The sequence below is a fragment of the Canis aureus genome, chromosome 6 (genome assembly GCF_053574225.1).
Source record: "Canis aureus isolate CA01 chromosome 6, VMU_Caureus_v.1.0, whole genome shotgun sequence".
Taxonomy (NCBI): Eukaryota; Metazoa; Chordata; class Mammalia; order Carnivora; family Canidae; genus Canis; species Canis aureus.
This window is the reverse complement of record NC_135616.1, coordinates 61,038,309-61,090,781: the sequence shown is the minus strand read 5'-3', so window position 1 is coordinate 61,090,781 and position 52,473 is coordinate 61,038,309. Positions and strand designations below refer to the sequence as shown.

At 37.0% G+C, this 52,473-nt stretch overlaps 4 pseudogenes; 3 read left to right on the top strand and 1 right to left on the bottom strand.

The window, feature by feature from the left end:
• Positions 1–6,685: 6,685 nt before the first annotated feature.
• Positions 6,686–21,868, bottom strand: LOC144316565 (complement factor H-related protein 2-like; annotated as a pseudogene).
• Positions 21,869–34,038: 12,170 nt separating this feature from the next.
• Positions 34,039–35,731, top strand: LOC144316218 (14-3-3 protein epsilon pseudogene; annotated as a pseudogene).
• A 517-nt stretch (positions 35,732–36,248) lies between these two features.
• On the top strand, positions 36,249–38,061 carry LOC144316564 (UPF0688 protein C1orf174 pseudogene; annotated as a pseudogene).
• Positions 38,062–38,806: 745 nt separating this feature from the next.
• LOC144316563 (cytochrome c oxidase subunit 1 pseudogene) lies at positions 38,807–41,623 on the top strand (annotated as a pseudogene).
• The last annotated feature ends 10,850 nt before the right edge of the window (positions 41,624–52,473 follow it).

Here is a 52,473-nt window from a genome sequence, read left to right as displayed (position 1 = left end):
ATACATGGTTTATAAATAGATCACCTCCATGACACTATCTGAATTATGATAGTAGTCCATGGCCTTGAGGACTAATGATGGTCTAACCCTGACAGAATCAGGCTCAGGAAAGTCAGCACAATATGCTCAACAAATGGTCAAAATACATGATTGAACAATCTGTTAATGAAACTCGGAATGAGGTATATCTTTTCTCAGATTGATGGGCAGTAGCTAATGGAACAGATCTTTGTCAGGAACGTGTTGGGGAAATGACTAGAAAATGGGAAATAAGAACATAGGGTAAGGACATATGGCAGTATAGCACTGGCTGACATCTCCCTATTCACACATGTCTCTGCACATCAAAAGCACAATGCTGAAGTAACCGAATTTAATAACCAGATAGACAAATTCACCAGGAAAATTCAAAAGAATTTTTGAATCACTAAATTGTACACCTGAAACTAATATAACATTGTATACTAACTATATTGGAATTAAAATAAGAAAATAAATTAATACATACATAGATTGGTTGATATGTGGAATACACTTAAAGCAGCTATAATCTTATAGAATACTGGTTGGAGATAACAGATAACCCAACCAGAAATAAATAGATGCCACATCCTAATGCCTCTAATTCCTGGGCAACTGTGAAATTAGACCACTGGCACTTAAAAAAGGGAAGGTGACATTGAGTTACCACACTTTTATGATTCCCCAGTATCAACAGGGAGAGTGGAGCCTATGAAACATGGAAAGCGCCCTTATGATAGAAGGAAAATAGGTTCTATGGATATTTGTTGGAATGAAACCAAAATACCTTTATTACTACTAGACTTTGACTATACTGATGGTATATGGCTATGTCTATGGCTTTGATACTTTCTCAACCAGTTGTATGTAACATAGGAAATTGGACCAGGATAGGATGCTCTAAGCCAAACCTCATCCTAACTTCCTGGAGTCAAGGGGAAATTAAGGAACATAAAATATGACAAGATGTGTAAAACAAGAACAGGTCATAAATATAAAAATAGGAAAAAAGGGCAGCCTGGGTGGCTCAGGGGTTTAAGCACCTGCCTTTGGCCCGGGTCGTGATCCTGGAGACCCAGGATCGAGTCCCACGTCGGGCTCCCTGCATGGAGCCTGCTTCTTCCTCTGCCTGTGTCCCTGCCTTTCTCTCTCTGTGTGTATATTCTCATGAATAAATAAATAAAATCTTTTAAAAAAATAGGAAAAAGATGTTATCACGGTCAATAGAAGATAAAGGAACTATTAAAATAACCAGGGAAATATTCCACACTGAACCTCCTAAAAGTAATATAGTAAATGCAAATCATACATTAGAAAAGACAAGTAATGGCACCTTTGGAAGATGAGACTGTAAGTGTCAAAATAAGTTTGCAGGAATTGAAAAGAATAAAAACGTGCAACCCTAAAACAATAACAGGCTTGAACTCTGATGTTATGGCAATTGATAGTGCTATGCAAGCTTGTGCCTCCTGGAGCTTTATAAAAATGATCTCTACTTGGAAATATATTTGTCAAGGAAGTTAGGCTGAGTGGTTTAAGAAAGTTTTTTAGTCGTTTGGCAATTGGATATGGTACCATGGCAGAAAGTTATGTTTATATTGATAATATTAGGAATATGGTTACTTAAACTGGTCATTAAACTAGAATGTATGTCAAACAAAAATACTTCAAAAGATGAATGAGTGTGATTAAGATATAAGTGATGTAGAATCACAAGGTGGAATGGTAGCTTTGTGCACTTAGATTTGTACTGGGGCATTAAGCCCTTAGTTTTAATTAATGTGGGAAAGTTCTGAAATCACTGAGTGGATATCATGTATTGGCTTAATATGAGTTAAAGTTGTCTTAATATAAGAATCGTTATAGTTAATTAAAGTTGTTTTGTTACAAGAACGAAGGAAGTTGTCTCAGAAATATCATTTCTCTGTTCTCACCATAAGAACTCAGCTCATGAGAGGCCCTGCTGGGGCTCTGTTAATAAAAACCTGTGAAAGGACTCCTGGGTGGCTCAGTCAGTTAAGTATCTGCCTTTGGCTCAGGTCATGGTCCAGGGATCCTGGGGTCAAGTCCAGCATTGGGCTTCCTGTTCAGCCGGGAGCCTGCTTCTCCCTCTCCCTCCCACTCTGCCTGCAGGTAAGAGTTTCTGGGGATGAGGAGAGAGTGCTGGGTCTGCACAAGGCCACACTTCTCTGATCTAAAATAGCTCTCTGAAGGCCATGGGCCAATTAGCTCCTGCCTGGTAAAGGCAACTCCCTGGGTTGCAGTGGCAAGAGCTGTGCAGTCACCTGGTGAAGAGGATCATCCTGTCTGTCAACACCAGCACTGTCACACCTTAGCAACGTGCCCTAGCAGGAGACTGGCGCTCTTGCACTGACAGCAGGACATCAGCTCTGGGCTTAGCCCTGATCACAGGGCCAACTTATATAAACCTACATACAAGCCAAACTTAGACTCATTCCTTTCATCTCCCCTTGCCTGGAACAATAGTGTGATTAATCGAACATTGTTTTGGAGTATGTCATTCTTTAATGACTAATTGGAAGAAACTGTTCTGTATGTTGTCGGCTTACAAAATTCACACGGTGAACCAACACAAGGACATTGTTGGCAAAGACAAGTCACGGGGTGCCTGGCTGGCTCAGTCAGTGGAGCATGCAAGTGTTGACCTTGGGGCTATAGGTATGAGCCCCATGTTAGGTGTAGAGATTCCTTAAGAATCAAAAAATCTTAAAAATTTAAAAAGACAAATTCAGTCCCTGAAAATGATATACCTCCCTAAACAAAACAAAGCTCCTGGAAGCCTGTGGAGCTAAGGCCCATCTCCAACCAAATGTATTGCCTCAAAGGTGGAGGAAGCCACTCCCCACTCAAAGTCACTCTGAGGGAACCACTGAAATGGGTGATAATCAGTCCCCATATTTACTTACTATTTGCTGGGATCCCGGGCTGTTGACAGCCATCAAGTTACCCATGTGTTTCTTATTGGAGTATACCTCAGCCATCCTGCAGGACCCAGCTACGGAAGGCAATCCGGAGTCTTCCAGGTCTGCCTTCAGGGGGAATATGGGCATTTGCATAGGTTAGGGTTTGGAAATAGGCAGAGGCTTGGTGCCCGCAGTGGGCCCCCTGCCACCTGGCCTCAGTAGATATTAACCTGTTCTAAGCCATTGATAACCTGACCTGGGCCTCCCATGAATGCACCACCCACACCTTGTTGGCCAGTCTTTGGCCGAGGGGGTCCTTCGGGTCTGTGGAACTTGGGTTCTTCCCAACCACCTGCTTACCCTCTAGGGTAGAGAGAGTCAACCCCTGAAAATCTCTCTGAAGCTAAAGTTTTAAACTGGTGACTGTCAGGACCCATTTGGACTTGCTGCCTGATTGGGTCCAGACTTCTCCAGCAATGGAGGCACCCAGGTGTCGATTATTGGAGGATACCTTGGCCAGTCCTCCTGGTCCTGCACTGAAAGACAGCCCAGACTCCTTCAGCTTTACCCTCAGGTGAATATGTGCCTTAGTGCAGTTAGGATTTGGAATGAGTCTGATGCCACGGATTCCAACAATCTGCTCTTAAAACCTGATACCTAGCCCCCATGTTGACTTGCTGCTTGATTGGGTCCCAGGCTGCTGTTGGAACCAGAGCCTCTAGGTTTCTACTAAGGGAGGATATCCTGTCCTGCCAGGGCAGCCTCTATCTGGCAAAGCAATTGAAATACTCCAGCTCTGCCTTCAGGCAAATTAAAATTAAATTATTACTGAAATATAATTTGAAATCTGTTAAGTAAATAACAGCCTAAAAGTAGATGAAGTGAATCTGACCGAACTAAAGACAGACAAATCTACAATCAGAAGTAGAAACATCAATTTCCTCGTTAATAACTAGATAAAAATCTAGAAGAATATGGGGGATCTAAAAATAATTATTGAGGGACGCTTAGGTGGTTCAGTAGTTGAGCATCTGCCTTTGGCTCAGGTTGTGATCCCAGGGTCCTGGGATGGAGTCTGTCATCAGGCTCCCCACAGGGACCCTGCTTCTCCCTCTGCCTAATACTAATGCAAATAAATGTGAAACTCTTAATTTGATAAGAGAGCCAGTCAGAGATAAGAATCATTTCAAGTTACTTTTTCTTTTTAAGATTTTATTTATTCATTCATGAGAGACACACACACAGAGAGAGAGAGGCAGAGACACAGACAGAGGAGAAGCAGGCTCCATGCAGGAAGCCTGATGTGGGACTCAATCCCAGGACTCCAGGATCACACCCTGGTCCAAAGTCAGGCGCTAAACTGCTAAGCCACCCAGGGATCCCCTTCGCGTTACTTTTTAAGAAAGTACTTACACTTGAGTCAAGTATCCTGGGACAAAATAAACAGAAGACATTTTAACCTTCATCTGATAGCTTAACTGGTGATAGTAATGTTTGCATGACACTTTCAATATTGTTTTCATGGATATTGAAATATGAGAATATATAAGTAAAAAAGGAGAAAATGTGTTAAAAGTTTTTTTAATCCTATATTATTAAACTTGAATTGGGAAATCCAATAGGTACTAGTTAATTTTAAATTTTATTTCTTTTTCAAATTTCTGACAACCAAAAGACTCTGGAAATAAAGACACTTCAACAGTATTGAACACTCCCATCCATCATGAATAGTACAACTTGGATTCTAAGCACTGTTGTCCAATAAAAAGAATCAGAACTTCTTGGGAAGATGTATGATTATTGGTGTTGGGCAAGGGAAGTATACAGTGAGCCTGGACTGTCATGCTGTGCTAAAAGGAGGAGAAATACCCAAAGACTGATGGGGATATAACAAAGCAATCAGGTGCCAATAACAAGACACTCACTAGCCAAATTTTGGATAATTGGAACTTCAAATAATAATGATTATAATTGATTGTGACAAATTGAGTAAATAAAAATTCACAAATCCAGATTGATACCATGTTTAAAAGATCTTTAAAGCAATCACAGAGGGTCACTGTTAACATCAAGTCCTTACTCCAAAAATTGGAAATAAAGGGAAAAAAAACTAAAGATTTACCAAATCTTTTCAGGTGAAATTTTAATTTAAACAGAGTTGATAAATTCTCTTCTTTACACAAGAATGACAATAAGTGCAAATAAAAGATATGATTGGTCTTAAAAATTACTATTTTGCAGCCAACAATGAAATAATTGATTATATACAAGTATCATAAATAGATTCCACAAACATTAGGTGAAAGGCTTTGGAGAATAGTATGTACAGATGTGTTAACATTAACAGCAAAGACAACTTGCCAATTTAATAGGGTTCCTTTATATGTGAGACTCCTGGATGTCACCAGTGATTCACACTTAGATAAATCGATTCCATTGGTGATAGCCACGTTTCTCATTCTAAGAATGCCACTTGATTTGATACAATGCAAAGTTACAAGATATCACCTTAAAATATTTTTATCTTAATTATGTATACCTTTATTTTCATCTTAAAGTTGTTGTGTCCTTATAGAAATTTAAAGGGTTTATAGTCGGGATGCCCAGGTGGCTCAGTGGTTGAACATCTGCCTTCAGCTCAGGGCATGATCCTGAGGTCCCCGGATCAAGTTCCACATCAGGCTCCTCGCATGGAGCCTGCTTCTCCCTCTGCCTGTCTCTACCTCTCTCTGTGTCTCATGAATAAATAAATAAAATCTTTAAAAAATAAAGTGTTTATAGTCAACTGATTCTAATTATGTTGTTTGAAATGTATGAACATAAAAATCATATTTCAGACTCTTGTGGTTGAATGTTTCCAAAGCCCTCTATACCAGCAAAATCATGAAAATGTTTTTAGATCTGAATATAAGCACCAAAGAAGTCTTCATAGTTCTCAATATCTTATTTTTAAATGACATATCTGATGGTTCAAAGGTAATATATACTAAATATAGAAAAATTAGAGGACACAGGTAAGAATAAAGGAATTAAACAGCCACTCTCCTCTCTATTATCTCTGAATTCAGTTATAGTCACTATAAAATTATTGTACTTTTACAATACAATAAGCCTTTTTACTATAAGCATTCAGTGTTCAAAGCATAATGTGTGTGTGTGTCTATACTTGATATTGGACTTCTGAAATCATTTTTAATGTCATAATGGCTATACACTTAATTGTATTTGAATTCCTCTTTATGATTTGTTTGAATTATTAAGTTTGCTAGAGAGACATAGGAGATCATGCACGTTATCATTTTTTTGTATAGATAGATAGATAAGCAAAACTAAATGATAACTTCTTACATCTTATTACCAACATAGGTATGACACATGTCTGTATGAGTTTGTGAAGTGATATGATTTTGAAGATGGAGGCAAGCATTTTTTCCCCATTTCCTTTGAAATGAAGAGACTCAGGAAGCCTCAGGTGTTATGGAGAAACCTTTGAGAAAGTTAGGAGAAGGATAAATAGAAGCAGGCACTGAAGTGATCACATATAATTTCCTGCCACAGATATTTTATAAATAGTACACATAGCATTTTGGTTCACCAAGTTTTAATGTGGTGCTTTTCTGGAGTGATTCATTTGTCTCTCAGATTATATCATCCAAATAATATTTAACATAAATTCTGACTTATGAATAAAATGAATTAAAAAGTTGAAAAAATAACTGAGAAGAATTGGATTCATAAAGAAAACTTTGGAATAAATGTGCATATTTTAATTTTAGGACTGCATTTTAACCATTGCATCATATACTAATGGGATATGTCAGTTTCCCTTCCTGAGAGTTTACTCGAAATGTTTGCAATGATGTCTTTCTACAATATCCATGTTTACATATAAATTCAATAGTATCCCCGGTTTTAGAATAAAATTTTTTCTCATGGATCCGTAATGTATGTTATGTTTTTCCATGATTTCTTCTGATATCACACATCCCTCTGAAAGTACAAAAATGAACATAAAACATTAAATAGCATACAAATATTTTCCACAGAATTTCAGACTTTCAAGTAGAATATTCTATACTGGGCTCGCACCTCATTCTCAAAACCTTTTCCAAACCAACTCACTGAAAAATCCATCATGTAGATTTAGATCATTTTAACAATTAAGGATGTAAAAATAAGGTACTGTGTTTAATGTGTAATAGTTAAATATTATAATCAGCTATCATATGAAGAGCTTCTATTAAAGGATCTTTTGTTGCTGTTATAGCTTGAACAAGGATTTTTCCAACTTTATTTCCTCATATATTAATATTTGGAAGTCAAGCATTCAACAGAACGGTTGTTTGTTAATCCATGAAAATTCTATAAATAGCAAAACATCATATTCATTATACTGATCTTCCCAATATCTATGAGAATATTAAAATATTTACCTAAGCATTTCAGTGATTCTGACCACTGTCCATTACTGCATATTATATTTCTGTTTCCCCAATGTACATACAAGGCCTGGCATTGGTACTCGACTTATGATCCTGGAGCATATACTGATAATGGGAATGAGGTAATGTCTCCTTTGGCAATCAACAGAGGGGGCCCACATTTTCTGTTAGGGTTTATTTATTTATTTATTTTTTATTTTATTTATTTTTGTGTGTGTGTGTCTGTTAGGGTTTAAAAAAACATTATTTGATTCATGAAAAGACCAAAGAAAAACACAGGTTAAAATAAAGCAATAAAAACATAGCAGAGTATTTAGTATCAAGACTTGTGATTTCTGCTGACATAAAGGATTCCCTGAAGAAACTTTAATCACTAAAATGAGAGTTACATTTTAAGCCCTTCCTTTCACCCCACGTGAAAGCATACATAAAGCATTAACAAATGCATCTGCTTTACATTATTTTGATATTAAAAAGTGCTTTTCTTAGAGAATAAATGCTGAACAGATTGAAAGCTTAGACAGCACCAAAAAGGAGAATTATAGACCAATATCCCTGATGAATTCAGATGCAAAAATTCTCAACAAGATACTAGCCAATAGGATCCAACAGTACATTAAGAAGATTATTCACCATGACCAAGTGGGATTTATCCCCAGGATGCCAGAGTGGTTCAACACATGTAAAACAATCAACGTGATAGATCACATCAACAAGAGAAAAAACAAGAACCATATGAACCTCTCAACAGAAGCAGAGAAAGCATTTGACAAAATACAGCATCCATTCCTGATCAAACCTCTTCAAATTGTAGGGATAGAGGGAACATTCCTCAGTATCTTAAAAGATATATATGAAAAGCCCACAGTGAATATCATTCTCAATGGGGAAAAACTGAGAGACTTTCCCCCAAAGATCAGGAACATGACAAGGATGTCCATTCTTACCACTGTTATTCAACATACTACTAGAAGTTCTAGCCTTAGCAATCAGACAACAAAAAGAAATAAAAGGCATTCAAATTGGCAAACTCTCCCTCTTTGCAGATGACATGATACTGTACATAGAAAACCCAAAAGACTCTACTCCAAGACTGCTAGAGCTCATACAGCATTCAACAATGTGGCAGGATATAAAATCAATGCCCAGAAATCAGTGACATTTCTATACACTAACAATGAGACTGAAGAAAGAGAAATTAAGGAGTCAATCCCATTCACAATTGTACCCAACAGCATAAGATACCTAGGAATAAACCTAACCAAAGAGGTAAAGGATCTATACCCTAAAAACTACAGAACACTTCTGTAAGAAATTGAGGAAGACAGAAAGATACGGAAAAACATTCCATGCTCATGGATTGGAAGAATTAATATTGTGACAATGTGTATGCTACCCAGGGCAATTTACATGTTCAGTGTAATCACCATCAAAATACCATGCACTTTCTTCACAGAGTTTGAACAAATAATCTTAAAATTTGTATGGAATCATAAAAGACCCCAAATAGCCAGGGGAGTGTTGAAAAAGAAAGCCAATGCCGGGGGCATCACAATGCTGTATTACAGCTGTGATTTCAAGCTGTATTACAAAGCTGTGATCATCAAGACAGTATGGTACTGGCACAAAAACAGGCACATAGATCAATGGAACAGAATAGAGAACCCAGAAATGGGCACTCAACTCTATGGCCAACTAATATTTGACAAAGCAGGAAAGACTATCCACTGGAAAAAGGACAGTGTCTTCAATAAATGGTGCTGGGAAAATTGGACATCCACATGCAGAAGAATGAAAACTAGACCACTCTCTTATGCCATACACAAAGATAAACTCAAAATGGATGAAAGATCTAAATGTGAGACAAGAATCCATCAAAATCCTAGAGGAGAACACAGGCAACACCCTTTTTGAACTTGGCCACAGCAACTTCTTGCAAGATACATCCATGAAGGCAAGGGAAACAAAAACAAAAATGAACTACTGGGGCTTAATCAGGATAAAAGGCTCTGCACAGCAAAAGAAACCGTCAACAAAACTAAAGGACAACCTACAGAATGGGAGAAGGTATTTGCAAATGACATATCAGATAAAGGGCTAGTATCCAAGATCTATAAAGAACTTATTAAACCCAACAGCAAAGAAACAAACAATCCAATCATGAAATGGGCAAAAGACATGAACAGAAATTTCAACAAAAAAGACATAGTCATGGCCAACAAGCACATGAGAAAATGCTCCGTATCACTTGCCATCAGGGAAATACAAATCAAAACCACAATGAGATACCACCTCACACCAGTGAGAATGGGGAAAATTAACAAGACAGGAAACAACAAATGTTGGAGAGGATATGGAGGGAACCCTCTTGCACTGTTGGTGGGAATATGAACTTGTACAGCCACTCTGAAAACCTCCAAGTGTGGAAGTTCCTTAAAGAGTTAAAAATAGAGCTACCCTACAACCCAGCACAATTGCACTGCTGGGTATTTACCCAAACGATACAGATGCAGTGAAATGCCGGGACACCTGCACCCCAATGTTTATATCAGCAATGTCCACGATAGCCAAACTGTGATAGGAGCCACAATGTCCTTCAACAGATGAAGAGATAAAGAAGAAGTGGTATACAATGGAATATTACTCAGCCATGGGATCCCTGAGTGGCGCAGCGGTTTAGCGCCTGCCTTTGGCCCAGGGCACGATCCTGGAGACCCGGGATCGAATCCCACGTCGGGCTCCCGGTGCATGGAGCCTGCTTCTCCCTCTGCCTTTGTCTCTGCCTCTCTCTCTCTCTGTGTGACTATCATAAATAAATAAAAATTAAAAAAAAAAAAGGAATATTACTCAGCCATAGAAAGGATGAATATCCACCATTTGCTTCGATGTGGATGGAACTGGAGTATATTATGCTGAGTAAAGTAAGTCAATTGGAGAAGGACAATCATCATATAGTTTCATTCATACAGAGAATATAAGAAATAGTGAAAGGGATTATAAGGGAAAGGAGGGGAACTGAGTGAGAAAAATTAGAGAGGGAGACAAACCATGAGAGACTCCTAACTCCGGGAAATGAACAAAGGGTTCTGAAGGGAGACATGGGAGGGGGGTTGGGGAAACTGGATGACAGGCACTGAAGAGGGCACTTGATGGGATGAGCACTAGGTGTTATACTATATGTTGGCATATTGAACTTCAATAAAAACAAAACAAAATTAAATTAAATTAAAATGCAGACCTCAAAAAAAAAAGCTTAGACAGAAATTTCCTTGTTTTTTTTTACATAACATATTGTAGTATCTATTGGATCTCTAGTCATTTTTTATTGATTTGCATTTTTATTACAAAATAAATATCTTCCCCCTTAATAAAATTCAAAGAATTACAAATTTGTATAAGGTGAAAGGGAATAGATAGCTTTCTGTCCTGGACAAGATGAGGTAGAAACATTTCTGCTTATTCCTTCTGCTAAGTATAACTAAAAATCCTGAATGTATTGTAAACACCAACATGAAAAGAGATTTCCCAGGCCTAGCAAAACAGAGACATTTCTTACAATACCCGAATTACTCCAGAGAAACCCCACAAAAGAAACCTAAGACCACACCTTTTTCCAACTTGATCAACAGAGGCCAGGTGAGGAGCCTAGACTCTACCCACACTCATAGGGAAAAAGACCCTGTTCCCCCTTCCTGTGAATCAGTAGAGGCCAACTGGGAAGCCTGGACTTGTACCCTGCATGGTAGTAATAAAAGCCTAGCAAATAAAATATTTCAACAAAATGCAGAATTTTAAAACATATTACTCAAAACATCAGCATATAATCGAAAATCATTCATCCTAGCAGGAACCAGGAAAATCTCAAAGGAGAGAGAAAATCAACAGAAGGCCACACTAAGATGGCATAGATATTGGAATTATTTGACAATGTTTTTTTTTAATTCAATGGGAATTATAGAACCAAAAATATAACAGATTTTTTTTAACCCACTGGATAGGCTTAGTAATAGATTGCAGATGCCAGAAGGATACATAAACCTGAATATAGAGCAATACAAATCACTCACTTTCAGACTCAACTGAAAACAAGCAAACAAAAAAATGGACAGAGCTACAGGGGACCTGTGGGAAGATAACAAAAAGGAGACACTCAAGAAAAGAAAGAAGAAAGGATTAGAGATGAAAAAAATATTTCAAAAAAGAATGGCCAAAAATTTCCCAAACTGGTCATAAAACATAAATGCATATACTAAAAAAGCTGGGAAATCTCCAAACAGGTTAAACCCAAAGAAAGTCATGCCAAGATACATCATAATCAAACTGCTGAAAACTATTAAGAAAAGGAAAAAAATATCAGACTAGATAGAAATTATGCAAACCAATGGAAGAGAAAGAACTCAAATATCTGTTGCATGCTCATTTGTAACCATGGAGTCAGAAAGAACTGTCAACCCTGAATTCTATATGCAGTGACACTACTCTGTAGGATTTAAGGGAGAATTGAAGACTTTCTGAGACAAACAAAAACAGAGAATTTGCTCCAGCAGACCTGTCCTTAAAGAATTTCTCAAGGAATTCTCTAAATAGAAAGGAAAAGGTAACAGAAGAATTAATACTTCGGGAAGGACAAAAAAAAAAAAAAAAAGAAAGAAAGAAAGAAAGAAAGAAAAATAGGGGTAATATAACAGACTCTCTTTTTCCTGTTTAGTAGGTTAAATTATGTTTGATGTTTGTACAAAATTACATCATTTGAAATGATTTGATATTGGAGCAAAACTACATCATATGCTAATGTATGTAGAGGAAATACTTGAGAACTTTATATTAAAAATGTAGGGAGACTCAGTGGACCTAAACAGAATCAAAGTTCCCACAGTTCACTTGATGTGGTAAAATGTCAATAGCAGGGGGAGTGATAAGCTATATATGTGCATCTTCATACTTACAGCAACATTAACAAAACTATACAAAGAGATACACTCAAAAACAATATAGATATATCAAATAAAATGATTTTAAAATGTTCCAAAAATCCACGGGGAAGGCAAGAAAACAGGAATGAGAAACAGAAGAAACACACACAAAACAAATAATAAAATGACTGACACAGCCCCTGATCTATCAATAATTACTTTAAGTGTAAATGGTTTATATACTTCAGTTAAAAAATTGAAAATGGAGACACCTGGGTGGCTCAGCGGTTGAGCATCTGCCTTCAGCTCCCGCAGTGATCCCCTGGCTGGTGATCAAGTCCCACATCGGGCTCCCTGCAGGGAGCCTGCTTCTCCCTCTGCCTATGCCTCTGCCTCTGTGTGTGTGTGTGTGTCTTTTTTTTTTTTTGTATATTTTTTATTGGAGTTCCATTTGCCAACATATAGCATAACATCCAGTACTCATCACATCAAGTGCCCCCATCAGTGCCTGTCACCCAGTCACCCCATCCGCCCACCCTTGGGTGGCCCTTTCCACTACCCCTTGCTCATTTCCCAGAGTTAGGAGTCTCTCATGTTCAGTCACCCTCACTGATATTTCCCACTCATTTTCTCTCCTTTCCCCTTTATTCCCTTTCACTATTTTTTATATTCCCTGAATGAATGAGACCATATAATGTTTGTCCTCTGATTGACTTACTTCACTCAGCATAATACCCTCCAGTTCCATCCACGTTGAAGCAAATGGTGGGTATTTCTCTGTGTGTCTCTCATGAATAAATAAATAAAATTTTTTAAAAAATATAAAATAAATTAAAAATAAATAAAAGTTGAAAATGGCAGGATGACATATAAACAAGATCCAACTGTATGGCGTCTAAAAGAAACTCACTTCAAACGTGAAAACATAGGTGAGCTCAAAGTAAACGATTGGAAAATATATATATGCCAGGCAAAAGTTGATATGAAATACTACAAGTGGCTAATATAATATCACCTTTGTTGGCTCCCTTTATTTCCTGAACTGTAAACACTAGAAGGTTCTATGACCAAATTCTCAGACTTTTTTTTTTTCTGTATACACTAATCCCTGGAATAAACTCAGCTAGTAAATTACCTTAAAATATAATCCACATGCTAAAGAAGCCCAAATTTATATCGCATTCTATGATCACACCCCAGCTGCCTATTTCATGTCTCAATATGGAATTTCATAGGGCTGTCAGGTGCACTTAAGGTAGCTTTAATACATTTATTCCTCAGGAAATAACTTAATGTCTTAATGCTTTTTAAAAAAAAAAAGATTTTATTTATTTAACAGAGCATGCACAAGCAGAAGGAGCTGCAGGCAGAGGGATAGGAAGAAGCAGGCTCCCTGGTGAGCAAAGAGACCTACACGGGGCTAAATCCAAGGCCCTGCTATCATGACCTGATGATTAGGCAGATGCTTAACCAACTGCGCCACCTAGGCTCCCCTGAGTGTCTTAAGATAGGGAATTGTCCATGATTCCAACTGTTCTTTTAATCTGGCCAAATATCTCATGAAACAAATATACTACATTACTTAGTTCAGTCTGAAAAAATTAATTTTAAGCATCATGATTTTATTTGTATTTTTTAAATATTCCATAAGAGAGAAATGGCAGCTGATGGTGACAGTGGTTCAGAGAAGACTGAGGACCAGAAGGGGAATGTGACCTCCCCAAAGTCACAGCATAAATGGTAGAGCTGGAAGAGAACTGAAGTCTGTAACTGAAGAGACCAGAGGTCTTTCTGTTAAAGTCTTGGGAAACAGACAATTTTTGCAAATTATCTTGTGGGAAAAATGCCTAAAGTCAAAAGAAGCTGGAAAGCTTCCCCAGATGGTTGATGGTTGACAGAGCCAACACTGGATGAATTATATCAAAAGATGAAGGAAGCTGAAACAGAATGGCATGAGGGAAAAAGGAAAGTAGAATCTCTGTGGCCTATCTTCAAGATCCACCACCAGAAAACCCACTATATTTTTGAGGCACAGGTGACACACTGAACTTGCAATTGGCTTCTGAAAGGGGTGGGGCGGTCTTGTTTAGGACTGAGTATTTTATCTGTGAGATCTTCTAGATAGTGTTAGGACTGAGTTCAACTGTAGGACACCCTACTGGTGTCAGATAATTCCTTGGTGGTGTGGAAAAAACAACATCATAATAGGAAGGATCCTCATACCAATTGAATAACACATTTCAGTCAGGATTACAAATAGACATCCTCAGTGGACGTAAGATAAAATCCATATATGATAACTGAAAATTTTCAGTTTTACAATTTGGTTTTGCACAATTAAAATAAAGCTAGCTTTCTCCTCTCTGTTTCCTTTCTATATACTACCCATTCCTGACAACTGATCTTGTCTAAGTAATCAAAGTGTACCACCTTTTTAAAAAAAGATATTATTTATTTATTTGAGATAGAGACAGCATGAGCAGGATGTGGAGAGAGGGAGAGGGGGAAGCAGACTCCCCACTGAGCAGGAACACTGCTAAAGGGCTTGATCCCAGGACCCCAGGATGATGATCTGAGCCAAAGGCAGATGCTTAACCAAGTGAGCCACCCAGGTGCCCCAAGCTCTTCCACCTTTTTAAAGTATTATGATAGAACCATATTTGATAGAACCATTAGATAGGTGATAGATGATGATGATGATGATGATGATGATGATGAAGATAGATAGATAGATAGATAGATAGATAATAGATAGATAGATAGATATAATATGATTGATATATGATACAACCATTCATAGAAATTTTAACTTGCTTCTTTTAATATATTGTTATATGAAATTATTAGGATTTCATACAAAATATCATGTATATCTGAGAAGCAGCACAGGATGTAATATCAAGACTTGTATGATTCTGAAGAAAGAAATAATTCATTGGTGAAATTCTAATCACATAAAGTAAGAATTGCAATATTTTGTAGCTCTTCCATTCATGCACTAGAAATATATATTTCTGCTTTCCCACATTCCAGTATAAAAATGATTTTCACAGTGACCGATGATGAGCATTGCATAGTTAGCCATCATATAAAGTTCCTGTACTCTTATACAACCTACTACAATGTCTCTTGGGACACTAATAATTTATTTTTTTCATTGTTTTTAAAAATCAACTCCTTGCAAAAATTAAAGAAACAGATTGATGGAAGGTAAAAAGAGTATATTAACTTCCTATTTCAGAAAGATGGAATAGAAGCATTTATTCATATTCCCTCTGCTAAGTATAACACAGAAGTCTGACATATTATATAAAACAAACATAAAGAAACTCAGACAATGCAGAGAAGTCAAATTTGCTGGGGATATAGAAACAAAAGGAGCAACGGAGCTGTGAATTGCTTGAGCTTCTCTTTGCTTCTTGCACATCCCAGACCTATGATGAAAGAAACTTTCAACCTAGAATCATGAAATTTACACCAAAAAAAGCCCCCAAAGAATCTGCTCTCTTTCTAAGCAAAATACAAGAAAAACAGCCTACAAAGACAAACACTTTTTTTTTCAATAACCTAACATATCCTTAAAAAAAAAACATGATAGAAACACTTCAGAATGCCTATCCATCAGCAAAGGCCAGGGACACCTGAGTGGCTCAGCAGTTGAATGTCTACCTTCAGCTCAGGGCTTGATCCCGGGATCTGGGATTTAGTTCCACATTGGCCTCCTTGCAGGGAACCTTCTTCTCCTGCCTATGTCTCTATGAATCTCTCTCTCTGTCTCTCATGAATAAAGAAATAAAAATCCTTTTTTAAAAAAATCAGCAAAAGCTAAATGGATAACTTAGATTTCCAACCTGCCTTACCAAATGCAGGTGCTCCTTGCCCTTCCCATGATGTCAGCAAAGGCTGACTGCTTATGCTATACTTATGTCCACAGTTGCAGCAATAAGTACCTCTCCTCCCATGGTATCAGTGGAAGCCAAGTACATAGTTGGAAATACACCTTGCTTGGTAATAAGGTGGTGTCAATCCCATCTAGGGAGGTGTCAGCAAAGACAAGGGATAGGCCTTCTACTCCTGCCCAGCACTAATAATTCATTGGCTCCTTTATCTGCAAGAGTTGTGTCAGTGGAGGCTTGATAAAATAGAAGGTTTAAATAAAACTCCTATTCTCATTACATTATACCCCAGCGGTCCAGGATACAATTGGGAATTATTCATCGGATCACAGTTTTTTTCTCAAAGGAGAAAAGAAAATGAACAGATGCTAACTCTAAGATCACTCAGACTGTGAAATTCTCCTTGACATGGAATTTAAAGAACCTAAAAAGAATTATAAATTGAAAAATATAGATAAAAAAGATAACATTTTAAAAAAACCCTCATTGGGAAGAGTTCAGTAATAAATTGGAGATGATGAAAGAATGAATCACTGATATTGAAGATAGATGAATGGAAATGACCTAATCTAAAAATAGAATGAAAACACACAAAATTAACATACTGCAGGGACTTGTGGGAAAATAATATGATTGGCATTCCATAAAGGGGGAAAGGTATAGAGCTAAAAAAAAAATACTTAAAGAAATGTGGTCAGGAATTTCCCCCAAATGCATGTAACATATAAATCTACATATTCAGAAAACTGTGCAAGCTCCATACAAGAAAAATCCATATCAAGACACATGATTATCATCAAATTGCTGAAGATTAAAGAGAAAGAAAAAAGATCCTAAACATAGTTAGAGAAATATAATGCAGAACCAATAGGCAAACAATGATTCAAATGGGAGATTACTCATCCAAAAATAAAGAAGCCAGGACAAGTGGCACAATATTTTTAAAAGTGGTAGAACAAAAGAACTACTAACCTCAAATTCAAGAAGAAAAGAAAATATAACAAAGAGAGAATTAGTGGATTTGAAGGTAGGTCAAAAGAGCAGTAAGAAAAAAGAATGAAGAAAAATGAGAACTAAATGAAGAAAAATTAATAGGTGAGACCTTCCCAAATTTGATAAACGATATTATCCACACATCCAAGAGTCTCAACAAACTTCAAGGAGAATAAACTCAGACTCACATTAGAATCAAAGTATCAAATCCAAAGATAAAGAGGTAATCTTGAAAGCAGCAAAAGAGAAGGAGTGCAGTGCATATGAGTGGTCCTAAATAACATCACTAGTCAATTTCTCCTTAGAAACCATGGAAGCTAGGAGGCAGTCATAAGAGGAGGGGAAAAAGCTATCAAACAACAATTTTATATCCAGTAGTAATGTCCTTCAAGATTGAAGGAGAAATTAAGACATTCCCCAATAAACAAAAGCTGAGAGAAATTGTTACAACTAGACATGACCTATAATAAATGCTGAAGGCTGAATTTTAAAGACATTAGACAGTAACTTGAAGCTAAATGAAAACATAGAGGACAATAGTAAAGGTCCTTACATGTACCATTAGGTAATTATTGGTAATAAAGGGAAATATAAAAGCCATTATTATTGTGTTTATGTTTTTAAATTATTTTTCTTATATGATTTACAAGGCAAATGCATGAAATAATAATTATAAATCTATGTTAAGGGGAACACAATAGACAAAGACATATTGTGTGACAATAACATATAAAGGGGAAGGAATGAAGATGTATGGGAGCAGATTTTTAGATACTGCTGAAGCTTAGCTGGTAACTAATTCAAACTAGGTAATTGTAAATTCAAGATGTGATTTATAAGATGCAATTTGTAATCCCCAGAGAAACTACTAAAATAAATCACTAAAAAATGAGAAAAGAATCAGATTGGTTCACTACAAAAAAAATCCAAAAAAAAAAAAAAATCCAGCAAACATTTTTTAAAAGGGCATTAATGGAAAACTGAGGACAAAAAAGATATGAAACGTTCAGAAAATAATTTAAATGGCAGCAGTAAGACATTTATTATCAGTACTCACTTTAAGTGAAGCAGAATTTGGAGAAAGAATTTTAAAAATGGGACTCATTTATGTACTGTCTACAAGAGACTTGCTTTATTTTTTCCCTAGCTTTATTGAGATGTAACTGACAAATAATATTGCATAAGTTTAAGGCATCCAACATGATGAGTGGATACTTGTGTATATTGTGAAATAATAACCACAAAATCTTAGTTAACATATACATTACCTTACATAATTACCCATGTGTGTGTATGTATGTGCACATGTGGTGAGAATATTTATGATCTGCTCTTCAGCAACTTCCAATATTGTATACAGGAGAGTGTTGTTAACTAGAGTCACCAAGCTATACGTTAGATTCCCAGAACTGACTCATCCCATAACTGGAAATTGATTCTTCCTACTGGCCCTCCTCTCTTCTTTTCTTGGTCACTCCAGATTCATTTTCAAAATAGTGATCATAATGATCTTGTTTTAAACTCATTTTGTGCCATTTTCCTGCTTACAATCTCCCAGAGGTTTCTAATTGCATATAGACTAAAAATCCAAAATATGCATTATGGCCTATAACTTCTAAATTAATTAATTTAGCACTCTGCCCCATCATGGGTTTGCTACATTGGCCTCCTCATTTTGCTTCAGTACATCCAAACCTTTTGATGACTTCAGGTGATTTATCTAACCCCTCTCCAGATGCCATCCTTATGGTTGGCAAAGATTCGAAAACTATGTCATGTGAAATATGCCCTTCCTCTGGCCACTTTTATCAATATTGCCTTTTATAATGTGCATGATTAATAATCTTTAGTTTTCTATTTTCTTCTTTTTAAAATTATTGTTATTTTTACTGTCAGTTTTCCAACTTGACACTATAGTCTATGAATAAAGAGATACTGACTCTTGTAGACCATTGATCTCCAACATCTGTGGTACTGCCTCACATATAGAAGTTCACAATAAATATTGATTAGATGAATTAATAATGAGTGGGAAAATACAGAGAGCTAGAATAGACACTTAGAGGCTGTGACTGTGCTTTAGGAATCTTATTATTCCCAAGACCCTTATTCATATCCAGCAACTGCTTTGTTTCCATTAAAAGTATGAGAAACTCCAACTCAACTTCAGTTCCAATATATTCCTATTTTCAACATGGTTTTTTATGAAGGAGTTTTCCAAGTTCTAAATTATACCCTGGAAACCTAAATTTTAGAAGTACAAAGTTCTAACAATGTGGAAATTAGCAATGTGTTTGTTCTAGTCTTTAAATGATAGAAATTTAGCATTTGCCAAAAAAGATAAATGTCATGTAGCTATGTTTCCTAGCAATAATATCTTGCAAATGTGGTATTTTAACTATTACACTATGTAAAATTTAATTTATCCTCATGTTGTGTCAACTAATTTCATATGATTTCATTATAAACATTAAATTTGTGTTACTAAAACATGCAAGTATCTTTCAAAGATGTTCATTGTGTTCTTGACTAGTGTTTTTCTAATACTTCCTACATTTAATTCCTGTAAGCAAACAAAATTATTTTCTAGTGATTATCCAGAGACTTCCATATCTACTCAGACACAATCAGAGCCCTAAACCTAAAAGGGGGATAATCACAACAGCAATACTGCATATCTTTCATGCTGCTATGTCTTTATAAAATAAAAAAGAATACAGGATCCCAACAACAGTATTTTACTTACCCATCTGATTGCATTTAGGAGGGGTGAACCAGCCACTCTGCACATGTGATAGCGCTCTGATTATGTAGCAGGCTGTAGCCCGTATGACAGACAATTTGTATAGTATCACCTTCCTGGTGTATCTGTCCTGAAGATGCCAAATGACCATTCTCCACCCAAGGGAAAAAGCACTGCCCTAAAAACCCAAAACTAATTAAATCTTGCAATGAAAGAGTCTTATATTTTGCAAGCTTCAAAAGAGAAATCAAGCACAAAAATTCATTTCTTAAAAATTAGTTCACACAAGTTAAAAAGAAAAAATATGTAAACACCATTAATCACCATGTGTGTATATAAAACTTTTAATTGATGAAATTCCTCTAGATATCAGTAAAGTTAGTTTTTATTTCTCATTTGATTGTTAAATTGCTTTTTGAAGGATGAGATGACTTTTATCTCCTTTGTCTTTTTTACTTTTACCTTTCATGACACTGTCTTCTTCACTTCTCTACTTTTTCTCTGTACTCACTGAGAGGGTAAGACAGATATAATTTTTTAAAACAAAGATAGGATCAATAAAAAACACAAAATTGAGGAAATTAGCTTAAAAACCCTTCTTGAATATTCAAAGAAACAGCACATTTTGAATCAGATATTATACATACAAATAAACTCTCTCTTTTAAAAGACTTTTTTTATGTTTTTATTTGACAGAGAGAGAGAGAGCACAAGCAGGGGGAGCAGTAGGCAGAGGGAGAGGGAGAAACAGGCTCCCCTTGAGCTAGAGTACAATGTGGGGGCTTGATCCCAGGACCCCAAGATCATGACCTAAGCTGAAGGCTGAGGGTTAACCAACTGAGCCACCCAGGTGCCCCACAAATAAACTCTCTTAAGAAAATCTACATTCATACAATTACCAAATGAATGTGTTTAAATTAAATAGTAGCAGTTAATATTATTGACCATTAGTATTTAAAATGAAAAGATCTAGATATTCCACAAAAGTTTATACTTGTTTTTTTTTTTTTTTTTCTGATTTAATTTCCACAGTTTCTTACAAAAGAGGAATGATGGGCAGCCCAGGTGTCTCAGCGGTTTAGCGCCACCTTCAGTCCAGGGCGTGATCCTGGAGTCCTGGGATCGAGTCCCACGTCGGACTCCCTGCATGGAGCCTGCTTCTCCCTCTGCCTGTGTCTCTGCCTCTCTCTCTCTCTCTCTGTATCTCATGTATAAATAAATAAAATATTAAAAAAAAAAAAGAGGAATGACTGTCTTGCCTTTGCTGGCTCCTCCAGCCCCCAGTTCTATGATGATTTAGATGTGATCCACCCCACACACACATTTGCCCCATATCCCCTTCATCCCCATCTTCCCCAATGAACGCACTGAATAATTCATCCAAAAAAGGACCAGGTGCTGATAATTTGAGTCCAAAGTGATTGTGAAGGAGATGCAAAGCTGTGATCACAGAAGTAGTAAAAATGTTTTCCCTTAGCAACTGGGAAGTTTTGTTTATATTTGTCTTCATCATATATGCGTCCATGTTTTATTTCTGGAAAATCACAAGTTCTCCCTTAAGGAAAAAAAATAGTGTCACATATGAATAATTTTATTTTAGTAATCACATTGATTAATTTATTATTCTACTTAAATTAATTGTTCCACTTGTATTTGTGATTCAAGAACTGGGACAATCTATAACTAAGAGTACAAAGGTATTCAAGGCGTTTGTGATGTTTAAGTTCTTCAGAAGTATTTCCAAGGTTAAAATCACACAGAAAAATGTAAACACTGAGAAAAGAATAAAAGTGGTTCCATCCAGTAGGCTTCTCATATCTAAAAACTTTGCTTTGGATGGGATGGTCAGACTATTAATAGTTTTCCATTCACTTCCTGGGTTTCTTCCTCCTCTGTCTTCTGCAGACCTACCCTCAGAAATCTTAGCCCTTTCCATCCTTCTACTCTAGGCAACACATTACATAGGACATATGAACACATATGAAACTATAACTGTAAAGTTGGTGGCTTAAATATCAGAAATATATTTTCTTGTAATTCTTGAGGCTAGAAGTCAGAGGTCAGGAGTCAGTAGGAATGAATGGTTTCTTCAGTGGCATCTCTCCCTGGCTTGTGGATGGCCTCTTCTACGTGGGTCTTCACATCATCTTCCATTTATGTGTCTGTGGCCTAATTTCCTCCTCTTATAGGGATACCAGTTTTATTGGGCTAGGATCCATCCAAATGACCTTGTTTTAATTTTATTTCTTCTCTAAAGACCCTATCTTTGTTTACAGTTGCACTGTTAGGTCCTGGGAGTTAGGATTTCAGCATTTGAATTTTGCAGGAACACAATTCAACCTACACTGCTAAACATACAAAGTTGTATTCTATATACAACACAGTGTGCTTCTGACAAAGGAGTTCATTTCTCCTTTGAGAAACATTGGTGCAACCCAAAGTCACAGGGCATTCATCTCAAAGGCTGCTTCCAGAGATTACTGAGGGAGGACAGTTTCAAACTTGATGGGATGCTTTGTTGTATTGCTGTTATTGTTCCTAGTAAAGGGAATTCCCCAGGTATAGTCTTTTTTTTTTTTTAGATTTTATTTATTTATTTATGAGAGACATACACACACAAGGGGAGAGAGAGAGAGAAAGAAAGAGAGAGAGAGAGTGGCAGAGACACAGGCAGAGGGAGGAGAAACAGGCTCCATGCAGGGAACTCGACATGGGACTTGATCCCAGGACTCCAAGATCACACCCTAAGCCAAAGGCAGATGCTCAACTGCTGAGCCACCCAGGCATCCCCCGCCCGCCCCCCCCCCCAGATATAGTCTTAAAGAGCATATAAAATTCTGTGTGTGGCAACTTACTAAAATAAGTTTTAGTAAATTCAGGAGTAAAGCATAGTGATTTATATTCTGTTCAAAAATAGTGCAGTGAAGTATCTTAAAGCACATTAGAGATTAAGTTTATAATACTTTGGAAATGAGAGTTTTTGATTTTAAAAGTACTAACCTTTGAAATGATATCATAATGAAAAATTTATAAAGACATCAAGGAAGGAGAAAAATGTAATTGTATAAATAAAAACCTTAAAGATTTTACACATGCAGCAAAAGACTATTAGAACTAGTACACAACATAAATTGCTCTCTAAAGTTTAAAAATCTATCAATTGTATTTGTTATGTCATAAGATATAATTACTAATATACAAGGACTGAATTCAGAGATATAATCTAGAAAATATATTACTTGAAAAGTGAAAACAAATCAGTGAGCAATGTGCTACAATTAATGCTCTGAAAATTATTTATTCAATATTTACCAGTGGACTCAGAAATGTAAATTAAAGTTTATTGTCTCGATGCTAATTTTGTTGAAATATTAAATTGGTCATAATTTCTTTTAACGGCTTTATTTTTGTTAAAGATTTATTTATTTATTTGAGAGAGAGCAAGTAGAGGGAGGGGCGGATGGAGAGGAGCAGACTTCTCCTTGAACCCAGAGCCACACACAGGGTTCAATCCCAGGACCCTGAGATCATAACCTGAGCTGAAACCAAGAGCCAGAGGCTCAACCAACTGAGCCATCCAGGTGCCCCTTGTAATAGCTTATAATTAAAATACAGTAAACTGAATGTATTTGAAATGTCTGATTTAATAAGTTTCTTTGTGTGAGTAAATTGGGATAGCAGTTTTCACCAAATAAAATATCAATTACTTTATATAACTAAACTACTAGCTAGGACAAATACATATTCTGAACTCTAAAGATAGATATTTTTATGTAAGGGATATGTATATACACATATACTTTTAAAAATTAAATATCTGGGAATCCCTGGGTGGCTCAGTGGTTTAGCGCATGCCTTTGGTCCAGGGCATGATCCTGGGGTCCCGGGATTGAGTCTCACATCAGGCTCCCTGCATGGAGCCTGCTTCTCCCTCTGCCTGTGTCTCTGCCTCTCTCTCTCTGTGTCTCTCATGAATAAATAAATAAAATCTTTAAAAAAAAAGAAGAAAGAACTTAAAAAAAAAAAGGAAAACACTTAAAAACAAAGAGTTGGTAAAATATTGTAGTTAAGGCAAGAAAAGAGAAAAAATACTGGAAATTTTAACTTGAAATATAAACAAATCATAATGAAAAAAAAAACCTCTAGTTCTATATACTATTTTCCCTCAGTCCTGGAGTTTCCCAGTGCCACTTATTCAGTAAACTTGCTCTTCCCTTGTTCTTCCTACAGTTCTTCTGAGGGAGGGGCCTGCTGCACTGATTCTCAGGTGTCTGTGCCTGGGCAGAGATATCCCGCCCTTGGCCAGGTGGCCTGGCTCAGTGTGAGCTGTTTATCCTCTGAGACCTTTGTTCCCTAGAGGCCCCACCTCTCCTAGGTGAAAAGTGAAAAGAAGAAAAAAAATTTTAAATGGCAGGAGCCAGATCTCCAGCTCCGGAGCCAAGAGCTCCCCACAAGTACCAAACCACAGTCTCCCAGTCCACACTGGCCTAGATGCTCCTGGGGCAGGCATGGGTGCACTGATCTGCACAAATTGAAGGGCACTCAGTGGCAAGAGTCCCTTGCCTCCCAGAGTCTGCCTCATCTGAATGGAATGGAGGATGGCCTCCTCCATCCATTGCCAGGCTCTAGCATAAAGGGAGCTCCAGTGCTGCCCTGCGAAACTGGCCAGCTTCTCCCAATTGCCCTGAAGGGTTGTGGTGTTCCAGGCCTTTACCAATATCCCACCAGGGTTTGTGGTGAGCTTTCTCCTGGGCGCCCCTGTTATTATTGTGTCTCCAGGAATATTGAGGCTTAGTTGCCCCTCCTGTGACTCTGCCCTATTCCCCTGCTGAGCACCTCTCAGCCAGGGAAGGCTCAGGCATGGGTTTTTTAAAGTTCCCACTTGTCCAGGGCTCAGATTTCATGCCCTGACTTTCCATGGCTTCCACTGCTCAGCTTTTGGGCCGGCTTGTCACAGCTCCACTTTTGCCTGGCTTGTCATAGCTCCCCTCTCCCACCTTTTTTTTCTTTGCCTTCCTACCTTGTCAGAAGTGATCAATTTTCTCTCTGTAGTGTTCCAACTGTTCTCTCTTTACATCTCAGGTTGAATTTGTAGATATTCAGGATGTTTTGAAAGTTATCTAGATAAGTTTGTGGGACCAGATGAATTGAGGACCTCTACTCTTCTGCCATCTTGCCTCCTCCCCAAAAATTGATCAGCTCAGATGATGTTGAATTCATTAAGGCAAAAGAAAAAAGGCATGAAAATTGTAAGAAAAAAACCATAATTATGTAATTTAAAAATTTTTAAAGTATTCCACAAAAAAAGCTATTAGAAAAAAAAAGCTATTAGAACTAATGCACAAAAAAATTTCTTTATATTAGAAACAAAAAATGGAAAATGGTTTTTTTTTAAGACACCATCTTTTTTTTAAGATTTTATTTATTTATTTGAGAGAGAGAGCACAAGCAGGGGAAGACAGAGAGGGAGAAGCAGACTCCCCACTGAGCGGGGAACCTGATGCAACTGGATCCTAGAACCCCAGGATCCTGACCCGAGCTAAAGGCAGATGCTTGACCAACTGAGCCACCAGGTGTCCCAAGGCACCATCATTTATAAATATTAAAAAACTTAAACTATTAAGGCATAAATTCAAGAAAATATCTGTAAGCTCTCTATACTGAAAATTTCAAAACATTACTGAGAAAAAAACTTAAGAGACCAAAAAAGGAAAAATGATGTTTATGGATTAAAAGACTTTACACCATTAAGATGTCTATTCCACCCATTTAATTTGTGCTTTGGACAGGACCCAAGTAAACTCTCTTACTCGACCAAAAAATAATTGACAATGTTATTCAAAAATAATGTGGAAATGGACAATTAAATATTGAAAAAGAAGAACAAATTTGAATCTTATGATACCAGATTACTAGATATACAATACAAATATTGTTTATCACAGTGTATTAGTGTCTACACTGATGAGAGAAAAATTGATCAGTGGAAAAAAGGGAGCCCATAAATACACCCATACACAGATCATTTGTTCTATGCACCAACACAATTCAATGGAGAAAGAAAGTTTTTCCCTAGAAATGGTGGGCTAACAACTGGATTTTAGTATAGTAAACAAAATTTTAAATTGGCCTTTTCTTATACCAACTAAATCAATTAAATTTGGATCATAGAACTAAATATAAACCTCTAAAAGAAAGAATTGTGTTATACCTTCAGTCATTCATGATAGACCCATATTTATTTACTAGAATTCAAGTTAGTTTTCAGGAATAATTTAAATTTCCAATCCAAACAAAAAATCATCATGAAAAGGAAAATAAAAAGTCATAGATTGAGAGAAGACATTTGCAATACATATATTGGACAAGAGACTCATATGTATTCTATATATAGCAGTTTCATAAACCAAGAGTAAAAATAAGCAACTCAATTTAAAAATTGCAAAAATCACCTCACAAACCTAGACACAATGTGTTCAATATCACTATCGCCAGTGAAACTCAAAAGAGAAATCTCACATTAAATATCACTCCACTCAGAGAATAGCCAGTAATTAAAACAGTATGGTACCGGCCTAAAAATAGACAGTTCAATCAAATAGACTAGAAAACCCAGAAATAAATCCAAAATTATATGGCCAATTAATCTTCAACAAAGGAGGAAGACACAATGGGAAAAAAAACAGTCTTTTCAACAAGTGGTGTTGGGAAAACTGGAGAGCTACATGCAAAAGAATAAAACTGGACCATTCTCTTTCACCATTCATAAAAATAAACTCAAAATGGATTAAAGACCTAAATGTGAGGCCTAAAACCATAGAGTACAGGGAGTAAATCCTCTGACAGCTACAGGAATATTTTTCTAGATGGATCCTGAGGCAAAGATGTAAAAGCAAAAATAAACTATTTGCACTATATCAAAATAAAAAGCTTCTGCACAGCAAAGGAAATCATCAACAAAATTAAAAGGCAACCTACTGAATGGAAGAAGATATTAGCAAATGAGATATTTGATACATGGTTAGTATCCGAAATATATGAAGAATTTATAAAACTCAACACTCAAAAAACAAACAATCCAATTAAAAATGGACAGAAACATGAACAAACATTTCTCCAAAGAAGATGTTTAGATGGCCACCAGACACATGAAAAGATATTTATCATAACTCATCCTCAGGGAAATGCAAATCAAAGCTGCAATGAGATATCACCACACACCTGTCAGAGTGGATAAATCAAAAACACAAGCAACAACGGCTGGTGAGGATATGGGAAAAAAAAGAAACACTCTTGGACTATTGGTGGGAATACAAACTGATATAATCACTCTGAAAAAGAGGATGGAGCTTTCTTTAAAAACTGGAAATAGAACTATCCTACACTCCAGTAATCACACTACTGGGTATTTGCTCTATTATGTTAATAGAGTGAATTCCACTTTTACGCATGAAAGTAAAACATTCTTCAAAGCAAATTGTTTTAGAAGCTTGTATACATTATTTGATATCATTAAATTAAATTAAACAGTTAATTATCCAAAGTGGAAAATTTTTCTTATTTTTATGTTTTTTCAAATAAAGCTTTTTATGGAATAATTTTAGGTTTCAAGAAAAACTGCAAAGATCATTTAGATGAAGTCTTTGAAAAGTTAATGGAAAAATAAATGAAGAAACAATGATTAGATTTATTACATAAACATTGAATAAACATAATTTTTGTAAAGTTAGCATGCTTTCAACACATTTTTAGTTTCTTTGTATTAACAGATGTGGCTTAAGTAGAAAATAGATGGCTGTCTTTTACAGAGATAGGATTTTTAAGTAGATTGTAATTACCCAGTGTTTCATTCAAACATAAAATATTACACTGAACAAAAAAAAATATATTACACTGAACAATTTATACATTTCAAATTGGATTAAATTGCTCAATCTTGGCAGGATGAGCAATCTTGTTTGATTGAACAAAAGATCAAATAAAATTTAATTAGTATAATCAAACAATTAATTAAGGACTCATAACCTCTGTTTCTGAGAGAAGCCAAACTCCTCATTAAAGCATTTCTAACTACATTTTTTTCTTGAAAATAGTGTTCAGGAGGAAATTCAGCTATGGCTGTGGTAATAAAGTTGGTCAGAAATCAACAACAGAATAGATTTTATACTAGACAGAGAACCAAATATTATCCTTAATTAATTCAAATGTTGTCCTGATGGAAGCATTTCTCTCTTTGGAACAAAAATTTCCAGACCAACAAAGTATAAGGCCCCAGGTTTAGGAAAAAAATTTTTTTGCTAATGGATCAGAAGGAGTAATGAGTCATGTCATTCCCATTTCCACCCCTTGATTCTTGAACCTGCTAACCCTGGACTAGAGAAAGTCAGAAACAATGCTGTGTGGATTTCCATGATAGTGATAAGTTCACAGATGGTTGTTTTGGCAGAAGCATTGTGTCTAGTGAAGACATATTCACAACCCAGATGATCTATTCCAATAAGAATAAATGGAAGTGTCCAATGTAATCACCCTGCCAGCAGATAGCTGGATAATCACCCCAGAGACTGTGCCACGCCAAGAAATCAAATCGGTCTCTGTTGCTAGCAGAATGGGTATTCAACAGTGTCTGTAGCCAGGTAGTCTTGGTGACTGGGAAGTCCGTGTTTCTGACCCATGCATAACTCCATTCCTGTCACCATAGCCCCTTTGTACATAAGTCCAGTGGGAAATGATAGGAGGGGCTGGGGAAAGAGTATGACTGGTATCCACCAAACGGATCACCCTTTCCACCTGATTTTTTAAATCTAAATATGATGATTCAGATGTGTCCTGAGCATTCACAAAGGACATAAATATCCTCACCTTTTTAGCTCATTCAGAAACATCTATTCACATACCTCTTCCTTTGACCTCACAACAAATTATCCAATCATGTTCCTTCTAAGTCCTGGCTCATTCAGTGAAACCATTGGGTATAGCCCATGAATCAGTATACAACTGCATGTCTGGTCATTTCTCCTTCCAAGCAAAATTAACACCCACATGCACTGCCCAGAGTACTGCCCCAGAGTGTTTTTCTTCACCACTGTCATTCAGGGATGTCCCAGAACAGAGCAGTATTTTCACATCTCTCCACTTTCAGGCAGTGCCTGCATATCATGGAAAACAAGGCTAAGATTCCCCTTCCTTCTACCAACTGGTCATAATGTACTCATCACACGGTCATAGATGCAGGCTAGAAAAGGTAATGTAACAGGGGTGGGAATTATGGTTCTTCATATAATTTACTTGTGCCTTCAGGGCCTGAACAGGCCCAAGTTCATATATGCCAGTAGTGATGGACTACTACTGTGCATGCCCAATTTTATGACTTGGTGGTTCAGACACACCAGCTCATGATTAGTAGTTCAAGTCACATTGTAAGTTGGTGGTCCATGGTCAAGTGTTCAGATTCTATGAAGATCCAGTGGCAAGCCAAAAAGAGTTTCTCAAAAAAAAAGACAATATTTATTTATAGAAGATGACAGAACTTTGCCTTGAAATCCAAAAGGTTTGCACTGTGACTCACTATAAAAGCCTGTAAAAGACTCCAAACAGCATCCATATCTACCAGTGATATTTCAAGTACCAGGGATAGGTCATAAGGCCCAAGTGGCAGAGCATCTTGCACAGATCATGTCTCTGTGAGCCAGATCATTTTGATTGAAATGTCCATCACAGTAACTGTCTCCACTTATTTTGGCCATTAATTCCAGCCACATGACCTCTGCACACTGGATCCAATTATAGCCATCGCATTTAAGTTTCCCAATTAAGTGTCAGTAATTCCCACCGTAATTTTTCAACCTACAGAGATGGGTAGTCACAGAGCTCTTAAAAGATGCTGGGACTTTCACTCACAAATTTGTTTCTCATAGTTGTGGTGAAAATGGTGCCCTCCAGACCTTCCAAAGGCAGGTAAGCAGGTCTTAATTGCTAAAACCATTCTAATATTCCAATTTCTCTAAGCCTTTGGATCTCTTCCTTTAAAATGTATAGAGGCAGTCCTGGCATATTTAGGCTTTATTTAGGGTAGGCTACCCTGTGATCAATGTTTCAGCCAACCAACCCCTAAACTGCAACACTAAATCCAGAATCTCTGCTTAGTGGCCCCATATCAATATATTTGGCTGGATTCCACTTTATGTTTATCTCACCTTTATCATACATTCATTAGTGCTGTTAAAACTATCAGAATTGAGAAAGAATGCCAGAAATCTTAGAACAGCAACCCAGAAAACTCATCCTGAAGATTTTCTTCCTTTAGAATCACTCTCATTACCAAAATCTGTATTCATCAAGGTTCTCATGAGGAATAGAACCAATACCCCAAAGTATCACACACACACACACACAAACACACACACACACACACACACACACAGAGTGACAGAGATAGGCAGGAGGATAGACAGACAGAGAGAGGTAATTTTAATGAATTAGCTCACATGATTGTGAGGCTGGCAAGTCTGAAATCTGCAGGGCAGGTGGCAGACTGGAAATCCAGGAACGGCATAGGGTACAATCTTGATATTGAAGGCGGTCTGGAGGCAGAGTTCCTTCTTCCTTGAAGGCTTTATCTTTTTTCTTAAAGGCTTCAATGTATTGTATGAAGTACACCCACTTTCTTTAAAGTCTGGGCTTCAGAGCACCTGGGTGGCTCAGTGGTTGAAAGTCTGCCTTCGGCTCAGGTCATGATCCCAGGGTCTCCCTCTGCCTATGTCTCTACCTCTAAATAAATAAATAAATAAATAAATAAATTTTAAAAAATAAATGCACATGATGGTTTTTCAATGAATGGGTTTAGAAAAGTTTTGAGAATGAATCTCTGGACTGGTGTAGAAGATTCTACTTGAAAGTCTGAAATTCTGTGGCAAAAATTTATATAAAACAGAATGATTCATATTTTTTCTTTTTTAACTTTCAGATCATATGTAATGAAGAAATCATGGAAAACATAACATCCAGTTAAGATGGAAGTATGAGAGAAAAGTTATTCTAAAACAGAGGATAGTGATGAATTTATGTGGAATATTTCAAATGACCTTTCCCTGATTATTCCCCAACATTTTACTGTTTAAGATTAGCTCTTTGTTTCTATCGGCCAACTTCTGTTAGTCATGTTTTAATCTTATATATAATATCTTTGTGACTTATTCTTCAGTTTCCAAGAGTACCAACTCAACATCGATGTACATTTGAGGTCTGCATCAAGTACAAATCTCTTCAAACCAATTTATGATCTGATTCAGGTAGGGTTTTTTTTCAACATGGTAAAGGTATTGGTATCCATGAAAAAGAATTGTGGTTAGCCCTTTTTCAAAGAAGGAAGAAGGTGTTTAAGGGTGAATGCTTATGTCTCTCCAAGTGTATATTTTGAAAACCTCCTAATGTGATAAAATTTGAAGGCAGAATCTTTTTTTTTTAAATCTTTATTTTTATTTATGATAGTCAGAGAGAGAGAGAGAGGCAGAGACACAGGCAGAGGGAGAAGCAGGCTCCATGCACCGGGAGCCCGATGTGGGATTCGATCCCGGGTCTCCAGGATCGCGCCCTGGGCCAAAGGCAGGCGCCAAACCGCTGCGCCACCCAGGGATCCCTGGAGGCAGAATCTTTGGAAGATAATTATAATCAGGGGAAGTCATCAGTGTGGAGCTCTAAGGAATGGGATTGGTACCAGAGCTTGCTTCTTTTTGTTTTTCCATTTGTATCATTTACATCATGCTCTGTCTCAGAATCGCTAGACTCTTTACCTTGCTTCTTTGTAGCTTCTGGCAGTGGCCATTCATCATTGTGTTCCTTGACTTACAGGGGCTTCCTTCTCACCTTTGCCTCTCTTGCCAGGTAATATTCTCCCTGTGTATCTCGGTCTTTATGTGGTATTTTCCTCTTCTTATAAGGGCACCAGTTATATCTGCTTAGAGCCCACCATAATAACATGATCTTAACTTGATTACATCTTTAAATACTCTAATTCCAAATAAGGTAACATTTTTAGGCACTTTGGGGGACATAGTTCAACTCATAACAGTCCAATTGTGCCCAGTCATGTTCATCTTTCCCATGTGTAAAATACAATTATCCAGTTTTAACATCCTCCTACATTTTAACCCAATCCAAGATTGACTCTGGGCCCCAAATTTCATCTAGTTATCATCTAAATCAGTTATGGGTGAGGCTTGGCTTATGATCCATCCTTGAGCAAAATTCCTGCCCATCTGTGGCCCTGTGAAATCAAAAAACAAGTGATATGCTTCCAAAATAAATGTTAGAAAGGCATAATATAGATATTTCTATTCCAAAGGGGTGAAATAGGAAGGACAAAGAGGTCACAGGTCTTAAATCCAAAATCCAGGAGGATACATTCCATTAGACTTCAAGAACTGAGGACACTCCTCTGTGACTGGCTCTGCCCCTGGCCTGCTGGAGTGGCAGCCCTGTGGTTTTGGCCTCCCAAGGAGGAGGCTCTACCTGAGGAGGTCCTAGGTGCAAGCCTTTGTGTCCACAGCTCTACCATGGATGACATCCTTTCTTCACTTTATATAGTCTCTGTCCCTTTCAGTTAAGGCTGGAAGCATTTCTGCTAGTATAACATTCTCAAAAGCCTTGTCAATCTCTAGTGCATTAATAGGGAACAAGATTTCAGACAAGATGGTCCATTACAGATCTTTCCTGGATAATAGCATGTCTATTTCTGGCTTAGGCTGAGATGATTTCAATTGGATCCATAAGTCACATGCTTAAATTTTTCTTTTCTTTTTTGTAAATAGATTTTATTTACTTATTTGAGAGACAATGCATGAACATGACAGGGGGAGAGGCAGAGGGAAAAGCAGACTCCCTGCTGAGCAGGGAGCCAGACATGGGACTCAATCTGGGACTCTAGGATCATGACCTGAGCTAAAGACAAATGCTTAACTGAGCCATCCAGGTGCCCTCATGTTTAACCTCCTTAGTAAATGATTGTCTAGCATCACCTTTGGCTTTGTTAGTAAGTACACTCTCTGGATAAGCTGGGAATTTTCTTGTGCTGGTCCCATCTTGCCCAACAGTTCAATCTTCAATTTATCTCTTATCTGTTGCATTTTACTATAAGCAGAAAGAAGAAATCAGGCGAATTTTCCCTTGTTTGGTTGGGAATCTCTTCAATGAAAGATCCAAGTTCAAAATTAACCATTGTGTTTAATTTTGTGTCAACTTGGCTAGGCTACGGTACCTAGGTGTTCAGTCAAATTACCGGTCTAGATGTTTCTGTGAAAATATTTTTAAGATATCATTAGCATTTAAGCCCAGACTCCATTTTTTTTAAAAGATGAACCACCTAGGCATCCCCATCATGTGAAATAATTTTCAACAATTAATGATGTAAAATGAGATAATATGTTTAATGTATGATAATTAAATGTTATGAAAGATTTGTAATATCAATTATCATATGTAACAGATATATTAAACTTAAAACTCTACGGTTAGAAGTTTAATTTCCTTCCCCTAACAGCATGTTCATAATTAGCCTTCTTTTATTAATTATCCCTATCCTACTTGCCATAGCATTTCTTACACTAGTTGAATGAAAGTTTTAGGTTATCTACGACTCCATAGAACGAAATATCATCAACCCTCATGGCCTGTGACAACCTATCACTGATGCTGTCACACAACTCATTAAAAAAACACTATGACTTCATATCCAGACTTATTATTGCACCAATCCTAGCCCTCACGTGAGCCCTAACCATTTGAATTCCATTACTATTGGGAAAGGTCATCAGAAGATGGACTATTGGTTGACCAGTGAGCTAGACTTCAGCACATGGAGGCTCCTCACCTCTCTGGTCCTTGGAACGTAGGTTCTACTTGCCTTTTTCATCCCCAGAGGCTGCTCCAAAGACAGTATAGCCTTAAGATAAGAAGGCCTACATAGTATACATGACTGAACTCACTTTGGGACTCTTTATAAACTTCTAAGATTTGACCGGCAGATGTAGGGATCCATTCATCTTGTTGCCTCCCAAGATAAGCCTCAAAGGTAAGTTTCCTTTGCTTATTAAAACTGCCACCTGCCGAGCGAGAGGCTGAGAGAGTCGGAGACGCTATCCGCTTCCATCCATCGCGCAGACCCTGCCGGAGCCGCTGCGGCTATGGATGATCGGGAGGATCTGGTGTACCAGGCGAAGCTGGCCGAGCAGGCTGAGCCATACGACGAAATGGTGGAATCAATGAAGAAAGTAGCAGGGATGGATGTGGAGTTGACAGTTGAAGAAAGAAACCTCCTATCTGTTGCATATAAAAATGTGATTGGAGCCAGAAGAGCTTCCTGGAGAATAATCAGCAGCGTTGAACAGAAAGAAGAAAACAAGGGAGAAGACAAACTAAAAATGATTCGGGAATATCGGCAAATGGTTGAGACTGAGCTAAAGTTAATCTGTTGTGACATTCTGGATGTACTGGACAAACACCTCATTCCAGCAGCTAACACTGGCGAGTCCAAGGTTTTCTATTATAAGATGAAAGGGGACTATCACAGGTATCTGGCTGAATTTGCCACAGGAAATGACAGGAAGGAGGCAGCAGAGAACAGCCTGGTGGCTTATAAAGCTGCTAGTGATATTGCAATGACAGAACTTCCACCAACGCATCCAATTCGCTTAGGTCTTGCTCTCAACTTTTCTGTATTCTACTATGAAATTCTTAATTCCCCCAACCGTGCCTGCAGGTTGCAAAAGCAGCTTTTGATGATGCAATTGCAGAACTGGATACGCTGAGTGAAGAAAGCTATAAGGACTCTACACTTATCATGCAGTTGTTACATGATAATCTGACACTATGGACTTCAGACGTGCAGGGTGATGGTGAAGAGCAGAATAAAGAAGCGCTGCAGGATGTGGAAGATGAAAATCAGTGAGACATAAAAGCCAACAAGAGAAACCATCTCTGACCACCCCATTCCTTCCCATCCCACTCCCATTGGAAATTCCCCCATTGTCACTGAGAACCACCAAATCTGACTTTTACATTTGGTCTCAGAATTTAGGTTCCTGCCCTGTTGGTTTTTTTTAAAACAGTTTTCAAAAGTTCTTAAAGGCAAGAGTGAATTTCTGTGTATTTTACCGGTCCCAGCTGTGTATTAAGACACTATTCAGGACTGTGTAGAGGCTTTTTCAGCATTACTGCATTGTCTCCTGCCAGATGTGGCAAGATCACCATTAAAAATGGAAATTACATTTGAAAGCCATTAGACTTCTAGGTGATGCAAGCATCTAAGAGAGAGGTTAATCACACTATAGACGCATTGTGGTATCATTTTTCCTTTTTCTAATTGTTTAAATCGAATTTTATACCAATGTTAAAAATTAATTGGATGTTAGTTTGAAGTGGTTAAAGATTGTTTGAAGAGTTGTTATAATGGTTTTGCTGTAAAAAGTGTTGCGGAAATGTTGCTGAAAAGCATGGTGCTGGTAACTGTTCAACAATCCATGGCTGCTCATTCTTGCCTACTTTTACTCTCCCTCTAAAGCAGGTTAGCATTGAAGGTGGTATGGAAAAGCCTGCATGAGTGTTCAGTTCTTTGTTTCTTCTCCTTCCCTTTCCCCTTAGGCCCCCCCTTCCCTCCTTCGCTCGCTCAACCTCTTTCGTTCGGTATGTGTAACTTGAAGCTAATTTGTACTACTGGATATCTGACTGGAGCCACAGATACAGAATCTGTATTGTTCTTACTGAAACACAGCATGGAATTAACATTAAACTTAAATAAAACAAAGCCAAATTAAAAATGCCAAATAAAAAAAAAAACTGCCACCTGCCAAGCTGGAGTGGCCTTTCTTCAGTCTCTTCCTGCCCCAGCCCCCAAACTACAGGGGCCAGTTTCAGATTATACCAGGGAAGCTGATGAGGAACCTGTCAATCAGCAATTTGGTGAATCAGCCAAGACACTGAAGAAATGGGCCTTGGGAATTAGACACCCATGAGAGGAAAACAAGTTGGCCATCAACCTCTCTGTGGGGAGGGGTGACCCATCTGTTAGATGCCTGTGGATCACTGTGTGAGTAGGAGGATGCCCGAAAACTCCAGCCAGTCCAATGCATTTGTTGGAGGAACTGCAGAGAGAATACTGTAGCAGAGAAGGGAAGTGCATAAGAGCTGCAGTCAGCTGGCCTCTCCTGTAGGCACTTTGGCTGGAGGCTGAAGCTCAAGTTAGAAAGTGAGAGGAAGAACTGAGATTAGAGAAGCAGGTGGGAGTGTCCACTACTCTGCTAGCTTCAGTGCTGGCAGACAAGATGAAGGAGCAGGATCATAAGTTGAGGCCTCAGTGCACAGTTCTGCAAAGGTAGGAGGGTCCCAAATGCCTCAGATTAAGATCCAGGCACTTGCAAAAAAAAAGCCTGATTGGAATGGCAAGAGGTAACAATCTTTGAGAAAGTGATGAGATGTTGTGTTGCTTGAAATGATCCAAGCCTTCCGATCCCTAATACAAAGGAAAATTGCAAATAGTTATTGCCCCAAAGCTCCTAGGAAAAAACTTGAATTCTTTCTCTGTCCTCTGAAGTTGCAAATTTTATCATGTCCTTGAAACATAAATACCCCAGGAGATAACCCAAATATTGGCCACAGAGACTGAAGAAAAGGGCATGTGTGGAGTTTTAAAAAATGCAGACTACTGGAGGATTTCCCTTGTCCCAAACCCAACCTGCAGGCTCCATAAGATCACAAATATTGGTCAAAAGCCAAGTGAATAGCTGACTCATATCTGGAGTCTGGGAATAAAAACTGGATGGGCATAGAAAGTTGCAGAAGATTTGTGGAAAAGGAATATTGAGAAAGGAATTTTACATGTAATCAAGCTAAAACTGAAATGAATTTATGTAAATTAAACAGAAAAATGGGAAGAGTTTTAATACACTGCTGTAAAATTAGAATTTGGTTTTCTTTCTTTTAAAAGAACTAAGTTTTCAGCTGGGGCCATGCCCCACCACATCTTCCAGGACAGTATGTCAGACATCGCACAAAGCCGTCGACAAACATCCAAGAAGTTCAAATGGGACAAAGGTTACCTGGTGAAATCAGAATTACAGAAACTAGCCCCTCAGAGTGACCGTGGTGCTGTGCCCAGAATACCACCCGAGAGCCCTGGTAACAGTGAGTTTCTGGGGTTTGCCAGAGAGCACCTGCCCCCAGGAAAGGGGGCTGGAGCTCCTGCACAGCTGGAGGCCGCGGGGCGCCCCCTCGGGCACCCTACAGCTGTGGGCGACACTTGCCCAGCAGAGACGGAGGACAGCCTGGCTGGCCCTGCCAGCACACACCTCTGGCTGGGGGGCAGCGTCACAGCAGCTGCTCAGCACAGGGCGGGTCCACACTGCACACCGAGCAGGCTGCAAGGCCACCGCTGCAGACGGAGGACAGCATCTTTCTGGCTGAGGACAGCAACCAGCCCATGCCCGTGGGCCGGTTCTTCGGGAATGTGGAGCTCCTGCAGGACCTTCCACCAGCTTCTTCGTCTTGTCCTTCAATGAACAAACAAGAATTCAGGAAAACGCATTTCAGAGCCAAAGATGATGAAGACGATGATGATGGTGCAGAAATGTAGAGAATGAAGTATACACAGTGATTTCCTTGCATATTTAATACAGTTAATAGTCCCACAGTTTAGTGCTGAGATGTGTATCAAGTTTATCTCCCAAGAAAACATATTCTTAACCAAATGTTGAAGCTGACCCGTAAAAGTCCTCATACAGAACACCAAGTACCTGGAGTGTTTATACTCATCATCCAGAACCATCTCTGAGACTGCACAGCCGCTGCTCCCACACCCATGCATTTTCTTGTGTCTGTGTGTAAATGACACAGTTTGGGTCCCCCGGGGGGCTCAGAACTCAGTGCGAGAGATCTTTCTAAAGAAACTCCTCACTAAACTCTTTAGTTTTGATAATACAGGAGTTTATTTTCCATTATCTCAATTTGATCATTCTTGTGATTGAGTCAATGCCAGTTCTTAAAGAACTCTCCTTTATTTCTGTATATGAAGCTAATGTTTACCCTGGAAATTCTGCAATATGCATATGAGAAAGAAATAAAATATATTTTGAAAATAAAAAAAAACTAAGTTTTCTTAGATTATTGGCCTGCTCTTCATAAACAATCGTATTCAAAGATTTTTGTTTTCTTTACCTTTAATGTACTATGCCTAGAAAACAAGGAATCTGTGTTTTGTCTTTATCAGGTCTTGCTTACTTAAGAAAACCAAAAGTCTTAAGATTTTTACAAACATGAAACTTTTTGTATGTGTTAAATTTCACAGGATGCATTACCAAATACTAAACATTTTTTAGACTATATTCCTAGGAAATGCTTCAAATCTATGTCCTAGTATAATGGCATCAATCAAATTAAATTTAAATTTAATTTAATCAAATTAAATTTAAAATCTGTCACGGAAACAATAAAATTCTCTGGTCTATTGCATTATAATAAACCCATCATATTTTTAATAATAACTATTTTAAGTCTTTTGTCACTTGCAGTCACTGTCCTACTGTTCTTGCTTTGGCAAAAAGTGTTTCTGCCTCTTCATGGAAAAGACTTTGACAAGTTTCTGATAACTTAGATCAATCTACCTTCATGTGGGAGGAACAATAATAAACCTTTCAAGTGCTTCCCCAAGTCTACCTCCCTAACCCCACCATCTATCATAGGATGGTAGCTGGAAACGTGTCCCTGTTCTCCTTTCCCTCATTAGTGGGGTAGGCCTACTACATTGGTGATATGTTAACAGGTGAAAATTTGCCTCAGCTGCTAGATGCTCTGCAGACTTTGCTGGATGAACACCTACAAGGGGAAGATGGGCAATAAACCTGCAGAAAAATTCAAGACCCAGGTACCACGGTCTGGTTTGGGGAGTCATCTGGCCAGGTAAGATGCATATTGTCCCCAAAGCTGTGATTGATAAAGTACAAGGTCATCCAACCCTTAAGAATGTGAAAAAGATGCAAGCCTTTATAGGAATTTGGGGTCTTGAGAAGACTTTTATTCCCCAACCAGCATGGTGCCTTCATCTTTTATATGGCCTGGTAAAGAAAGGGCATATCTGGGACTGGGGATCAGAGCATTAAACCACCTTTGAGAAAGCAAAAATACTAGTGAGGCAGATTAAAGCTCTGGACATCTCCTAAGCAGGGCTAGATATGTTTAAGTTAGATGTGTCTAGAAACTCTGGAAGGTATGGGTCAGGCACTGTGGCAGAGACAACGGAAGGGAAGAGTGCCCCTAGGATTTTGGTCCTAACTCTGGAAAGGGGCAGAAACCCAATATACCCCCATAGAGCAACAGCTCCAAGCAGTGTACACAGCCCTCCTCAAGGTAGGGCCTCTCACACAGCAGCCAACGCAGTGGCAAGCAGGCTGAGCTTAGAACAGTTTGGCTGGTGTTACTCATGAACCTTGACCATTAATCTGTTGCACAATTGGGCTGTTCTAAAGAGATTAATCCTATGCCTTGGACAACGAGAAACTGAGGGATGGATAATCATAAATTAGTCTATGTGGGGTCAGGATATGTGGAAAGACATTTGGGTACATCTGCAAGAACCTGAAGAAGTAACCCTCCTTGTTTTCTATGTCCCAGCTCTTGAGGCATTGACATTTCCAATCAGTAAGCTGATGTCCTACTGCATATACAAGCCTTAGCTACCAACCCTTCAGTAGTTACAGCAGACTGAGTGCCACCAGAATGGCCACCACAGTGCCTCAGTAAAATGACATATTGTTAAGAATGTCAGATTGCCCTTAAACTACTTGGTTAATACAGTAAAAGCACAGCACCCAAGGCAATTGCCAAAGGAATGTGGAGCCATCCACTAGAGTTCTCAGCCAGTGAAGGATTCCCAAATTGATTATATGGGCCTCTCCCTCTGAGTGAGAGTTCTAAATTTTTTAATGATAAACACTTCCATCAATATCAATTTTATATCAAATTTCACCATCCATTCATCTAATTAAATTATTAACCATAACCACTTTATCATAGGAGGATGAGGAGGAATTAATCAAACTCAATTATGAAATATTATAATTTGTTCATCAATTGCTTACATGGGATGAATAATAGCTATTATAATTTATAACCCAACTATAATAATCCTAAATTTATTAGATTACATTATAAAACACATACATTTATATTATTTATATATAACTTACCTACCACAATACTATTGCTCTCATGATATGAAATAAAATTCTCTTGATTACCATACTCATTCTTCTTATTATATTATCATTAGGAGGCCTCCCACTACTTTCAGTATTCTTACTCAAGTGAATAATTATTCAAGTAAAAGCAAAAAATAATAACATTATTTTGCAAACATTAATAGTTATCATAGCATTACTTAATCTATATTTTATATACAATTAGTTTACTCCACATCACTAACTACATTTCCATCAATAAACAACATAAAAATAGAATGACAATTAGAAAACATGAAACAACTTTTTTATCACCACTAATTGTGGTTTCAATATTATTTCTTCCTTCAACACCAATATTATCAGTGCTAAACTAGGAATTAAATTAGTATAGACCAAGAGCCCTCAAAATGCTAAGCAAATATAATTTAATTTCTGAGAAGTAAGGATTGTAAGACTTGATTCTGCATCAATTAAATGCAAATCAAACACTTTTATTTTTGTTTAATTTTTTAAGAGTTTTATTTATTTATTCATGAAAGACAGAGAGAGAGGTGAGAGACACACAGAGACACACAGAGACACAGGCAGAGGGAGAAGCAGGCCCCATGCAGAGAGCCTGATATGGGACTCTATCCCGGGTCTCCAGGATCAGGCTCTGGGCTGAAGGCGGTGCTAAGCCGCTGAGCCACTGGGGCTGCCCCAGATCACACACTTTTATTAAGCTAAGTCCTTGCTACCCTGGCAGGCTTTTACCCCACAAATTTTTAGTTAATAGCTAAATACCCTTGTCAACTGGCTTCAATCTACTCTTTCTGTTTAGGGGAGAAAGCAAGAAGAAGACCAGCAGAATTAAAGCTGCAACCCTCCATGGAAGTAATATTATATGACACCTGCCATATTATGAGCCTTGGGTTTTGTTTTCTTAGTTACAATAGGAGGTCTAATAGGGATTGTTCTAGCTAATTAATCCTTAGATATTGTTCTCCACAATACATACTGTGAAGTAGCACATTTTTGTTATGTCTTACTGCTAGTAGTATTTGCCCCTTATAGGAGGATTTGTTCACTGATTCCCATTATTCTCAGGTTATACACTCAAGTCAACCTGAGCAAAAATCCACTTCACAATTATATTTGTAGGTGTTAACATAACTTTCCATAACATTTTCTTGGCTTTTCAGGAATACCAAGATGTTACTCTGATTACTCCAATGTATATATACAACAAGAAACACTATCTCATCCATAGGTCCATTTATCTCATTAACAGCAGTAAATGAATGAATTTCAGTAAATGAATGAATTTCATAATGATGAATGAATGATTTTCATAATTTGAGAAGCATTTGCCTCTAAAGGAGAAGTATCAATAGAATGAACTACTTAATCTTGCATAACAACATGGAATCCCCCCACCATGTCATCATTTAAAGAAACTAAGAACATACTTACATAAACTTAAATAAGAAAAGAATCCCCCAACTGGTTTCAAGCCAATATTATAACCACTATGTCCTTGTCAAATGGGAAATTAATAAAAATTACATAACTTTGTCAAAGTTAAATTATATGTTCAAATCCTTTATATCTCTATGGCGTATCTTTTCCAGCTGAGTTTTCAAGATGCAACGTGACCTGACATAGAGGAACTTTTACACCTTCATGATCATACATTAATAATTGTTTTCCTAATTAGCTCTTTAGTCCTTTATATCATTTCAGTAATATTAACAATTAAATTAATTCACACAAGCACAACAGATGCACAAGAAGTAAAAAGTCTGAATTATCCTACCAGACATTATCTTAATCCTAATTGCCCTACCATTACTACAAATTCTTTACATCATAAATACAATCAATAACCCTTCCCTGACTATATATCGAATCTATAAAGATTCAAATTATGAAGACTTGTACTTCAATTGCTATATAATTCTTGTATCAGACCTAAAACCAGGAGAATTTTGACTATTAGAAGTTGGCAATTGAGTAGTTTTATCTACAGAAAAAAAGTAAGTATTCATTTCATCCAAAGACGTTCTACATTCATGGGAAATTCCCTCTTTAGGCCCAAAAATAGATGACATCACCAGAGAGTAAATTGAACAGCCAGCATATCTATGTGACTGGGCTTTTACTATGGACAACATTCAAAAATTGTAGGTCAAACCAGAGTTTTGTACCTATTGTTCTTGAATTAGTTCCACTAAAATATTTCCAAAGATGGCTGCATCTCTACTATAAAGTCCTTAAGAAGATAAATACATTAACCTTTTAAGTTAAAGACAGAGTTTAAACCTCTCCTTTATGATATGACACAGCTAGATACAACACAATTTATTACCATTATATCAATAATTATAGTTTTATATTTCAACAAAAAATTTTAAAACATTTCTATCCTTCAAACCCAAAAGTAACAAACAAAACATCAAAACATTTCACCCCTTGAAAAACAAAATGAATGCAAATGTATTCCCCTTTTTCACTACTCCAACAGACTACCATTATTCTAATTATTATATTTCCAAGCATTGTTTCCCACACCTAATCAATCAATTTCTGTCTAATTCCTATTCAACTATGATTAATTCAACTGATATTTAAACAAATAACTATATGAAATCAGAAAGGACAATATTTTTTTAAAGATTTTATTTATTTATTCATGAGAGACACACAGAGAGACCAGAAGAGACATAGGCAAAGGGAGAAGCAGGCTCCCCATGGGGAGCCTGATGCAGGACTCCATCCCAGGACCCCAGGATTACAAACTGAGCCAAAGGCAGATGCTCAACTGCTGAGTCACCCAGGTGCCCCAGAAAGGGCAAATTTGAACCCTAGTACTTACATCATTTATTTATCAGCTTAACAAAGTTATCAGACCTTGTACCACACTCATTTACAACTACCACTCACTCTCAGTACATTTAGGAATGGCTATCTCTCCATGAGCAGGAACAGTAAATACCAGCCTCTACCATAAAACAAAAGCATCTTTGGTTCATTGCCTATCCAAGGGACACCTATCGACTTATTCCTATACTAGGTATTGAAATCATTAGCCTATTTAGTCAACCAATAGTCTGGCCATATGATTAAGAGCTAACATTACTGCCAGATATCTAATTCACCTTACTGGGGAAGCATTTTTATAATATTTTTTATTCTTATCATACCTACTGTCTTTGAATTCACAGTGGCCTTACTTCAAGCTTATGTATTAATCTACTCTACTTACACGATAATACTTAAAGGTCTATAAATACATGCATATCATATGGTAAATCCCAGTCCTGTCTGTCCTTCTCAAAAAATCTGGTCTGATAATTTTGACTCAATATTCCTATCACCCTTTGCCAATGTACTAACCATATACCAATAATGATGGGTCATCATTGGAGAAAGTACATTTCAAGGCCATCACACACCAACTGTCCAAAAAGAACTAGGATAAGCCATAATCCTCTTTATTATTTCAGAAGTCTTCTTTTTTACTGATTTCTTTTGAGTTTTTTATCTTTCAAGGCTACCCCAAAACCTGAATTAGGTGGTTGTTGACCACTCACTTCTAAATCTCCTAGGAGTACTACTTCTTGATACTTCAGTTCTATTCGTTTCTAGAGTCTCCATTACTTGAGCTCATCACAGGCTAAAAAGAAGGAAATTGAAAATGTATATCCTAAGCCCTATTTGTTATAATTTTTCTAGGCATTTATTTTACATTACTGCAAGCCTCAGAATATGATGAAACATCATTTACAATATGAAATAGAGATTATGGCTCACCATTCTTTATAGCTACAGGCTTAGACAGATTGTACATAATTATCAGCTCCACTTGTGTCATTGTCTGCTTTATACACATAAACTAAAATTCCATTTTACATCTAATTATCATTTCAGAAAAAAAATTACCATTTCAGATTTGAAACAGCTGCCTGGTACTACATTTCACAGACACATATGTCTCTACCTATTGAAGAAGATCTTATTTTCTCAGTATTAAATATTAAAATTGACTTCCAATCAATTAGTTTCTGTATAACCTGAAAAGATTAACAAATCTTATACTATTTGCCAATATACTATTAACTTCATTACTTGTATTTATTGCATTCTGATTTCCTCACCTAAATGACTATTCAGTATACAGAAAAATCAAGCCTATACAAATGTGGATTTCACACCATAGGGTCAACACACCATCCTTCTCCATCAGCTTTTCTTAGTAGTCATTACATTTCTATTATTTGATCTAGAAATTGCCTTCTTCCTACCCCTACACTGAGCATCCCAAACAAGCTAAAAATTACTTATATTACTTCTAATTTTATTACTAGCCATAAACTTAGCTTATGACTTCAAAAAGGATTAGAATGAATATGATAATTAAAGCATGTAATTTTCATTCATTAAATTATGATTAACTTCATAATTATCAAATGTTCTTAGTCTGTGTTAATATTATTTTAGCATTTACAGTATCTCTTAAAAGGCTACTAATATGTTGATCTTATTTAATATCCTCATTATTATGCATGGAAGGTATAATATTATCATTATTCATTATAGTAACTTGTAATAATGCTAAACACTCTAGCATTTACATTACACTCACTTTACATTAGCTAGCATAATGTCTATTTTCTTCTTAGCATTCACAGCCTATAAGACTGCACCATGACTGTCCTTACCAGTTACAATATCCAATATCGATGGTACTGACTTAGCACAAAATCTTAACCTTCTCAATGCTAAATATTATTATTTAAACCATAATACTAATGCCATTAACATGACTATCAAAAAATCTGAATACTGCAATTTATAGCCTATTAATCCATTTTATCAACTTATTCTCCTGGATCAACAAAATGATAATAGCCTTTACTTTGCACTAATCTTTTCTGACTCTCCATCAGAACCTCTGCTAACATTAACAACATGACTTCTCCCATTACTACTTACAGCCAGTCAATTTCATCTATCCAAAGAATCGCTAACCTGACAAAAACTATATATCACAATACTTATTATATTACAAACATTCTTAACTACAGAAGTGAAAGTCCTATTTTACATTTTATTCAAAGCAACATTAGTCCCAATCCTAACATTATTACCCACTGAAGAAATCAGACAGAATGATTAAATGAAGAACTTTATTTCTTATTTTATATGCTGGTAGGATCACGTCTAACTTCTCATTGTGCTAATTTCAATCCAAAATCAAATAGGTTCATTACATTTTCCAATACTTCAATACTGAAAACCAAACAATACTGAGTTCTTGATTCAACATTTTCCTATGACTAGCATGCCTTTCAGCATTTATAGTAAAAATATCTCTTTATGGCCTGCACCTCTTATTACCAAGAGCACATGTAAAAGCCCCAATTGCTGGATCCGTAGTATTTGCAGCTCTACTATTCAAACTAGGTGGCCGTGGCACACTACAAATTACAACAGTACTACACCCCTTAACAAATTACATGCCTTTCCCTTTCCTTATATTTTCCTGATGAGGAATAATTACAACCAGCTTCATCTATTTATATCAGACAGACTTAAAATTACTCATCGCATCTTCTTCTGTCAGCCATATAGCACCAGTGATTATAGCCATTCTCACCCAAACACCATGAGGTTACATAGGAGCTACAGTCCTGATAACTGCCCATGGCCTTATATCATCAGTACTACTTTGCCTAGAAAATTCAAACTATGAATTAATTCACAACTGATCTATAATTCTAGCTCATGGACTACAGATACTCCTTCCATAAATGGCAGCACAATGACCACTAGCAATCCTTACCAACTTAGCTTTACCTCCAACAATTAATTTAGTTGGAAAACTAGTCATAGCAATATCATCATTCCCCATCATTACTGTCATTTAATAGGAATCAATCTTGTAATTACTCCCCTAGATTCTCCTTATATAGTAATCAGAACACAAGGCAATAAATATATCATAGCAATGATATTAAGCCATCATTTACACGAGAAAATGCTCTTATAACCTAACATATACTACTCCTTCCACTTTTATCACTTAATCCTCAAGCTATTTTGGGACTTATATACCATAAATAGAGCTTAATAAAAACATTAGGTTGTAAATCTAGCAATGAAAATTTATAGAAGTTATTTTATCAAGAAAGTGAAGAAAGTGCCTCCATATTATTATATGGCATTTTCAAGCTTTTAAAGAAGTATTCCATTAGTCTTGGGAACCAAAAAATTGGTGCAACTCCAATAAAACTAATAAATCTATTCACCCCTTCTATATTAACTTTGTTATTTATGTTAATTTTACCAATCATAGTAACCACCTCTAACATCTGCAACAATCTATAGCCATACTATGTAAAACCTGTCATTTCATACGCCTTCATCACCAGCTTAATTCCCACAATATTCATTTACTCATGCCTAATTATTTGGAATAATTATTCCAAATTGATACTGAATAAATTCAAACTCTAAAGCTATCACTTAGCTTTAAATTAGACTATTTCTCTGTTATATGTATATCAGTAGCATTTTTGTTACATGGTCATTATAAAGTCCTCAACGTGATATATACAGACTCCAACATTAACCAATTTTTCAAATACCTACTTATATTCCTTATTACTATACTAGCCTCAGTCACTGCCAACAACCTTTTCCAACTTTTCATCAGATGAGAATGAGTAGGAACATATCATTTCTACTCGTTAGGTGATGCTATGGGCCAAGTTGATGCAAACACTGATGTCCTCCAAGTAATCCTACATAACTGTGTTGAAGATACTGGATTATTATTCCAATAGCATGGTTTCTGTTTAATTTAAATTCATGAGACTTTCAACCCAACCTCAATCATATTAACCTTCCATGAATTGGACTTTTTTAGCCACAACTGGCAAATCCACCCAATTTGGCCCTCATCCATGACTTCCCTTGGCCACAGAAAGCCTGACACCCATCTCGGCCCTACTTCATTCAAGTACAATAGTTGCAGCAGATACCTTCTTACTAATCCATTTCCTGCCAGATAGAAAATAACAAAGCCATTCCAACCCCAACACTGCCTAGAAGCTATCACCATGCTATTTGCAGTGTTCTTACTAAAAATAAAGTTTAAAATATTGTTGCTTTCTCTACTTAAAATCAATTAGGCTTAATAATACTGACTATAGGTCTAAATCAACTATTTTACCATTTCTTCACATTACAACACATGCATTTTTCAAAGCTATGCTGTTTACATGTTTTGGGTTCATTATGAAAAACCGAAATGATGACCAAGACATCTGGAAAATTTTTTTTTACTCTGGCAGCAAAGCTAACATGACAACTTAGAATAGGTAGGATTATGAATAGGTATACCAACAGAAATAGGTAGACCTAATTTCACCATACATTCAGGGTTTTTTAGTGCCAGAATTTTATTTTTGTTTTGTTTTTTTTGTTTTGTTTTTTTAAAGATTTTATTTATTTATTCATGACAGGCATAGATAGAGACAGACAGACAGACAGACAGAGGCAGAGGGAGAAGCAGGTTCCATGCAGGGAGCCCTACGCAGGACTCGATCCTGGCACCCCAGGATCCCGTCCCAGACCGAAGGCAGGCGCTTAATCGCTGAGCCACCCAGGGATCCCCAGAATTTCATTTTTTGTAAAGATTTTATTTATTTGAGGTTGGGGGAGCACGTGCACAAGCAGGGGGAGCAGCAGAGGGAGAGGGAGAAGCAGGCTACCCACTGAGCAGGGAGCCCAATTCAGAGCTTGATCCCAGGACCCTGGGATCATGACCTGAGCTGAAGACAGATGCAATTTAATTGACTTAGCCACCCAACACCCCTGCCAGAATTTTTAAAATGCCAGAATAAATCAATAATATTAACAAAAATAGGATGATTTGATCATGCAAACATTGTAATGGTAAAATATATAAATGGCTCTATACATTTAGAGATCAAATGTATCTTGTCTCTTTGATGACAACTGATTATTGAATAAATTGCACTGAAAATAGACTTTTAGTTTTCGTACTGTTCTCACCTACATACCGATGTGGAGAACTCCATTTTCCCATGTAGCATGTTATCCCATCTTCTCCAGATATCCTAAGACCATTTTTGCAAATATAACTTAATTTAGTGCCATGTACATAAAGGCTAGAATTAAAGGTTTCTTCCCTTTCTTCTGAAGACTTAGATGCTCTCATGATTCCATGTTCTATATGAGGTGGTTGAGAACATGGAATCTTTTCTATATGAAGAATAGAGATCAAAGAGTCAAGCACAAATACAATGCTTACATGGAAAAGTACAATCAAATATCACTAGAGATTTTAAAATAAGGACAAGGACAATTTGAACTTATTCATTTAAAACTGAAAGTATTTGAAACCTGCAAGGATATACATCTCCATAATATGGATGCTACTAACGTAATGTCTTGTTCAATATACCCCTCATTCTTGTCTTGCTCATCATAAGGAGCAAAATAGGCATAAAAGGAAATTTTATCTCATGCCTACATAGGAACTCAAAGTTCTTGTCTGTGTTCATTTCACAGAAGCAGTGAAAGAATGCTGATTGATTTGTGTACCTAGATTGTAATTCACTCCAAAGATACAGATGCAGTGAAACACCGGGACACCTGCACCCCGATGTTTATAGCAGCAATGGCCACAATAGCCAAACTGTGGAAGGAGCCTCGGTGTCCATCGACAGATGAGTGGATAAAGAAGATGTGGTTTATGTATACAATGGAATATTACTCAGCCATTAGAAACGACAAATACCCAGCAGGACAACCAGTGTATGTTCTCATTCATTCGGGGAATATAAATAACAGTGAAAGGGAATATAAGAGAAGGGAGAAGAAAAAGACTCCTAACTCGGGGAAACGAACTAGGGGTGGTGGAAGGGGAGGAGGGCGGGGGGGCAGGGGTGAATGGGTGACAGGCACTGAGGGGGGCACTTGACAGGATGAGCACTGGGTGTTATTCTGTATGTTGGTAAATTGAACACCAATAAAAAATTAATTTATTTAAAAAAATTTTTTTAAAGAATATAGTCTTTCTTATAGTCAGTATACAATTTATTTCCCAATATGGAGAAAATTAAGAGATACCTCGTACATATCCACACAGTTTTGTGGCCTTGGGTCCTAGTATCAATGTACTAGCTATTAGGGACTCCAAGTGAGGAGGGTCATGCAAAGGGGTCATCCCAGCTGCCGTGGGTGACACCTGCAGCACATTGGCACAAAACACTTCTTGGTTTCCCCAGGAAAACAGACTAAATTCCCACTGCAGCCCCTTCTTTGGGTTGTGGCAATGTTCCACATGACCACCATGAAGGGTCCTTCCTTATGGGTAACAAAGATTTGTGAATTAATTTTATTAAATTCATTCACCAGGAGGGCCCTGAGGATAAAGAGTTTTAAGATAATCGATTCCTACCCTGTTTGAGGGAAGGCAGAGGGTTACAAGAAGTCCGATGAAAGGAGTGTCATCAGGAAAAGTAATTCAATCTGTTTGGGTTTTTTGTTTTGTTTTGTTTTTGTTTTTGTTTTTTATTGAAGTTCGAGTTGCCAACATATAACACCCGGTGCTCATCCCATCAAGTGCTCTCCTCACTGCCCGTCAAGGTAATTCAATTTGGAATGAATTCCTTTGAAAAAAGAGATGATTTCTGACCCTGCAGTAAAACCAACAACTACTAAAAGTGGGTTACTTCTTAGGGAGTGTTTCCTGAATCCAGCTGTTTTAAATGACCTCTACCAGCTGCACTTCCCTGTCTGCTTATCTAGATAATGTTTATCACTTAACATTTTGTTCTAAAACATATTTTCGTTGGCATTAATGAAAGGAGTTAGTGATGTATGCCCTTATAATTAATACCTTTGGGTTATTTGTATTACTAAGTACAGGAATAACGACTAGCAACAGTAATATATCAAACACCTGTGTAATGCACGCCACGTCCCAAGACTTATTTTGAACACTTGTATTAACAGTATATATCATGATGGAAAAGAGCTGGGTGGGTAGAGCACAAGCATGCTGAAAATAAAACATTTCGCTGGCTAGACTGCTTCAAACAACATTTCATAAGTTGTCATTTACTGTTCCGTAATTACATCTTTGAGCTTCATCACATTATAAATGAAATTTACATTTATATGGGTGATGTACTTTAAAAGGGCATTAATAAAAATACAATTAAATATAAGTTAACAATTTTGTGTGTGTTAATAAGAAAAAGGATGAAAGACTAGCCACCCATATTAAAACAATGATTGTGTAGGACTGATACTGATTTTCCCCGAAATTTTCTACAAGTGGTTCCATGCCTTTCCTAGTGAAATAAAGACATTTATTTAAAAAACAACAACAAAAAAAAATAGATTGTAATTCACTGTTTCAAGATAAAGCGGTTTGGCGCCTGCCTTTGGCCCAGGGCGCGATCCTGGAGACCTAGGATCGAATCCCACGTCAGGCTCCCGGTGCATGGAGCCTGCTTCTCCCTCTGCCTGTGTCTCTGCCTCTCTCTCTCTGTATGACTATCATAAATAAATTTTAAAAAAAAAGAAATTGTCTCAAGATAAAGCGGAATATAAAGAAAGTCTTCCCCCTTGTTCAATTACAGAAAGCACATGGGAGTGTTAAGTTCATTAGAAAGGACATCATAAAGCAGGTTATGCACTACTAACCAACAAAGCATGGTATTGACTGCCATCTTCCATCTTTGATTATGGGTGTTGGGTAGGGGAAGTATACTGTGTGCCTGGAAAATTGTATTGTTCTATAAAGAAAAGAAATGCTCAAAGATTAATAGGGATATAACAAAGCAATCAAAGCTAGTTGCAAGAAGCACTTGCTAGCCAAATTTGGGATAATTTAAGCCTCAAAGAATAATACTATAATAAACTGTAAGAAATTGAATAAAATTCATGAACCCATACTGATATATTTTTCAAAAAGAAAGAAAAGAATCTTCAATGCCATCACAAAAGGTCACTATCCTATAAAGTCCTCACTCCAAACATTGGAAGTTAAAGAGCAATTAGAGAGGGTGACAAAACATGAGAGACTCCTAACTCTAGGAAATGAACAGGAGTAGTGGAAGGGGAGGCAGATGGGAGAATGGGGTGACTGGATGATGGGCACTGAGGAGGACACTTGATGGGATGAGCGCTGGGTGTTATGTTGGCAAATCCAACTTCAATAAAAAATATATTAAAAATTTTTTAAATAAAAAAATATATCACAAAAAATAAAGAACAAAAATAAAGCTCTACTAAATCTTGTTAGGTGCAAGTTTTTAATAGAATTGGTAAATTAACACTCATCCTTACACAAGAATAACAATGAGTAAGTGCAGAAAAATTATAAAATTTATCTTTAAAAATCACTATTTTACAACCAACAATGGAAAACTGGTTATAAGCTATACTAATTGTAGGTTAAGTGTTACAGATTCTGCAAGCATTAGGTGAAAGGTTTTGGACAAAAATATATACACCAATGTTAATATTAATAGCAAAGATAATTTGTCATTTAAACATGAGAAAACGCTGTCATTTGTGATTCAAATTTAGATAGGTTGGTTCCATTGGTGACAGACAAGTTTATCATTTTTTTTACAAATTTTTATTTAAATTTTAGTTAACATGCTTAGAATGCCATTTGATTTTATGCAATACAAAGTAACAAGATATCACCTTAAAATATTCTGACCATGATTATATATATCCCTTTTTTCATCTTAAATTTTTGTGCTTTTGTAGAAAGTTAAAATGTTTACAGTCAACTGATTTTATAATTTTTTATTTACAGTTTTAAATTTAAATTGAATTTGCCAACATATAGTATAACACCCAGTGCTCAACCCATCATGTCCCATCCTCAGTGCCCATCACCCAGGTACCCCATTCCCCAGCCACCTTCCCTTCTGCAACCTTTTTTTCCCCAGAGTTAGGAGTCTCTCATGGTTTGTCTCGCTTTCTAATTTTTCCCACTCAGTTCCCCTCCTTTCCCTTATAGTCTGTTTCAACTGACTTTAACTAATTATGTAGTGTGAAACATATGAACATAAAAATCATATTTCAGTCTGTCATTAAATGTTTCCAAAACCCTCTATACCAGCAAAATCATGAAAATATTTTTGGATCTGCAGATCATCACCAAAGAGGTCTTCGTAAGTTCTCAACACGTATTATCTTAGTTTTTAATATATCTTTATTCTAAAATAATATAATCATGTGATCAAAGGTGTTATATGCTAATGATAGAAAAAAATGG